The sequence below is a fragment of the Amphiura filiformis genome, chromosome 12 (genome assembly GCF_039555335.1).
Source record: "Amphiura filiformis chromosome 12, Afil_fr2py, whole genome shotgun sequence".
In the NCBI taxonomy this organism is placed as follows: domain Eukaryota; kingdom Metazoa; phylum Echinodermata; class Ophiuroidea; order Amphilepidida; family Amphiuridae; genus Amphiura; species Amphiura filiformis.
This window is the reverse complement of record NC_092639.1, coordinates 52,946,480-53,018,568: the sequence shown is the minus strand read 5'-3', so window position 1 is coordinate 53,018,568 and position 72,089 is coordinate 52,946,480. Positions and strand designations below refer to the sequence as shown.

The following is a 72,089-nucleotide window of genomic DNA, read 5'->3' as shown; positions in this document are numbered from 1 at the left end:
AGTAATATACAAAAGTGGAATGATTTGAAGAGCAAAGCGTTGCCAACCTCTCTCCGACTAAGCTCATTTAATTACCTGTTACTGTTATGGTGAAATTACTGGTTGCTTGATTGCCACTAGGGTCCGTTGCAGTGAACGTCACAGTGCTAGTGCCAATAGAAAAGTTTGAACCACTCGTAGCGTCTGACGTAAGTGTCACAACACCAGAGTTATCCGAAGCCGTTGGATCTGTCCACGATACAGCGGCGGTCGCGGAATTCGAATCCGTGGTAGTGGTTATTGCGGATGGTGTGCTAGTAATAGTAGGTATTTCATGATCTGTAACGAAAGGAAAATTAGCCCTAATTATTTCCCAAAGCATAACCAAAAGCGATTCGCAGGCATTAAGTTACAGCCTTTTAGCCATTAGTGATAATTATGGTCATTCGACCCAAATCCATGATCAGATATAATGATCAACGTTGGTAACATTTTAACAAAGTCATCATTTCTCCAAATGCTTTACAAATTATGGGTTAGTTGCTTCACAGGGGAAATATTACATTTTTATTTTCAGTGGCTTTGATTGTAACATGCATAGTTTACACTTCCTCAACATCTCAAGTTACAAACAAGCAAAATTCTGACACAAATATGAGTGCCAGTCCTTTTACAGCTAGTAGTATATAAAAGTGCAATGATTTGAAGAGCAAAGCGTTGCCAAATCCTCTCCGACCAAGCTCATTTACTTACCTGTTACTGTTATGGTGAAATTACTGGATGCTTGATTGCCACTAGGGTCCGTTGCAGTGAACGTCACAGTGCTAGTGCCAATAGGAAAGTTTGATCCACTCGTAGCGTCTGACGTAAGTGTCACAACACCAGAGTTGTCAGAAGCCGTTGGATCTGTCCAAGATACAGCGGCTGTCGCGGAATTCGAATCCGCGGTAGTGGTTACTGCGGATGGTGTGCCAGTAATAGTAGGTATTTCATGATCTGTAACGAAAGGACAATTAGCCCTAATTTATTTCCCAAAGCATAACCACAAGCGATTCGCAGCCATTAAGTTACAGCATTTTAGCCATTAGTGATAATTATGGTCATGTGACCCAAACCCATGATCAGATATAATGATCAACGTTGGTAACATTTTAACAAAGTCATCATTTCTCCAAATGCTTTACAAATTATGGGTTAGTTGCTTCACAGGGAAATATTACATTTTTATTTTCAGTGGCTTTGATTGTAACATGCATAGTTTATCACTCCCTCAACATCTCAAGTTAGAAACAAGCAAAATTCTGACACACATATGAGTGCCAGTCCTTTTACAGCTAGTAATATACAAAAGTGGAATGATTTGAATGGCAAAGCGTTGCCAACCTCTCTCCGACCAAGCTCATTTAATTACCTGTTACTGTTATGGTGAAATTACTGGTTGCTTGATTGCCACTAGGGTCCGTTGCAGTGAACGTCACAGTGCTAGTGCCAATAGGAAAGTTTGAACCACTCGTAGCGTCTGACGTAAGTGTCACAACACCAGAGTTATCCGAAGCCGTTGGATCTGTCCAAGATACAGCGGCGGTGGCGGAATTCGAATCCGTGGTAGTGGTTACTGCGGATGGTGTGCCAGTAATAGTAGGTATTTCATGATCTGTAACGAAAGGAAAATTAGCCCTAATTTATTTCCCAAAGCATAACCAAAAGCGATTCGCAGCCATTAAGTTACAGCATTTAAGCCATTAGTGATAATTATGGTCATGCGACCCAAACCCATGATCAGATATAATGATCAACGTTGGTAACATTTTAACAAAGTCATCATTTCTACAAATGCTTTACAAATTATGGGTTAGTTGCTTCACTGGAGAAATATTACATTTTTATTTTCAGTGACTTTGATTGTAACATGCATAGTTTACACTCCCTCAACATATCAAGTTAGAAACAAGCAAAATTCTGACACAAATATGAGTGCCAGTCCTTTTACAGCTAATAATATACAAAAGTGGAATGATTTGAAGAGCAAAGCGTTGCCAACCTCTCTCCGACTAAGCTCATTTAATTACCTGTTACTGTTATGGTGAAATTACTGGTTGCTTGATTGCCACTAGGGTCCGTTGCAGTGAACGTCACAGTGCTAGTGCCAATAGAAAAGTTTGAACCACTCGTAGCGTCTGACGTAAGTGTCACAACACCAGAGTTATCCGAAGCCGTTGGATCTGTCCACGATACAGCGGCGGTCGCGGAATTCGAATCCGTGGTAGTGGTTATTGCGGATGGTGTGCTAGTAATAGTAGGTATTTCATGATCTGTAACGAAAGGAAAATTAGCCCTAATTATTTCCCAAAGCATAACCAAAAGCGATTCGCAGGCATTAAGTTACAGCCTTTTAGCCATTAGTGATAATTATGGTCATTCGACCCAAATCCATGATCAGATATAATGATCAACGTTGGTAACATTTTAACAAAGTCATCATTTCTCCAAATGCTTTACAAATTATGGGTTAGTTGCTTCACAGGGGAAATATTACATTTTTATTTTCAGTGGCTTTGATTGTAACATGCATAGTTTACACTCCCTCAACATCTCAAGTTACAAACAAGCAAAATTCTGACACAAATATGAGTGCCAGTCCTTTTACAGCTAGTAATATACAAAAGTGGAATGATTTGAAGAGCAAAGCGTTGCCAACCTCTCTCCGACTAAGCTCATTTAATTACCTGTTACTGTTATGGTGAAATTACTGGTTGCTTGATTGCCACTAGGGTCCGTTGCAGTGAACGTCACAGTGCTAGTGCCAATAGGAAAGTTTGAACCACTCGTAGCGTCTGACGTAAGTGTCACAACACCGGAGTTATCAGAAGCCGTTGGATCTGTCCACGATACAGCGGCGGTGGCGGAATTCGAATCCGTGGTAGTGGTTACTGCGGATGGTGTGCCAGTAATAGTAGGTATTTCATGATCTGTAACGAAAGGAAAATTAGCCCTAATTATTTCCCAAAGCATAACCAAAAGCGATTCGCAGGCATTAAGTTGCAGCCTTTTAGCCATTAGTGATAATTATGGTCATTCGACCCAAATCCATGATCAGATATAATGATCAACGTTGGTAACATTTTAACAAAGTCATCATTTCTCCAAATGCTTTACAAATTATGGGTTAGTTGCTTCACAGGGGAAATATTACATTTTTATTTTCAGTGGCTTTGATTGTAACATGCATAGTTTACACTCCCTCAACATATCAAGTTAGAAAGAAGCAAAATTCTGACACAAATATGAGTGCCAGTCCTTTTACAGCTAGTAATATACAAAAGTGGAATGATTTGAAGAGCAAAGCGTTGCCAACCTCTCTCCGACTAAGCTCATTTAATTACCTGTTACTGTTATGGTGACATTACTGGTTGCTTGATTGCCACTAGGGTCCGTTGCAGTGAACGTCACAGTGCTAGTGCCAATAGAAAAGTTTGAACCACTCGTAGCGTCTGACGTAAGTGTCACAACACCAGAGTTATCCGAAGCCGTTGGATCTGTCCACGATACAGCGGCGGTCGCGGAATTCGAATCCGTGGTAGTGGTTATTGCGGATGGTGTGCTAGTAATAGTAGGTATTTCATGATCTGTAACGAAAGGAAAATTAGCCCTAATTATTTCCCAAAGCATAACCAAAAGCGATTCGCAGGCATTAAGTTACAGCCTTTTAGCCATTAGTGATAATTATGGTCATTCGACCCAAATCCATGATCAGATATAATGATCAACGTTGGTAACATTTTAACAAAGTCATCATTTCTCCAAATGCTTTACAAATTATGGGTTAGTTGCTTCACAGGGGAAATATTACATTTTTATTTTCAGTGGCTTTGATTGTAACATGCATAGTTTACACTCCCTCAACATCTCAAGTTAGAAACAAGCAAAATTCTGACACAAATATGAGTGCCAGTCCTTTTACAGCTAGTAATATACAAAAGTGGAATGATTTGAAGAGCAAAGCGTTGCCAACCTCTCTCCGACTAAGCTCATTTAATTACCTGTTACTGTTATGGTGAAATTACTGGTTGCTTGATTGCCACTAGGGTCCGTTGCAGTGAACGTCACAGTGCTAGTGCCAATAGGAAAGTTTGAACCACTCGTAGCGTCTGACGTAAGTGTCACAACACCGGAGTTATCAGAAGCCGTTGGATCTGTCCACGATACAGCGGCGGTGGCGGAATTCGAATCCGTGGTAGTGGTTACTGCGGATGGTGTGCCAGTAATAGTAGGTATTTCATGATCTGTAACGAAAGGAAAATTAGCCCAAATTATTTCCCAAAGCATAACCAAAAGCGATTCGCAGGCATTAAGTTGCAGCCTTTTAGCCATTAGTGATAATTATGGTCATTCGACCCAAATCCATGATCAGATATAATGATCAACGTTGGTAACATTTTAACAAAGTCATCATTTCTCCAAATGCTTTACAAATTATGGGTTAGTTGCTTCACAGGGGAAATATTACATTTTTATTTTCAGTGGCTTTGATTGTAACATGCATAGTTTACACTCCCTCAACATATCAAGTTAGAAAGAAGCAAAATTCTGACACAAATATGAGTGCCAGTCCTTTTACAGCTAGTAATATACAAAAGTGGAATGATTTGAAGAGCAAAGCGTTGCCAACCTCTCTCCGACTAAGCTCATTTAATTACCTGTTACTGTTATGGTGACATTACTGGTTGCTTGATTGCCACTAGGGTCCGTTGCAGTGAACGTCACAGTGCTAGTGCCAATAGAAAAGTTTGAACCACTCGTAGCGTCTGACGTAAGTGTCACAACACCAGAGTTATCCGAAGCCGTTGGATCTGTCCACGATACAGCGGCGGTCGCGGAATTCGAATCCGTGGTAGTGGTTATTGCGGATGGTGTGCTAGTAATAGTAGGTATTTCATGATCTGTAACGAAAGGAAAATTAGCCCTAATTATTTCCCAAAGCATAACCAAAAGCGATTCGCAGGCATTAAGTTACAGCCTTTTAGCCATTAGTGATAATTATGGTCATTCGACCCAAATCCATGATCAGATATAATGATCAACGTTGGTAACATTTTAACAAAGTCATCATTTCTCCAAATGCTTTACAAATTATGGGTTAGTTGCTTCACAGGGGAAATATTACATTTTTATTTTCAGTGGCTTTGATTGTAACATGCATAGTTTACACTCCCTCAACATCTCAAGTTAGAAACAAGCAAAATTCTGACACAAATATGAGTGCCAGTCCTTTTACAGCTAGTAATATACAAAAGTGGAATGATTTGAAGAGCAAAGCGTTGCCAACCTCTCTCCGACTAAGCTCATTTAATTACCTGTTACTGTTATGGTGAAATTACTGGTTGCTTGATTGCCACTAGGGTCCGTTGCAGTGAACGTCACAGTGCTAGTGCCAATAGGAAAGTTTGAACCACTCGTAGCGTCTGACGTAAGTGTCACAACACCGGAGTTATCAGAAGCCGTTGGATCTGTCCACGATACAGCGGCGGTGGCGGAATTCGAATCCGTGGTAGTGGTTATTGCGGATGGTGTGCTAGTAATAGTAGGTATTTCATGATCTGTAACGAAAGGAAAATTAGCCCTAATTATTTCCCAAAGCATAACCAAAAGCGATTCGCAGGCATTAAGTTACAGCCTTTTAGCCATTAGTGATAATTATGGTCATTCGACCCAAATCCATGATCAGATATAATGATCAACGTTGGTAACATTTTAACAAAGTCATCATTTCTCCAAATGCTTTACAAATTATGGGTTAGTTGCTTCACAGGGGAAATATTACATTTTTATTTTCAGTGGCTTTGATTGTAACATGCATAGTTTACACTTCCTCAACATCTCAAGTTACAAACAAGCAAAATTCTGACACAAATATGAGTGCCAGTCCTTTTACAGCTAGTAGTATATAAAAGTGCAATGATTTGAAGAGCAAAGCGTTGCCAAATCCTCTCCGACCAAGCTCATTTACTTACCTGTTACTGTTATGGTGAAATTACTGGATGCTTGATTGCCACTAGGGTCCGTTGCAGTGAACGTCACAGTGCTAGTGCCAATAGGAAAGTTTGATCCACTCGTAGCGTCTGACGTAAGTGTCACAACACCAGAGTTGTCAGAAGCCGTTGGATCTGTCCAAGATACAGCGGCTGTCGCGGAATTCGAATCCGCGGTAGTGGTTACTGCGGATGGTGTGCCAGTAATAGTAGGTATTTCATGATCTGTAACGAAAGGACAATTAGCCCTAATTTATTTCCCAAAGCATAACCACAAGCGATTCGCAGCCATTAAGTTACAGCATTTTAGCCATTAGTGATAATTATGGTCATGTGACCCAAACCCATGATCAGATATAATGATCAACGTTGGTAACATTTTAACAAAGTCATCATTTCTCCAAATGCTTTACAAATTATGGGTTAGTTGCTTCACAGGGGAAATATTACATTTTTATTTTCAGTGGCTTTGATTGTAACATGCATAGTTTACACTCCCTCAACATCTCAAGTTAGAAACAAGCAAAATTCTGACACACATATGAGTGCCAGTCCTTTTACAGCTAGTAATATACAAAAGTGGAATGATTTGAATGGCAAAGCGTTGCCAACCTCTCTCCGACCAAGCTCATTTAATTACCTGTTACTGTTATGGTGAAATTACTGGTTGCTTGATTGCCACTAGGGTCCGTTGCAGTGAACGTCACAGTGCTAGTGCCAATAGGAAAGTTTGAACCACTCGTAGCGTCTGACGTAAGTGTCACAACACCAGAGTTATCCGAAGCCGTTGGATCTGTCCAAGATACAGCGGCGGTGGCGGAATTCGAATCCGTGGTAGTGGTTACTGCGGATGGTGTGCCAGTAATAGTAGGTATTTCATGATCTGTAACGAAAGGAAAATTAGCCCTAATTTATTTCCCAAAGCATAACCAAAAGCGATTCGCAGCCATTAAGTTACAGCATTTAAGCCATTAGTGATAATTATGGTCATGCGACCCAAACCCATGATCAGATATAATGATCAACGTTGGTAACATTTTAACAAAGTCATCATTTCTACAAATGCTTTACAAATTATGGGTTAGTTGCTTCACAGGAGAAATATTACATTTTATTTTCAGTGACTTTGATTGTAACATGCATAGTTTACACTCCCTCAACATATCAAGTTAGAAACAAGCAAAATTCTGACACAAATATGAGTGCCAGTCCTTTTACAGCTAATAATATACAAAAGTGGAATGATTTGAAGAGCAAAGCGTTGCCAACCTCTCTCCGACTAAGCTCATTTAATTACCTGTTACTGTTATGGTGAAATTACTGGTTGCTTGATTGCCACTAGGGTCCGTTGCAGTGAACGTCACAGTGCTAGTGCCAATAGAAAAGTTTGAACCACTCGTAGCGTCTGACGTAAGTGTCACAACACCAGAGTTATCCGAAGCCGTTGGATCTGTCCACGATACAGCGGCGGTCGCGGAATTCGAATCCGTGGTAGTGGTTATTGCGGATGGTGTGCTAGTAATAGTAGGTATTTCATGATCTGTAACGAAAGGAAAATTAGCCCTAATTATTTCCCAAAGCATAACCAAAAGCGATTCGCAGGCATTAAGTTACAGCCTTTTAGCCATTAGTGATAATTATGGTCATTCGACCCAAATCCATGATCAGATATAATGATCAACGTTGGTAACATTTTAACAAAGTCATCATTTCTCCAAATGCTTTACAAATTATGGGTTAGTTGCTTCACAGGGGAAATATTACATTTTTATTTTCAGTGGCTTTGATTGTAACATGCATAGTTTACACTCCCTCAACATCTCAAGTTAGAAACAAGCAAAATTCTGACACAAATATGAGTGCCAGTCCTTTTACAGCTAGTAATATACAAAAGTGGAATGATTTGAAGAGCAAAGCGTTGCCAACCTCTCTCCGACTAAGCTCATTTAATTACCTGTTACTGTTATGGTGAAATTACTGGTTGCTTGATTGCCACTAGGGTCCGTTGCAGTGAACGTCACAGTGCTAGTGCCAATAGGAAAGTTTGAACCACTCGTAGCGTCTGACGTAAGTGTCACAACACCGGAGTTATCAGAAGCCGTTGGATCTGTCCACGATACAGCGGCGGTGGCGGAATTCGAATCCGTGGTAGTGGTTACTGCGGATGGTGTGCCAGTAATAGTAGGTATTTCATGATCTGTAACGAAAGGAAAATTAGCCCTAATTATTTCCCAAAGCATAACCAAAAGCGATTCGCAGGCATTAAGTTGCAGCCTTTTAGCCATTAGTGATAATTATGGTCATTCGACCCAAATCCATGATCAGATATAATGATCAACGTTGGTAACATTTTAACAAAGTCATCATTTCTCCAAATGCTTTACAAATTATGGGTTAGTTGCTTCACAGGGAAATATTACATTTTTATTTTCAGTGGCTTTGATTGTAACATGCATAGTTTACACTCCTCAACATATCAAGTTAGAAAGAAGCAAAATTCTGACACAAATATGAGTGCCAGTCCTTTTACAGCTAGTAATATACAAAAGTGGAATGATTTGAAGAGCAAAGCGTTGCCAACCTCTCTCCGACTAAGCTCATTTAATTACCTGTTACTGTTATGGTGACATTACTGGTTGCTTGATTGCCACTAGGGTCCGTTGCAGTGAACGTCACAGTGCTAGTGCCAATAGAAAAGTTTGAACCACTCGTAGCGTCTGACGTAAGTGTCACAACACCAGAGTTATCCGAAGCCGTTGGATCTGTCCACGATACAGCGGCGGTCGCGGAATTCGAATCCGTGGTAGTGGTTATTGCGGATGGTGTGCTAGTAATAGTAGGTATTTCATGATCTGTAACGAAAGGAAAATTAGCCCTAATTATTTCCCAAAGCATAACCAAAAGCGATTCGCAGGCATTAAGTTACAGCCTTTTAGCCATTAGTGATAATTATGGTCATTCGACCCAAATCCATGATCAGATATAATGATCAACGTTGGTAACATTTTAACAAAGTCATCATTTCTCCAAATGCTTTACAAATTATGGGTTAGTTTGCTTCACAGGGAAATATTACATTTTTATTTTCAGTGGCTTTGATTGTAACATGCATAGTTTACACTCCCTCAACATCTCAAGTTAGAAACAAGCAAAATTCTGACACAAATATGAGTGCCAGTCCTTTTACAGCTAGTAATATACAAAAGTGGAATGATTTGAAGAGCAAAGCGTTGCCAACCTCTCTCCGACTAAGCTCATTTAATTACCTGTTACTGTTATGGTGAAATTACTGGTTGCTTGATTGCCACTAGGGTCCGTTGCAGTGAACGTCACAGTGCTAGTGCCAATAGGAAAGTTTGAACCACTCGTAGCGTCTGACGTAAGTGTCACAACACCGGAGTTATCAGAAGCCGTTGGATCTGTCCACGATACAGCGGCGGTGGCGGAATTCGAATCCGTGGTAGTGGTTACTGCCGATGGTGTGCCAGTAATAGTAGGTATTTCATGATCTGTAACGAAAGGAAAATTAGCCCTAATTATTTCCCAAAGCATAACCAAAAGCGATTCGCAGGCATTAAGTTGCAGCCTTTTAGCCATTAGTGATAATTATGGTCATTCGAGCCAAATCCATGATCAGATATAATGATCAACGTTGGTAACATTTTAACAAAGTCATCATTTCTCCAAATGCTTTACAAATTATGGGTTAGTTGCTTCACAGGGGAAATATTACATTTTTATTTTCAGTGGCTTTGATTGTAACATGCATAGTTTACACTCCCTCAACATATCAAGTTAGAAAGAAGCAAAATTCTGACACAAATATGAGTGCCAGTCCTTTTACAGCTAGTAATATACAAAAGTGGAATGATTTGAAGAGCAAAGCGTTGCCAACCTCTCTCCGACTAAGCTCATTTAATTACCTGTTACTGTTATGGTGACATTACTGGTTGCTTGATTGCCACTAGGGTCCGTTGCAGTGAACGTCACAGTGCTAGTGCCAATAGAAAAGTTTGAACCACTCGTAGCGTCTGACGTAAGTGTCACAACACCAGAGTTATCCGAAGCCGTTGGATCTGTCCACGATACAGCGGCGGTCGCGGAATTCGAATCCGTGGTAGTGGTTATTGCGGATGGTGTGCTAGTAATAGTAGGTATTTCATGATCTGTAACGAAAGGAAAATTAGCCCTAATTATTTCCCAAAGCATAACCAAAAGCGATTCGCAGGCATTAAGTTACAGCCTTTTAGCCATTAGTGATAATTATGGTCATTCGACCCAAATCCATGATCAGATATAATGATCAACGTTGGTAACATTTTAACAAAGTCATCATTTCTCCAAATGCTTTACAAATTATGGGTTAGTTGCTTCACAGGGGAAATATTACATTTTTATTTTCAGTGGCTTTGATTGTAACATGCATAGTTTACACTCCCTCAACATCTCAAGTTAGAAACAAGCAAAATTCTGACACAAATATGAGTGCCAGTCCTTTTACAGCTAGTAATATACAAAAGTGGAATGATTTGAAGAGCAAAGCGTTGCCAACCTCTCTCCGACTAAGCTCATTTAATTACCTGTTACTGTTATGGTGAAATTACTGGTTGCTTGATTGCCACTAGGGTCCGTTGCAGTGAACGTCACAGTGCTAGTGCCAATAGGAAAGTTTGAACCACTCGTAGCGTCTGACGTAAGTGTCACAACACCGGAGTTATCAGAAGCCGTTGGATCTGTCCACGATACAGCGGCGGTGGCGGAATTCGAATCCGTGGTAGTGGTTACTGCGGATGGTGTGCTAGTAAAAGTAGGTATTTCATGATCTGTAACGAAAGGAAAATTAGCCCTAATTATTTCCCAAAGCATAACCAAAAGCGATTCGCAGGCATTAAGTTGCAGCCTTTTAGCCATTAGTGATAATTATGGTCATTCGACCCAAATCCATGATCAGATATAATGATCAACGTTGGTAACATTTTAACAAAGTCATCATTTCTCCAAATGCTTTACAAATTATGGGTTAGTTGCTTCACAGGGGAAATATTACATTTTTATTTTCAGTGGCTTTGATTGTAACATGCATAGTTTACACTTCCTCAACATCTCAAGTTACAAACAAGCAAAATTCTGACACAAATATGAGTGCCAGTCCTTTTACAGCTAGTAGTATATAAAAGTGCAATGATTTGAAGAGCAAAGCGTTGCCAAATCCTCTCCGACCAAGCTCATTTACTTACCTGTTACTGTTATGGTGAAATTACTGGATGCTTGATTGCCACTAGGGTCCGTTGCAGTGAACGTCACAGTGCTAGTGCCAATAGGAAAGTTTGATCCACTCGTAGCGTCTGACGTAAGTGTCACAACACCAGAGTTGTCAGAAGCCGTTGGATCTGTCCAAGATACAGCGGCGGTCGCGGAATTCGAATCCGCGGTAGTGGTTACTGCGGATGGTGTGCCAGTAATAGTAGGTATTTCATGATCTGTAACGAAAGGACAATTAGCCCTAATTTATTTCCCAAAGCATAACCACAAGCGATTCGCAGGCATTAAGTTGCAGCCTTTTAGCCATTAGTGATAATTATGGTCATTCGAGCCAAATCCATGATCAGATATAATGATCAACGTTGGTAACATTTTAACAAAGTCATCATTTCTCCAAATGCTTTACAAATTATGGGTTAGTTGCTTCACAGGGAAATATTACATTTTATTTTCAGTGGCTTTGATTGTAACATGCATAGTTTACACTCCCTCAACATATCAAGTTAGAAAGAAGCAAAATTCTGACACAAATATGAGTGCCAGTCCTTTTACAGCTAGTAATATACAAAAGTGGAATGATTTGAAGAGCAAAGCGTTGCCAACCTCTCTCCGACTAAGCTCATTTAATTACCTGTTACTGTTATGGTGACATTACTGGTTGCTTGATTGCCACTAGGGTCCGTTGCAGTGAACGTCACAGTGCTAGTGCCAATAGAAAAGTTTGAACCACTCGTAGCGTCTGACGTAAGTGTCACAACACCAGAGTTATCCGAAGCCGTTGGATCTGTCCACGATACAGCGGCGGTCGCGGAATTCGAATCCGTGGTAGTGGTTATTGCGGATGGTGTGCTAGTAATAGTAGGTATTTCATGATCTGTAACGAAAGGAAAATTAGCCCTAATTATTTCCCAAAGCATAACCAAAAGCGATTCGCAGGCATTAAGTTACAGCCTTTTAGCCATTAGTGATAATTATGGTCATTCGACCCAAATCCATGATCAGATATAATGATCAACGTTGGTAACATTTTAACAAAGTCATCATTTCTCCAAATGCTTTACAAATTATGGGTTAGTTGCTTCACAGGGGAAATATTACATTTTTATTTTCAGTGGCTTTGATTGTAACATGCATAGTTTACACTCCCTCAACATCTCAAGTTAGAAACAAGCAAAATTCTGACACAAATATGAGTGCCAGTCCTTTTACAGCTAGTAATATACAAAAGTGGAATGATTTGAAGAGCAAAGCGTTGCCAACCTCTCTCCGACTAAGCTCATTTAATTACCTGTTACTGTTATGGTGAAATTACTGGTTGCTTGATTGCCACTAGGGTCCGTTGCAGTGAACGTCACAGTGCTAGTGCCAATAGGAAAGTTTGAACCACTCGTAGCGTCTGACGTAAGTGTCACAACACCGGAGTTATCAGAAGCCGTTGGATCTGTCCACGATACAGCGGCGGTGGCGGAATTCGAATCCGTGGTAGTGGTTACTGCGGATGGTGTGCTAGTAAAAGTAGGTATTTCATGATCTGTAACGAAAGGAAAATTAGCCCTAATTATTTCCCAAAGCATAACCAAAAGCGATTCGCAGGCATTAAGTTGCAGCCTTTTAGCCATTAGTGATAATTATGGTCATTCGACCCAAATCCATGATCAGATATAATGATCAACGTTGGTAACATTTTAACAAAGTCATCATTTCTCCAAATGCTTTACAAATTATGGGTTAGTTGCTTCACAGGGGAAATATTACATTTTTATTTTCAGTGGCTTTGATTGTAACATGCATAGTTTACACTTCCTCAACATCTCAAGTTACAAACAAGCAAAATTCTGACACAAATATGAGTGCCAGTCCTTTTACAGCTAGTAGTATATAAAAGTGCAATGATTTGAAGAGCAAAGCGTTGCCAAATCCTCTCCGACCAAGCTCATTTACTTACCTGTTACTGTTATGGTGAAATTACTGGATGCTTGATTGCCACTAGGGTCCGTTGCAGTGAACGTCACAGTGCTAGTGCCAATAGGAAAGTTTGATCCACTCGTAGCGTCTGACGTAAGTGTCACAACACCAGAGTTGTCAGAAGCCGTTGGATCTGTCCAAGATACAGCGGCGGTCGCGGAATTCGAATCCGCGGTAGTGGTTACTGCGGATGGTGTGCCAGTAATAGTAGGTATTTCATGATCTGTAACGAAAGGACAATTAGCCCTAATTTATTTCCCAAAGCATAACCACAAGCGATTCGCAGCCATTAAGTTACAGCATTTTAGCCATTAGTGATAATTATGGTCATGTGACCCAAACCCATGATCAGATATAATGATCAACGTTGGTAACATTTTAACAAAGTCATCATTTCTCCAAATGTTTTACAAATTATGGGTTAGTTGCTTCACAGGGGAAATATTACATTTTTATTTTCAGTGGCTTTGATTGTAACATGCATAGTTTACACTCCCTCAACATCTCAAGTTAGAAACAAGCAAAATTCTGACACACATATGAGTGCCAGTCCTTTTACAGCTAGTAATATACAAAAGTGGAATGATTTGAATGGCAAAGCGTTGCCAACCTCTCTCCGACCAAGCTCATTTAATTACCTGTTACTGTTATGGTGAAATTACTGGTTGCTTGATTGCCACTAGGGTCCGTTGCAGTGAACGTCACAGTGCTAGTGCCAATAGGAAAGTTTGAACCACTCGTAGCGTCTGACGTAAGTGTCACAACACCAGAGTTATCCGAAGCCGTTGGATCTGTCCAAGATACAGCGGCGGTGGCAGAATTCGAATCCGTGGTAGTGGTTACTGCGGATGGTGTGCCAGTAATAGTAGGTATTTCATGATCTGTAACGAAAGGAAAATTAGCCCTAATTTATTTCCCAAAGCATAACCAAAAGCGATTCGCAGCCATTAAGTTACAGCATTTAAGCCATTAGTGATAATTATGGTCATGCGACCCAAACCCATGATCAGATATAATGATCAACGTTGGTAACATTTTAACAAAGTCATCATTTCTACAAATGCTTTACAAATTATGGGTTAGTTGCTTCACAGGAGAAATATTACATTTTTATTTTCAGTGGCTTTGATTGTAACATGCATAGTTTACACTCCCTCAACATATCAAGTTAGAAACAAGCAAAATTCTGACACAAATATGAGTGCCAGTCCTTTTACAGCTAGTAATATACAAAAGTGGAATGATTTGAAGAGCAAAGCGTTGCCAACCTCTCTCCGACTAAGCTCATTTAATTACCTGTTACTGTTATGGTGAAATTACTGGTTGCTTGATTGCCACTAGGGTCCGTTGCAGTGAACGTCACAGTGCTAGTGCCAATAGAAAAGTTTGAACCACTCGTAGCGTCTGACGTAAGTGTCACAACACCAGAGTTATCCGAAGCCGTTGGATCTGTCCACGATACAGCGGTGGTCGCGGAATTCGAATCCGTGGTAGTGGTTATTGCGGATGGTGTGCTAGTAATAGTAGGTATTTCATGATCTGTAACGAAAGGAAAATTAGCCCTAATTATTTCCCAAAGCATAACCAAAAGCGATTCGCAGGCATTAAGTTACAGCCTTTTAGCCATTAGTGATAATTATGGTCATTCGACCCAAATCCATGATCAGATATAATGATCAACGTTGGTAACATTTTAACAAAGTCATCATTTCTCCAAATGCTTTACAAATTATGGGTTAGTTGCTCCCCAGGGGAAACCTTACATTTTTATTTTCAGTGGCTTTGATTGTAACATGCATAGTTTACACTCCCTCAACATCTCAAGTTAGAAACAAGCAAAATTCTGACACAAATATGAGTGCCAGTCCTTTTACAGCTAGTAATATACAAAAGTGGAATGATTTGAAGAGCAAAGCGTTGCCAACCTCTCTCCGACTAAGCTCATTTAATTACCTGTTACTGTTATGGTGAAATTACTGGTTGCTTGATTGCCACTAGGGTCCGTTGCAGTGAACGTCACAGTGCTAGTGCCAATAGGAAAGTTTGAACCACTCGTAGCGTCTGACGTAAGTGTCACAACACCGGAGTTATCAGAAGCCGTTGGATCTGTCCACGATACAGCGGCGGTGGCGGAATTCGAATCCGTGGTAGTGGTTACTGCGGATGGTGTGCTAGTAATAGTAGGTATTTCATGATCTGTAACGAAAGGAAAATTAGCCCTAATTATTTCCCAAAGCATAACCAAAAGCGATTCGCAGGCATTAAGTTGCAGCCTTTTAGCCATTAGTGATAATTATGGTCATTCGACCCAAATCCATGATCAGATATAATGATCAACGTTGGTAACATTTTAACAAAGTCATCATTTCTCCAAATGCTTTACAAATTATGGGTTAGTTGCTTCACAGGGGAAATATTACATTTTATTTTCAGTGGCTTTGATTGTAACATGCATAGTTTACACTTCCTCAACATCTCAAGTTACAAACAAGCAAAATTCTGACACAAATATGAGTGCCAGTCCTTTTACAGCTAGTAGTATATAAAAGTGCAATGATTTGAAGAGCAAAGCGTTGCCAAATCCTCTCCGACCAAGCTCATTTACTTACCTGTTACTGTTATGGTGAAATTACTGGATGCTTGATTGCCACTAGGGTCCGTTGCAGTGAACGTCACAGTGCTAGTGCCAATAGGAATGTTTGATCCACTCGTAGCGTCTGACGTAAGTGTCACAACACCAGAGTTGTCAGAAGCCGTTGGATCTGTCCAAGATACAGCGGCGGTCGCGGAATTCGAATCCGCGGTAGTGGTTACTGCGGATGGTGTGCCAGTAATAGTAGGTATTTCATGATCTGTAACGAAAGGACAATTAGCCCTAATTTATTTCCCAAAGCATAACCACAAGCGATTCGCAGCCATTAAGTTACAGCATTTTAGCCATTAGTGATAATTATGGTCATGTGACCCAAACCCATGATCAGATATAATGATCAACGTTGGTAACATTTTAACAAAGTCATCATTTCTCCAAATGCTTTACAAATTATGGGTTAGTTGCTTCACAGGGAAATATTACATTTTTATTTTCAGTGGCTTTGATTGTAACATGCATAGTTTACACTTCCTCAACATCTCAAGTTACAAACAAGCAAAATTCTGACACAAATATGAGTGCCAGTCCTTTTACAGCTAGTAGTATATAAAAGTGCAATGATTTGAAGAACAAAGCGTTGCCAAATCCTCTCCGACCAAGCTCATTTACTTACCTGTTACTGTTATGGTGAAATTACTGGTTGCTTGATTGCCACTAGGGTCCGTTGCAGTGAACGTCACAGTGCTAGTGCCAATAGAAAAGTTTGAACCACTCGTAGCGTCTGACGTAAGTGTCACAACACCAGAGTTATCAGAAGCCGTTGGATCTGTCCACGATACAGCGGCGGTCGCGGAATTCGAATCCGTGGTAGTGGTTACTGCGGATGGTGTGCTAGTAATAGCAGGTATTTCATGATCTGTAACGAAAGGAAAATTAGCCCTAATTATTTCCCAAAGCATAACCAAAAGCGATTCGCAGGCATTAAGTTGCAGCCTTTTAGCAATTAGTGATAATTATGGTCATTCGACCCAAATCCATGATCAGATATAATGATCAACGTTGGTAACATTTTAACAAAGTCATCATTTCTCCAAATGCTTTACAAATTATGGGTTAGTTGCTTCACAGGGGAAATATTACATTTTTATTTTCAGTGGCTTTGATTGTAACATGCATAGTTTACACTCCCTCAACATATCAAGTTAGAAACAAGCAAAATGCTGAAACAAATATGAGTGCCAGTCCTTTTACAGCTAGTAATATACAAAAGTGGAATGATTTGAAGAGCAAAGCGTTGCCAACCTCTCTCCGACTAAGCTCATTTAATTACCTGTTACTGTTATGGTGAAATTACTGGTTGCTTGATTGCCACTAGGGTCCGTTGCCGTGAACGTCACAGTGCTAGTGCCAATAGAAAAGTTTGAACCACTCGTAGCGTCTGACGTAAGTGTCACAACACCAGAGTTATCAGAAGCCGTTGGATCTGTCCACGATACAGCGGCGGTCGCGGAATTCGAATCCGTGGTAGTGGTTACTGCGGATGGTGTGCTAGTAATAGTAGGTATTTCATGATCTGTAACGAAAGGAAAATTAGCCCTAATTATTTCCCAAAGCATAACCAAAAGCGATTCGCAGGCATTAAGTTGCAGCCTTTTAGCCATTAGTGATAATTATGGTCATTCGACCCAAATCCATGATCAGATATAATGATCAACGTTGGTAACATTTTAACAAAGTCATCATTTCTCCAAATGCTTTACAAATTATGGGTTAGTTGCTTCACAGGGGAAATATTACATTTTTATTTTCAGTGGCTTTGATTGTAACATGCATAGTTTACACTTCCTCAACATCTCAAGTTACAAACAAGCAAAATTCTGACACAAATATGAGTGCCAGTCCTTTTACAGCTAGTAATATACAAAAGTGGAATGATTTCAAGAGCAAAGCGTTGCCAACCTCTCTCCGACCAAGCTCATTTAATTACCTGTTACTGTTATGGTGAAATTACTGGTTACTTGATTGCCACTAGGGTCCGTTGCAGTGAACGTCACAGTGCTAGTGCCAATTGGAAAGTTTGAACCACTCGTAGCGTCTGACGTAAGTGTCACAACACCAGAGTTATCAGAAGCCGTTGGATCTGTCCAAGATACAGCGGCGGTCGCGGAATTCGAATCCGTTGTAGTGGTTACTGCGGATGGTGTGCCAGTAATAGTAGGTATTTCATGATCTGTAACGAAAGGAAAATTAGCCCTAATTTATTTCCCAAAGCATAACCAAAAGCGATTCGCAGCCATTAAGTTACAGCATTTTAGCCATTAGTGATAATTATGGTCATGCGACCCAAACCCATGATCAGATATAATGATCAACGTTGGTAACATTTTAACAAAGTCATCATTTCTACAAATGCTTTACAAATTATGGGTTAGTTGCTTCACAGGAGAAATATTAAATTTTTATTTTCAGTGACTTTGATTGTAACATGCATAGTTTACACTCCCTCAACATCTCAAGTTAGAAACAAGCAAAATTCTGACACAAATATGAGTGCCAGTCCTTTTACAGCTAGTAATATACAAAAGTGGAATGATTTGAAGAGCAAAGCGTTGCCAACCTCTCTCCGACTAAGCTCATTTAATTACCTGTTACTGTTATGGTGAAATTACTGGTTGCTTGATTGCCACTAGGGTCCGTTGCAGTGAACGTCACAGTGCTAGTGCCAATAGAAAAGTTTGAACCACTCGTAGCGTCTGACGTAAGTGTCACAACACCAGAGTTATCAGAAGCCGTTGGATCTGTCCACGATACAGCGGCGGTCGCGGAATTCGAATCCGTGGTGGTGGTTACTGCGGATGGTGTGCCAGTAATAGTAGGTATTTCATGATCTGTAACGAAAGGAAAATTAGCCCTAATTATTTCCCAAAGCATAACCAAAAGCGATTCGCAGGCATTAAGTTACAGCCTTTTAGCCATTAGTGATAATTATGGTCATTCGACCCAAATCCATGATCAGATAATTATAATGATCAACGTTGGTAACATTATAACAAAGCCATCATCTCTACAAATGCTTGACAAATTATGGGTTAGTTGCTTCACAGGAGAAATATTACTTTTTTATTTTCAGTGACTTTGATTGTAACATGCATAGTTTACAATCCCTCAACATCTCAAGTTACAAACAAGCAAAATTCTGACACAAATATGAGTACCAGTCCTCATACAGCTAGTAATATACAAAAGTGGAATGATTTGAAGAGCAAAGCGTTGCCAAACCCTCTCCGACCAAGCTCATTTACTTACCTGTTACTGTTATGGTGAAATTACTGCTTGCTTGATTGCCACTAGGGTCCGTTGCAGTGAACGTCACAGTGCTAGTGCCAATAGGAAAGTTTGAACCACTCGTAGCGGCTGACGTAAGTGTCACAACACCAGAGTTATCAGAAGCCGTTGGATCTGTCCAAGATACAGCGGCGGTCGCGGAATTCGAATCCGTGGTAGTGGTTACTGCGGATGGTGTGCCAGTAATAGTAGGTATTTCATGATCTGTAACGAAAGGAAAATTAGCCCTAATTTTTTTCTCAAAGCATAACCAAAAGCGTTTCGCAGCCATTAAGTTACAGCCTTTTAGCCATTAGTGATAATTATGGTCATTCGACCCAAATCCATGATCAGATATAATGATCAACGTTGGTAACATTATAACAAAGTCATCATCTCTACAAATGCTTGACAAATTATCTGTTAGTTGCTTCACAGGAGAAATATAACTTTTTTATTTTCAGTGACTTTGATTGTAACATGCATAGTTTACACTCCCTCAACATCTCAAGTTACAAACAAGCAAAATTCTGACACAAATATGAGTGCCAGTCCTAATACAGCTAGTAATATACAAAAGTGGAATGATTTGAAGAGCAAAGCGTTGCCAAACCCTCTCCGACCAAGCTCATTTACTTACCTGTTACTGTTATGGTGAAATTACTGCTTGCTTGATTGCCACTAGGGTCCGTTGCAGTGAACGTCACAGTGCTAGTGCCAATAGGAAAGTTTGAACCACTCTTAGCTCCTGACGTAAGTGTCACAACACCAGAGTTATCAGAAGCCGTTGGATCTGTCCAAGATACAGCGGCGGTCGCGGAATTCGAATCCGTGGTAGTGGTTACTGCGGATGGTGTACCAGTAATAGTAGGTATTTCATGATCTGTAACGAAAGGAAAATTAGCCCTAATTTATTTCCCAAAGCATAACCAAAAGCGATTCGCAGCCATTAAGTTACAGCCTTTTAGCCATTAGTGATAATTATGGTCATGTGACCCAAATCCATGATCAGATATAATGATCAACGTTGGTAACATTTTAACAAAGTCATCATTTCTACAAATGCTATACAAATTATGGGTTAGTTGCTTCACAGGAGAAATATTACATTTTTATTTTCAGTGACTTTGATTGTAACATGCATAGTTTACACTCCCTCAACATCTCAAGTTACAAACAAGCAAAATTCTGACACAAATATGAGTGCCAGTCCTTTTACAGCTATACAAAAGTGGAATGATTTGAAGAGCAAAGCGTTGCCAAACCCTCTCCGACCAAGCTCATTTACTTACCTGTTACTGTTATGGTGAAATTACTGGTTGCTTGATTGCCACTAGGGTCCGTTGCAGTGAACGTCACAGTGCTAGTGCCAATAGGAAAGTTTGATCCACTCGTAGCATCTGACGTAAGTGTCACAACACCAGAGTTATCAGAAGCCGTTGGATCTGTCCAAGATACAGCGGCGGTCGCGGAATTCGAATCCGTGGTTGTGGTTACTGCGGATGGTGTGCCAGTAATAGTAGGTATTTTATGATCTGTAACGAAAGGAAAATTAGCCCTAATTTATTTCCCAAAGCATAACCAAAAGCGATTCGCAGCCATTAAGTTACAGCCTTTTAGCCATTAGTGATAATTATGGTCATGCGACCCAAACCCATGATCAGATATAATGATCAACGTTGGTAACATTTTAACAAAGTCATCATTTCTACAAATGCTTTACAAATTATGGGTTAGTTGCTACACAGGGGAAATATTACATTTTTATTTTCAGTGACTTTGATTGTAACATGCATAGTTTACACTCCCTCAACATCTCAAGTTACAAACAAGCAAAATGCTGACACAAATATGAGTGCCAGTCCTTTTACAGCTAGTAGTATATAAAAGTGCAATGATTTGAAGAACAAAGCGTTGCCAAACCCTCTCCGACCAAGCTCATTTACTTACCTGTTACTGTTATAGTGAAATTACTGGTTGCTTGATTGCCGCTAGGGTCCCTTGCAGTGAACGTCACAGTGCTAGTGCCAATAGGAAAGTTTGATCCACTCGCAGCGTTTGACGCAAGTGTCACATTACCAGAATTATCAGAAGCCGTTGGATCTGTCCAAGATACAGCGGCGGTCGCGGAATTCGAATCCGTAGTAGTGGTTACTGCGGATGGTGTGCCAGTAATAGTAGGTATTTCATGATCTGTAACGAAAGGAAAATTAGCCCTAATTCATTTCCCAAAGCGATCCGTAACCATTAAGCTATACTGACCTACCACGACAAAGGAACCAAGTGACATTTTGGAGAAATTGAGCTTTTTTACCTCGGAGAGGTTAAGGGTAGTGATATGCATATGTTTGGCATGAAAGCAACCTAATATCAGCTTCAGAAACCTAAAATAAACCATCATCCAAATTGGTCATCATGTGCAAGTCCAGGGAGATTGAGTACAGTTTTTGTCAATTATCTCAAAACGTCAATATGTCACTTGGTTCTTTTTGTCGTGGTGGGGCAGTATAGCTTTTTAGCCATCAGTCATAATTATGCTCATGCGACCCAAGGCCATGATAAGATATAGTAATAAACGTTGGTAACATTTTAACAAAGGCATCATTTCTACAAATGCTTTACAAACCATGTGTCAGTTTTTCCACAAACGGGGAAGATTGCATTTTTATTTTTAGTGACTTTGATTGTAACATGAATATTTTATACTCCTACAACATCAAGCGTTCTTAGCACCGCAAAAAGTTGCCAAACCCTCTCCGACCAGGCTCATATACTTACCTGTTACTGTTATAGTGAAATTACTGGTTGCTTGATTGCCGCTAGGGTCCGTTGCAGTGAACGTAACAGTGCTAGTGCCAATAGGAAAGTTTGATCCACTCGTAGCGTCTGACGCAAGTGTCACATTACCTGAATTATCAGAAGCCGTTGGATCTGTCCAAGAAACAGCGGCGGTCGCGGAATTCGAAACCGTAGTAGTGGTTACTGCGGATGGTGTGCCAGTAATAGTAGGTATTTCATGATCTGTAACGAAAGGAAAATTAGCCCTAATTTATTTCCCAAAGCGATCCGTAACCATTAAGCTATACTGCCTTACCACGACAAAGGACCAAGTGACATTTTGGAGAAATTGAGCTTTTACCTCGGAGAGGTTACGGGTAGTGATATGCATATGTTTGGCACAAAAGCAACCCAATATCAACTTCAGAAACCTAAAATAAACCCTCGTCCAAATTGGACATCATGTACAAGTCCATGGAGATTGAGTACAGTTTTTGTCAATTATCTCAAAACGTGAATATGTCACTTGGTTCTTTTTGTCGTGGTGGGGCAGTATAGCTTTTTAGCCATCAGTCATAATTATGGTCATGCGACCCAAGGCCATGATAAGATATAGTGATCAACGTTGGTAACATTTTAACAAAGGCATCATTTCTACAAATGCTTTACAAAGCATGTGTTAGTTTTACCACAAAGGGGAAAGATTGCATTTTTATTTTTAGTGACTTTGATTGTAACATGCATATTTCATACACCATCAACATCAAGCGTTCTTAGCACCGTAAAAATGTTGCCCAACCCTCTCCGACCAGGTTCATATACTTACCTGTTACTGTTATAGTGAAATTACTGATTGCTTGATTGCCGCTAAACCTAAAATAAACCCTCATTTAAATCGGACATCATGTACAAGTGTATGGAGATTGAGTACAGTTTTGTCAATTATCGCAAAAAGTCAATATGTCACTTGGTTCTTTTTTGTCGTGGTGGGGCAATATAGCCTTTTAGGTTGATATATATACTTACCTGTTACTGTTATAGTGAAATTACTGGTTGCTTGATTGCCACTAGGGTCCGTTGCAGTGCACGTCACAGTGCTAGTGCCAATAGGAAAGTTTGATCCACTCGTAGCGTCTGACGCAAGTGTCACATTACCAGAATTATCAGAAGCCGTTGGATCTGTCCAAGATACAGCGGCGGTCGCGGAATTCGAATCCGTAGTAGTGGTTACTGTGGATGGTGTGCCAGTAATAGTAGGTATTTCATGATCTGTAACGAAAGGAAAATTAGCCCTAATTCATTTCCCAAAGCGATCCGTAACCATTAAGCTATACTGACCTACCACGACAAAGGAAACAAGTGACATTTTGGAGAAATTGAGCTTTTTTACCTCGGAGAGGTTAAGGGTAGTGATATGCATATGTTTGGCATGAAAGCAACCTAATATCAGCTTCAGAAACCTAAAATAAACCATCATCCAAATTGGTCATCATGTACAAGTCCAGGGAGATTGAGTACAGTTTTTGTCAATTATCTCAAAACGTCAATATGTCACTTGGTTCTTTTTGTCGTGGTGGGGCAGTATAGCTTTTTAGCCATCAGTCATAATTATGGTCATGCGACCCAAGGCCATGATAAGATATAGTAATAAACGTTGGTAACATTTTAACAAAGGCATCATTTCTACAAATGCTTTACAAACCATGTGTCAGTTTTTCCACAAACGGGGAAGATTGCATTTTTATTTTTAGTGACTTTGATTGTAACATGAATATTTTATACTCCTACAACATCAAGTAGAACAGAAAAAAGGGTTTTTATCCAAGAAAATGATTTTTTAGTACCAAAATGGGTTAACACTACGTTTTACTTTTCTCAACTTTGTGATGAGTCCCTGAATGAATGAATTAGAATGTCCCCAGGCCTACTTAAATCTTTAAGGTTCTTTATAGAATCTTTTAAGGTTCTTTTTAGAACCTTATTACTGCTTAGGGTTCTACATACAGGACAAACAAAGGTTCTAAGTAGCACCTTTTTTTCTGAGAGTGTATGTTTGGCATAAAAGCAACCAATATCAGTTTCAGAAACCTAAAATAAACCCTCATTTAAATCGGACATCATGTACAAGTGTATGGAGATTGAGTACAGTTTTTGTCAATTATCGCAAAACGTCAATATGTCACTTGGTTCTTTTTGTCGTGATGGGGCAGTATAGCTTTTTAGCCATCAGTCATAATTATGGTCATGCGACCCAAGGCCATGATAAGATATAGTGATCAACGTTGGTAACATTTTAACAAAGGCATCATTTCTACAAATGCTTTACAAAGCATGTGTTAGTTTTTCCAAAAAGGGAGAAGATTGCATTTTTATTTTTAGTGACTTTGATTGTAACATGCATATTTTATACTCCATCAACATCACGCGTTCTTAGCACCGCAAAAAGTTGCCGAACCCTCTCCGACCAGGCTCATATACTTACCTGTTACTGTTATAGTGAAATTACTGGTTGCTTGATTGCCACTAGGGTCCGTTGCAGTGAACGTAACAGTGCTAGTGCCAATAGGAAAGTTAGATCCACTCGTAGCGTCTGGCGCAAGTGTCACATTACCAGAATTATCAGAAGCCGTTGGATCTGTCCAAGATACAGTGGCGGTCGCGGAATTCGAATCCGTGGTAGTGGTTACTGCGGATGGTGTGCCAGTAATAGTAGGTATTTCATGATCTGTAACGAGAGGGAAATTAGCCCCAAATTATTTTTCAAAGCGATTCGTATTCATTTAGCTATACTACCCTACCACGACAAAGGAACCAAGTAACATTTTGGAGCAATTGAGTTTTTACTTTGTATAGGTTACGGGTAGCGATATGCATATGCTTGGCATAAAAGCAACCCAATATCAGCTTCAGAAACCTAAAATAAACCCTCATTTAAATCGGACATCATGTACAAGTCTATGGAGATTGAGTACAGTTTTTGTCAATTATCTCAAAACGTCAATATGTCACTTGGTTCTTTTTGTCGTGGTGGGGCAGTATAGAGTTTTAGCCATTAGTCATAATTATGGTCATGCGACCCAAGGCCATGATCAGATATAGTGATCAACGTTGGTAACATTTTAACAAAGGCATCATTTCTACAAATGCTTTACAAAGCATGTGTTAGTTTTTCCAAAAAGGGGGAAGATTGCATTTTTATTTTTAGTGACTTTGATTGTAACATGCATATTTTATACTCCATCAACATCAAGCGTTGTTAGCACCACAAAAAAGTTGCCCAACCCTCTCCGACCAGGCTCATATACTTACCTGTTACTGTTATAGTGAAATTACTGGTTGCTTGATTGCCGCTAGGGTCCCTTGCAGTGAACGTCACAGTGCTAGTGCCAATAGGAAAGTTTGATCCACTCGTAGCGTCTGACGTAAGTGTCACAACACCAGAATTATCAGAAGCCGTTGCATCTGTCCAAGATACAGCGGCGGTCGCGGAATTCGAATCCGTAGTAGTGGTTACTGCGGATGGTGTGCCAGTAATAGTAGGTATTTCATGATCTGTAACGAAAGGAAAATTAGCCCTAATTTATTTCCCAAAGCGATCCGTAACCATTAAGCTATACTGCCTTACCACGACAAAGGACCAAGTGACATTTTGGAGAAATTGAGCTTTTTTACCTCGGAGAGGTAAAGGGTAGTGATATGCATATGTTTGGCATGAAAACAACCTAATATCAGCTTCAGAAACCTAAAATAAACCCTCATCCAAATTGGTCATCATGTACAAGTCCATGGAGATTGAGTACAGTTTTTGTCAATTATCTCAAAACGTGAATATGTCACTTGGTTCTTTTTGTCGTGGTGGGGCAGTATAGCTTTTTAGCCATCAGTCATAATTATGGTCATGCGACCCAAGGCCATGATAAGATATAGTGATCAACGTTGGTAACATTTTAACAAAGGCATCATTTCTACAAATGCTTTACAAAGCATGTGTTAGTTTTACCACAAAGGGGAAAGATTGCATTTTTATTTTTAGTGACTTTGATTGTAACATGCATATTTCATACACCATCAACATCAAGCGTTCTTAGCACCGTAAAAATGTTGCCCAACCCTCTCCGACCAGGTTCATATACTTACCTGTTACTGTTATAGTGAAATTACTGATTGCTTGATTGCCGCTAAACCTAAAATAAACCCTCATTTAAATCGGACATCATGTACAAGTGTATGGAGATTGAGTACAGTTTTTGTCAATTATCGCAAAACGTCAATATGTCACTTGGTTCTTTTTGTCGTGGTGGGGCAATATAGCCTTTTAGGTTGATATATATACTTACCTGTTACTGTTATAGTGAAATTACTGGTTGCTTGATTGCCACTAGGGTCCGTTGCAGTGCACGTCACAGTGCTAGTGCCAATAGGAAAGTTTGATCCACTCGTAGCGTCTGACGCAAGTGTCACATTACCAGAATTATCAGAAGCCGTTGGATCTGTCCAAGATACAGCGGCGGTCGCGGAATTCGAATCCGTAGTAGTGGTTACTGTGGATGGTGTGCCAGTAATAGTAGGTATTTCATGATCTGTAACGAAAGGAAAATTAGCCCTAATTCATTTCCCAAAGCGATCCGTAACCATTAAGCTATACTGCCCTACCACGACAAAGGAACCAAGTGACATTTTTGAGAAATTGAACTTTTACCTCGGAAAGGTTAAGGGCAGTGATATGCATATGTTTGGCACAAAAGCAACCCAATATCAGCTTCAGAAACCTAAAATAAACCCTCGTCCAAATTGGACATCATGTACAAGTCTATGGAGATTGAGTACAGTTTTTGTCAATTATCTTAAAACGTGAATATGTCACTTGGTTCTTTTTATCGTGGTGGGGTAGTATAGCTTTTTAGCCATTAGTCATAATTATGGTCATGCGACCCAAGGCCATGATAAGATATAGTGATCAACGTTGGTAACATTTTAACAAAGGCATCATTTCTACAAATGCTTTACAAAGCATGTGTTAATTTTACCACAAAGGGGAAAGATTGCATTTTTATTTTTAGTGACTTTGATTGTAACATGCATATTTCATACTCCATCAACATCAAGCGTTCTTAGCACCGTAAAAAGTTGCCCAACCCTCTCCGACCAGGCTCATATACTTACCTGTTACTGTTATAGTGAAATTACTGGTTGCTTGATTGCCGCTAGGGTCCGTTGCAGTGAACGTAACAGTGCTAGTGCCAATAGGAAAGTTTGATCCACTCGTAGCGTCTGACGCAAGTGTCACATTACCAGAATTATCAGAAGCCGTTGGATCTGTCCAAGATACAGTGGCGGTCGCGGAATTCGAATCCGTGGTAGTGGTTACTGTGGATGGTGTGCTAGTAATAGTAGGTATTTCATGATCTGTAACGAGAGGGAAATTAGCCCCAAAATATTTTTCAAAGCGATTCGTATCCATTTAGCTATACTGCCCTACCACGACAAAGGAACCAAGTAAGATTTTGGAGCAATTGAGTTTTTACCTCGGAGAGGTTACGGGTAGTGATATGCATATGTTTGGCTTAAAGGCAACCCAATATCAGCTTCAGAAACCTAAAATAAACCCTCATTTAAATCGGACATCATGTACAAGTCCATGGAGATTGAGTACAGTTTTTGCCAATTATCTCAAAACGTCAATATGTCACTTGGTTCTTTTTGTCGTGGTGGGGTAGTATAGCTTTTTAGCCATCAGTCATTATTATGGTCATGCGACCCAAGGCCATGATCAGATATAGTGATCAACGTTGGTAACATTTTAACAAAGGCATCATTTCTACAAATGCTTTACAAAGCATGTGTTAGTTTTTCCACAAAGGGGGAAGATTGCATTTTTATTTTTAGTGACTTTGATTGTAACATGCATATTTTATACTCCATCAACATCAAGCGTTCTTAGCACCGCAAAAAAGTTGCCCAACCCTCTCCGACCAGGCTCATATACTTACCTGTTACTGTTATGGTGAAATTACTGGTTGCTTGATTGCCGCTAGGGTCCGTTGCAGTGAACGTTACAGTGCTAGTGCCAATAGGAAAGTTAGATCCACTCGTAGCGTCTGACGTAAGTGTCACAACACCAGAATTATCAGAAGCCGTTGGATCTGTCCAAGATACAGCGGCGGTCGCGGAATTCGAATCCGTAGTAGTGGTGGTTACTGCGGATGGTGTGCCAGTAATAGTAGGTATTTCATGATCTGTAACGAAAGGAAAATTAGCCCTAATTTATTTCCCAAAGCGATTCGTAACCATTAAGTTACGAATCCGTGGTAGTGGTTACTGCGGATGGTGTGCCAGTAATAGTAGGTATTTCATGATCTGTAACGAGAGGGAAATTAGGCCCAAAATATTTTTCAAAGCGATTCGTATCCATTTAGCTATACTGCCCTACCACGACAAAGGAACCAAGTGACATTTTGGAGAAATTGAGCTTTTACCTCGGAGCAGAATCTGACACAAATATGAGTGACAGTCCTTTCAAAGCTGGTCGTATGCAAAAGTGCAATGATTTGAAGAGCAAAGCGTTCTTAGCGGCGCAAAAAGTTGCCCAACCCTCTCCGACCAGGCTCATATACTTGCCTGTTACTGTTATGGTGAAATTACTGGTTGCTTGATTGCCACTAGGGTCCGTTGCAGCGAACGTCACAGTTCTAGTGCCAATAGGAAAGTTTGATCCACTCGCAGCGTTTGACGTAAGTGTCACAACACCAGAATTATCAGAAGCCGTTGGATCTGTCCAAGATACAGCGGTGGTCGCGGAATTCGAATCCGTGGTAGTGGCTACTGCGGATGGTGTGCCAGTAATAGTAGGTACTTCATGATCTGTAACGAAAGGAAAATTAGCCCTAATTTATTTCCCAGAGAATAACCAATAGCGATTCGTAACCATTAAGTTATAGCCTCTTTGCTATTAGTCGTAATTATGGTCATGCGAACAAATGCTTTACAAATTATGGGTTAGTTGCTTCACAGGGGGATATTACATTTTATTTTATTTGACTTTGATTGTAACATGCATATTTTATACTTCATCAATACCAAGCTACAAATAAGCAAAATGCTGACACAAATATGAGTGACAGTCCTTTCACAGCTAATAGTATGCACACGTGCACCAGATTTGAAGAGCAAAGCGTTCTTAGTAGCGCAAAGAGTTGCCAAACTCTCTCCGACCAAGCTCATATACTTACCTGTTACTGTTATGGTGAAATTACTGGTTGCTTGATTACCGCTAGGGTCCGTTGCAGTGAACGTCACAGTGCTAGTGCCAATAGGAAAGTTTGATCCACTTGAAACGTCTGACGTGAGTATCACAATACCAGAATTATCAGAAGCCGTTGGATCTGTCCAAGATACAGCGGAGGTCATGAAATTCGAATCCGTGGTAGTGGTTACTGCGGATGGTGTACCAGTAATAGTAGGTATTTCATGATCTGTAACGAAAGAAAAATTGGCCCTAATTTATTTCCCAAAACATAAACAAAAACGATTCGTAGCCATTAAGCTATAGGCTTTTAGCCATTAGTCATAATTATGGCCATGTGACCCAAGCCCATGATATAATGATCAACTTTGGTAACATTTAACGAAGGCATTATTACTACCGATGATTTACAAAGTATGGATTCGTTGCTTCACAGGGGAAATATTACATTTTTATCCCAAGCCCATGACCAGATCAACGTTGGTAACATTTAACAAAGGCATCATTTCTACAAATGCTTTACAAAGCATGGGTTAGTTGCTTCACAAAAAGGGAAGATTACATTTTTATTTTTAGTCACTCTGATTGTAACATGCATATTTTATACTCCATCAACATCTCAAGCTACAAACAAGCAAAATGCTGACACAAATGTGACAGTCCTTTCACAGCTAATAGCATGCAAAAGTGCAACTCTCTCCGACCAAGCTCATTTACTTACCTGTTACTGTTATGTTGAAGGAATCGGTTGCTTGATTACCGCTAGGGTCCGTTGCAGTGAACGTCACAGTGCTAGTGCCAATAGGAAAGTTTGAACCACTCGTAGCGTCTGACGTAAGTGTCACAACACCAGAGTTATCAGAAGCTGTTGGATCTGTCCAAGACACAGTGGCGGTCGCGGAATTCGAATCCGTGTTAGTGGTTACTGCGGATGGTGTGCCAGTAATAGTAGGTATTTCAACATCTGTAACAAAAGGAAAATTAGCCCTAATTTATTTCCCAAAGCATAAACAAAAACGATTCGTAGGCATTAAGCTATACCCTTTTAGGCATTAATCATAAATATGGTCATGTGACCCAAGCCCATGATATAATGATCAACGTTGGTAACATTTAACGAAGGCATTATTACTACCGATGATTTACAAAGTATGGATTAGTTGTTTCACAGGGGAAATATTACATTTTTATTTTCAGTGACTTTGATTGTAACATACATATTTCTTTACTCCATCAACATCTCAAGCTACAAACAAGCAAAATGCTTACACAAATATGAGTGACAGTCCTTTGACCATGTTCACAGCTAGTAGTATGCACACATATGCAATAATTTGAAAAGCGACACGTTGTTAGCGGCTCAAAAAGTTGCCAAACCCTCTCCGACCAAGCTCATATACTTACCTGTTACTGTTATGGTAAAGGAAGCGGTTGCTTGATTCATTATAAGTAAACACAGCCAAAATAAAAAGTCTCCACTAGTTCCATCCCCATTAAATCAGAGTCTGATGAGTTTATGGCAAAATAATTCCTACAATATTTTTCTATACACTTTCCTTCGAAGGTTGATACCAAATTTGATATCAAAAGTTTAATCATCGTGAGCATAGGAACCGTTGTTTAGAAATTCGTGCAATTTTAAAAATGACATAGGGAATTGTATCACGTAGCGGAGCTAGCGTCAGTGCCAAGAATTACGTCGCCTGAATAGGCCGGCAGGTTAAAGGTTTACCAAGGGGGTGACACTAAATTCACGGTTGTTCTATTAGCAACGCAAAATCTATGAAAAATTTAGCTGGTTTACTAGTTAGAAAGTGAGGCCAGTTATCGATCCGTTATAGCTCGTTATGAATAATTCATGTTCGACCCCTTGGATCATGTTAATTGAGTTTGGCAAATAACAACGTTGTTAGTTTTGCGAACTTTGCCTGTTCAATGAGAGTATAGCACGCCCCAATACATCTGGGCGCAAACCAGGCGAAAACGATCCAGTTTAATGAAATGGCGGACGGGTATTCCCATCAGGCACCAGTGATATGTTTTTTCAAAGAAAGTCTACTAATTTGATATGAAATGACATTTTGCAGTAGCAAAGTCAAAATTAGGACTTGCTGTCAATAATATGAAGGAAATATGTGACAGAGGCAAGGTGGGAAATACAAGTAGTATTTAAGTTATAATAACCTTTGATACCCGACCTGACCTTCCATCATGGCGCCATGATTCGTTTTATGTATTTCTATTATGCTCTCAAGTAAAATAAAATACCAATCTGCGCTGAGCAGACAATGTTACTTGGCTCCCAGCATGAATTATTGATTTTATACGCAGGTAAAGAAATGCACAGTGTATGTGCATGATGTGCAAGCATACTCCAAATATTTACGGTAAATCTGAATAGTGGTCACATGGTGACATATCATGTGTTCGGGAAAACACGTGGCAACATTTTAAGATTTCAGGCTTGTTTACTAGTTAATTGCCATTTGTACTCTTTATTATTTATCTTTGTTAATTAACATATATTTTAAATGCTGATAAATCGTGGTTGGCTGCCCATGATATCTGTTAAATTCAATGTTTTATGAATATAATTCTACCACGCAGAGGGGGTCACGCAGCAGAATTCCACATCACCTGACTTAGCTAGATTTCGAAGCTCTGCTCTTCAAATTCATGTAACTTTCAAAGTTTATACATTTAATATATTTAATAAGATACTAATTTTTTGTTATAACCAACTGGTACACGAAATATACTAGCTTATCACCTATACAGAAAGGTGATTATCAGCCTTCACTCAGCAAATTCACAGGCCCGGCATATATGCAGCCATTCTCCGTCTGGATAACATGACTGTCGCCCTCAATACGTCTGGGCGCAAATTTAAATAACAATACGCTATTTACATATCAATGTGGCCTCATGCTAATTTCTAGCGCCGCTTCCAGGCCTATTCCGTGGGTTTACCCATGCATGTCAAAATGCAAATCAAATACCCCGCTCTCTCAATTGTGCGCAGGCAAGTGTACAATGATTCCTGTACGGGTTGCTTCAGGCCACATAATATGCCGATACCATGCATTGGCTTTTGCGTGGTCAATTCGTAATTTGTCATTTTTTACAACTGCACGAATTTCCAAACAACGGCTCCTATGCTCACGATGATTAAACTTTTGATATCAAACTTGGTATCAACCTCAGAAGGAAAGTGTATAGAAAGTGTATTATTATATAAATTATTTTACCATAAACTCATCAGACACTGATTAAATGGGGATGGAACTAGTGGAGACTTTTTAATTTGGCTGTGTTTATATGGTATATCAGTATAATCGGTTGAGAAAAAACAAACCGTTATTGGAAACAGTTAATGAAGTTTTCAATATAATGTTGGTAAAAAGTATGCACCAAATCGCGCGAATTGCCTTCAGAAAAGCAAAATTTTCCTAGCCAAGATGGCGCTGCCCCTGGGGGCCAGCCCCTGTACCCTGTCTTGGTCTATAACTTTACAGCACCCTGGGGGAAACAGTTCCGAATCCGCCGGTGACCTAATCTGCAAAATATTTAACGTATGCCCTATGAACTCTAACCCTTCTGCAATATGGTGCCTATTGTCTAGAGACCTAGGGTACATTTTCTTGATCGTTACGTCATTTCCGTTTCCTTTATTCAAGTTTCCTGACCGAACTACATACATACCTGGACACTCTCCGCCAATGCAGACTAACGCACTGAAACTGTCACATGTGCAACAGTTGCCATCTGCTTCCCATACAGCGCCTACCGGATGAAAATTACCCCAATTATCCCAACATCCGTCTATAAAAATAAACAGATAACACAAAGGTATATAGGTATGTGTATAAAATAAATTGGCTCGCTGTTCAATACGTTATTCAATTAGTGAAATTTTCGAGGGCTTAGAGCCAAAACTAGACTATGTCCATTTGTTTTCTCAATTACATGTTACATTTCGGTAACAAATGGACAGTTAATTCTGCCCCCCATAAGAAAATGTGAGTGACTTTGGGCTTTGGGGTATATGCATGGTCACTTGCGTCTAACTGTTCAAGTGACCATGCATATACATGTAGAGTGTATGCAATAAACAAACCGAAACGGTATAACAATATTGAAATAGCAGTCATGATGGAGGACAGCTCTAAGATAGCATAAGATGACAGAGTGGCAGGTCTCTAGATCGATTCCACAACCATTCATACCTATCACCTGTTTTCTTGCCATGATGCAGTCATGGTCCATGGCAAAGGCGATTCGACCTTTGTGGCATTAAACCCAGTTAACAGGAAATTAATCCAGTAAATCGATTCAGTAAAGCAAATAAGCTCATGCATTCGATCACTAACGGCAACCAACTTCGGTCGATTACCCCAGCTGCAGCGTGTGTAAACTCTAATTTGCATAGAGGCTGTACGTGAAATTATTGATTGGCTCCAAACAAAGGATTTGAACCGGTGCACGTAATCATGGCGCAGTGCAGTCCATTCAATCAAATGTTGTCATCAACCTATTTGATCGCAGTGCATTGTTATGTGTGTGAGACGAACTGTCGCGGTTGATTGCAATCAAACAAACGATGTCTTACGTATTACTTTGTTCCGTGATGAAAATCGTGATGTTTTATTTAATCACTCTCGAAAAATGTATTTCTTTTGTAGGTCTATTACTTTGTTTTGTGATGAAAATCGTGATGTTTTATTTCATCACGCTTTAAAACAAACGATTTCTCATGTATTACTTTGTTTCGTGATGACAATTTTGATGTTTTATTTCATCACTCACGAAAAATTGATTTCTTATGTATTACTTTGTTTCGGGATGAAAATCGTGATGTTTTATTTCATCATCACGCTCTAAAACAAACGATTTCTTATGCATTATATTTGTTTTGTGATGAAAATCGTGATGTTTTATTTCATCACGCTCTAAACAATAATTATAGTTACATGCATTTCAAGAAAAAAATCTTATTAAAACGGTAGGCCCTATGTTGTTTAGAAAAAATGTAGAAAGTGATGATGATGATGATGTCGATGATGATGATGATGATGATGATGATGATGATGATGATGATGATGTCTCCAAAAGTGTCCCGGTTTGTTTTTCTTGCCCTAAATCGTGCGTATCTATTAATAAGGCACTTCAATAATCAATAATCAGTCCCGTGACGGCCTCCACTAACTAGCTACTAACTTGGGTTTATGGGCGCTGATATTTCATGTTCACTGTCACTTATTTATCAGAAAAGTGCGACCCTTTGTCAATCACCTACAGTACCCAATTTCGGCATACTATATAAGACACTCATCATGATGATTGCCAGAGAATAGTTAAGATGTAGCTTGTACCGTTTTTTTGTGGCATCCTTCAGAAGTGAGCAGTCCGATACCAATATTTTCGGTCAAATCTCCATTCAATTAACACGGGGAGTTGGCTAGCTATGCCTTGCCCTCACTCATATTTTACAAAAGTGCGACTATTTCTGAACATCTAACCTAGCTGTAATTTTAGGTCATGTTAGAGAAATATATTTGCTAGAAGTTTGGAGAATACCTAACATATTGGCTGGTTATTTTTCACACAGTGATGTTAACTAGGCAAGTGCCCATTCTTGCAACGTACATCATTTGTAGGGGTCACGCGTCAATGGTGAGAGCACTGTGTATTGTGTATAGGAAAACGGACAGTAACTGCAGTATGCATTATCATGCGAATTGCCCCGTCTAAATGAGGATGACTCTGTCACGAGTGACGTAGTATTGAATACCCTCTATACCCCAAAGTCACTTGCATTTATTATGGAGGGCATAATTAACCGTACATTTGTTGCCGAAATGAGTAACATGTAATTGAGAAAACGAATGGACATAGCTAGTCCTGGCTCTAAGCCCTCGAATTCATATACGTGATTGTACATGGTGCCTCAATAAAACATAGGCCCTGTGGATTGGGGTTTTAACTTAAAATATCGGCAGTAATATTAAAACATGATGCAGTCATGTCTACAGTAGAATTCACCTCGACCTTTGCAGGACTTAAACCCCATTAAAAGCTATTAAACCAAGATAACACTCATTGAAACAGCTCAACTGATTAAATCGGATCTTCTCTGGTTGTGCACATGTGTCTGTTTTATATGTGCGGTATCGCAATGAGCTGGTATAAATCAGCTTCAGTTGGGTAACCGATTATAAAGGAAACGCAAGGAAACAATGGTATGTGGACCTTTGTTCACGAAATGAGACAATGGTCTGCTTTTTGTTAACCAGCATTCTTGAAAATGAGCAACATAATGATTGTTGACTTAACACGGTTTGGAAATAATTTCTTCATATTTTTGGTGTTATCTGTCGTTTACATATCCTTCCTAAAACACAAAAGTGCGACTATTTCCAAACACCTAAATTAGCTAAAAATTTAGGACATGTTACAAAACTATATTTTCTAGAATTTCATAGAATACTTTAAATGTAGCTTGTACCGGTTTTTTTTTGTGGCATCCTTCAGAACTGAGCGGTCCGTTACCAATATAGCTCAATATTTTCGGTCAAATCTCCATTCAATTAACACGGGGAGTTGGCTAGCTATGAGCTAGCTATGCCTTGCCCTCACTCATATTTTACGAAAGTGCGACTATTTCTGAACATCTAACCTAGCTGTAATTTTAGGTCATGTTTAGAGAAATATATTTGCTAGAAGTTTGGAGAATACTTTAAATATTGGCCGGTTATTTTTCACACAGTGATGTTAACTAGGCAAATGCAATATACTTCTAACATACACTATTTGTAGAGGTCACGCGTCAATGGTGAGAGCACTGTGTATTGTGTATAGGAAAACGGACAGTAACTGCAGTATGACTTTCTTAAAGATTCAAAAACCACGAAGTGTCGTCTTTAAAATGGGTTAAAATCATCAGAATCCATTCACCTTCACTAAGATAAGTGGAATTATCTAAATACACATTAACATTGTAGTTCAGAATGGAAGAAATAAATATAGAATTAGGCGTTCCAAATCGGTATGACATCAGAAATCATTAAAAAAATACTGTCGAATTAGTCTCAATTGTGGTATACCAATTCCGCAGTTTTTTGATGAGATCGTTGGAAATACACCGATTTGGAACTCCTAATTTCAATATGTTAATCAGAAAAATAGGATCGTTCATTTAATATCAGTTTAGTACATGATCATGATGATTATAATTAATAAAAACACTGCAGCGTACTGGTATAGCTGTACAATATTAGTTGGACAATTTAGGAAATCGAAGGCCCAATTCAAGCAATTTGGATTGAAATAATATTTCACGGGAATGAAATGATATTTTGTTTACTCGAAGTCTCATTTCAAAGGAACGGAATATTATATATTTCGAGGAATGAAATACTATTTCATGGGAATGAAATACTATTTCAGAGGAATGAAATACTATTTCGGGGAATGAAATACTATTTCGGGGAATGAAATACTATTTCGGGGAATGAAATACTATTTCGGGGAATGAAATACTATTTCAGGGGAATGAAATACTATTTCAGGGGAATGAAATACTATTTCAGGGGAATGAAATACTATTTCAGGGGAATAAAATACTATTTCATGGGAATGAAACGAGCAAAATAATATTTTGAGGAACAAAATGATACCATCGGATATTTCGATTTTTAGAGGGAATGAAATGAAATTTTAGGGCAACAAACAATCTGTTTCTGGGAATGAAAATTACAAAATTACATTTCCAGCGAGCAAAGAAATAATACCATCGGATATTTCGAGGGAACGAAATGGTTTGCGGGAATGAGTTAAATTTCAGAGGAACAAAACAATTGATCGAGGGAACAAAATAATATTTCATGGGAACGAAATACTTTGGAGGAAAGAAATATTATCTTCATACCATGCATTTAGAAGTACTCCTCATTTAGTATCAAGCCCGAAAGTCAGTTTTATAATACTTACCACCGTTAGCGCTGTTCAAGAAACTGCAAAGAATTAACACAATCAAAGAAGATACAATTTTTGACATAATTTCCTTCAAGATTGTTGTGTTGTAAATTGTGAATATTTCGAGATGCTAACATCATCCAGCATTACATATTATTATGATCTTGAGTAGATTTCGTCCAGATCGACGTGCCAGACTGACCTACATCGTACCATGGTCGCATTAATTGCAGTACACCTTAGTTTTACAGGTATGTCGAGCTTTGTAAATAGATTGTTTGTATTATGCATCTACTTCAAAAATTAAAATTCATAAAATACGTTATGGTATAAGAAGCTGCCGTATGCTGTCGTTTGTATTAAATAAGAAACTCCAAATAAGGAGCTGTTCCATAACCACACTCACACTGTTGCTTTCAGAGAAAGAGAGAGGGGGGAAGGCTAATTTCAAGGGGGAAAATTTGACGAAAATGGTCCATAGTGCAGTTATGTCCACGACCAGCCATAAACCCGCTTAGTGAAGATTAACCGAGATATGGAGGACTATAAAACCATTATAGTAATCGATCGTCCAATGCAAATTTATTACCACGTGATAATATTAATCCAATGAGCGATCGAATTGTCCGCTACGGCTAAGTAACTGTTTTTACATGTTTTTTTTTTCAATATTTAAAAAACGAGGCCAATTTCAAAACACATTTCTACTTATACATGTACAAAGCTAACTAAATAAATCATACTCTGAACTGATTTGTTTTGTATGTTGTCACCAAATATTTATTGTAAAAAGTGTACTTTTTGTGATATTGAACATTTATTTTTATCCGTACGTTACCAGAGGATTCCTCAACTCGTTTCCTTTCCAAAATGTATAATTTATACTTTGGACTTAAACTAATTACTGAAGTCAAAAAGGTCCATGTTCATTACACTCCCCTTAAACATTTAAAGGAAAATGATAGTCATAGCCAACTAAATTTACCAGTCTTAGGGCGATATTTTGGTGTTATAGTATGAACCTAATGGGCGCTATTAAAAGATGCGATGGATTTTTGCAGTTTACACAAAAAAACCTTATCGACCCCAGAGTTTATTGCAGAAATGTTAGATCGGATGACCATAAAAACGAAACAGTAATTTTTAGCGGGAGCAATGGAAATTTTATAGAGATATTTTACGGTCTTTTTCGTCTTCATTTTCACAGCAAAAATATATCAAATTAAAATACTCTACGTTGCAAACCAGATTATTTGTGGCGCGATTAGGTATCATCATGAATCGTTAAAACGAATCACAAATAAATTATCCCTTTTACGAGTCAATGATTCAAATACCTGTGATTCAAACTTTAAAATTGAAATAGCAAAAAGAAACACATTTTAGTTCTGCACATTTTGAAACCTCACTTGTCTGGATAACTCCACGGTGTATTTATATGATGTACAGTTATAAAATTCTTAATATTCCTTTATGCATTATAAGATGCTACACTTTTACTACAGTCAGTGCATTAAATTAATTGTTTTATTTTATTCTAGCAATAGTTTTAGCAGGGATATGAGACATTAGAAACTCGTCAGCATGGCGTATTGCGTAGCGGACACTAAATGACCTGAAGTCGGAATAATCAGGGAAGTGCATGGGGGAGAAGTGGCACTTATGCATTACTGTGCAACGAATTTATAATCATTCAATATTTTTACAATAGTTCAGGGCAGCAATTAAATGAACCAATTCATCAATAATGCCGGTAATATTACTGATCCCGTATATAGGTAAATATTATAGTTGCGAACAATCAAGTCATGATCTCGAAAATCAACTAATCAAGTGAGCTTCTGTTTTAGTCAGCAAATATAGGGCCTACTTGAATAAATCCTTATAGTAAATAGGGATAATAATTTCTGAGTAGGCCTACTTTGTGATAGGTGAAGGTAGTGGCAATGGACAACCCGGGTGGACAACAATAATGTCCATGGCATATTATACCACCCGTGACGTCATACAATCACGGAATTGGAAGAGGAATTTCAAGGGGGAAACTTTGACGAAAATGGTCCATAGTGCAGTTATGTCCACGGCAAATTCACCGTGACCTTTCTAGCCATAAACTCGTTTAGTTAAGATTAAACCGAGATATGCAGTACTAAACCATTATACATTAGGGCCTACTATAGTAATCGATTGTCCAATGCAAATTTATTACCACGTGATAATATTAATCCAATGAGCGATCGAATTGTCCGCTACGGTCGACTAATCCAATTGATAGTGACGCTATTGACATGTACGGGCGGAGCTCCACTGACCGAGTTTTGGGGTATTTTTCAATGTTTTACTGTCATTACTCGTCAAGGCGGTCCCCCGTTATTATAGGGACTATGCTAATGATTTAAAAGATTAACATGTAGAGAATAAACCATACTTGATTGACAGAAAGTACTAAATACCTATTACGGTTTCGTGACACCCCTCCTCCAAATGCGACCAAACCAGGGCAGCCCGGTGAAGCAAAATGTGCATTGGAATAACACGGGAGTTTGGATATAGATGATAGATTTCTTTCTCATACAAATGTATGGTCCCCCATTATTAAAGCTTGTACCGGGTTGAAAATTTAGATATTTTGAAAAGAATAAGTAATTGAAACATAGAGCAAGTACTAAAATCATAGCTTCTATACTTTTTGATATATGACGCTAACAAGTTCATCTCCTATATCTACAACACAGCGCTACCAGTAGGGGTCGATTGCCTATTGTGAGTGCCCCTGTGTTGTGTGCATACATGTAGGCAACAATAACTGCATGATGCAAAATGGAATGAAAAGTACAAAAGAAATACCTCAAAATCTTACAAATATCAGAGCGGTCAGCATTCCACGGAGGAGGGAGGCGGGCTTTTCATTGGGGTCAACTGCGCCCTGGTGTACTGTCATAATATAACAGTTCAGTTGTGTGTATTCCGTAAGCTTACCTGCCTCGTGTGCATACGAGATTAGCCAAACCATGTAGTTTATTGTCAATGTGATCCCTTCTACTACAAAACCATGAGCCAAGTCATGGTCAGGATTTGGTCGGCCATTACTGGGTCCCCGCAGTGGGGATTTGCCATTTGGTTTAATACCATTTGGTCTAATATCCATTTCGTCTACATCCATTTAGTCTAAACCCATTAGGTCTATATCCACTACGTCCAATAATCATTTGGTCCTTTAACCATTTGGTCATTCAACCATTTGGTTCGATAACCATTTAGTCTAATAACCAATAAGTCTAAAACCATTTAGTCTAACAACCATTTGGTCTAATACTCATTTGGTCTATAACCAATAGGTCTAATAGCCATTTGGTCTAATACCCATTTGGTCTACACACCATTTAGTCTTACAAGCATTTAGTTTATTAATAAATAGACGAAATGGTAGTAGACTAACTGGTTATTAGACCATACGAATATTAGACCTAACGGTTATTAGACCAATTGGTTATTAGACCAAATGGTTATTAAAGATATATTAGACCAAATGGTTATTAGACTATATGGTTAGTAGACATACTGGTTATTAGACCAAACAATATTAGACTAAATGGACATTAGACTATATGATTATTAGACTAAGTGGCAATTAGCCTTTCTGGTAATGGACCAATTATTGAATATAGACTAAACGGGAATTAGACGAAATGGTATTAGACCAAATGGCAATAGACCCCCGCAGCACCAAACTGCTGTTGTGACTGCCCAATTGGGTGGATTAAAGCCGCTTAAAATTCGATGTTAGATTCTTTTGTGTTGTAAACTGTCATCATTCTTTTGTCTACGTGTAACACGGGTGATAGAATACAGTTTAAAATACCCTGTAAGGCTGCATCATTTCACATTTTAGGTGAGATGGAGCCGTCGGGGACCCAGCTATGGCTGCCATGCGTGAAATTGGATTCGTCTATACCGTAAACTGTATCATTCCATTATCCATATTCGCTTGTAGAAGTAGTGATGTACTTGGATTAATATCTATTTCTCTTTCGTTCCGAAACCAAAAATCAGGGCGGGATTTAAAAAAAAAAAAAAGGGGGGAGAACTTGTATGAAATCATAACATCTAAAGCTGAATTTATTTTGCATCGCTGAACGACAGCAATTGGTTTTTACCCGGGGTTTTTACCCAATGAGGTAGAGCGCTTTTTGTTGCGTTGGGGAAAGCGCCACTACCTCATTGGTCAAATACCAACCGCTTTTCGCTCAGTAATAAATTCAAATTTAGTGTCGAAAGGACACAGCTTATTGTCATATCAGGATTTCGCTAAGCTTATTATCGGATACGTACCTATGTGTTTAAATTGAATGTAGACAATAATTATAAGCATCATAAAATTTTGATTTGTTTGTTTGTTTGTTTGAATGAGACAAGCGATGCATGAAGATGATTTTATTATGGATTAGTTTTTTGTCCCCGGAAAGTACAACCCGTACCGATTACCTAGGCTCCCTTCTCCACTCACCTACACCTCATCTTACTTATTCTCCTCCCCTCCCCATTGTCTCCTTCTCCCCTCGCTTCTCCCCTAAACTCGAGATCTCCTCTCCCCTACACACTATTCCACTCCACTCTCGATCTCTACTCCTCCTTCCTTCCCTTCCCTCTTCCAATCGTCTCTCACCTTTGTTTATCTTTCTCTCTCCCCCTCTCCCACCCCTCCCCCACACACACCCTCCCCTCTCTCTCTTCTCATTTCTTTTAATCAATAAATAACTTGAATAAAAGTCGACTAGCCTATATTGGGAGTATACTTCAATCGATCCTCGTGTGTGCGATATGCATATGAATAGACACTGATGAGTGTCTATTCTTTTGTAATTTCGGTTGAAATAGTTCGATGGTCTATATTTTTTCACAGGGAAATAAGCGAAGGATTTTTTGAAATCGTAACCACGCTTTCAAATGTAGATTGACTTGTTCGACATCTCTGGTCACGAATATTGTACTGCGAAATTTAAAAGGTGTGGAACGGGGCTGCTTTTTATGCACTTTCTTCAAGAAACAAGTCTTGTTCCACACTATTCCACTTACTCAGAGATTTCTTGTGCTGGGCGCCGTTTATTAGGCTGTGAATGTGGTCCAGGAAGCTGTTGCATATAATTATGATGTGCAATATTTCGTTGAAATGATTTTAATTTTACAACAGAGTGTGCAATATTTGTCTGTCTTTTAGCATGTCTTGAGTGACAAAGAGAACAGTATTTACCATGCTAAAATCATTGACATAGTACATGTTTTACAGCAGAATGTGAAATATGTATTTATCTTTTAAGCTGTTTTAAGTGGAAAAAGAATCATTATACCTGTATCACGATAAAACAGTAAAAACAATTTTGTATTGTTGTGTAATCGATGCATTCTTTTGATTTCACGAAGGAACTCTTGATAAACTTGATGCTATCATTGATCTACATGCACAACCCTCTTCCTAGTAAAAGTGGCACAAATTGTGACTTGACCAGAACAAACGGCATTCGAGAGCTAAGACTGCGCCTTTGACGTTGATGTAAGCATCAAGTCACAACAGTATTTTCTAATTACCAAAGAGGGCGCTTTTTAATTGCACTTTTTTTCAGACAGGCTGTAGTTTTAATGTTCTAATCAATGGAAAGTACGGCGCTAGTTTTAATGTGCTAATCAATGGAAAGCACGGCGCTTCGAGAACGCTTCGTGTAAAAATCAAATCAATGGAACAAAACATCATCAAAACAAAAGCAAAAATAAAAACCAAAAACCAAAAAAAAAACACACAAAAAAAACCCTAACACGATATAAAAGAAAGCTATACTTACTTGTAGAAGCTTGTCCACTTGATGAAGGAATTTGATGAATTATACAGAATGAAATGAGAAGCGAGGATAAAAAGCGCTTTGCATGCATCTTGATTCGGCTACATCAAACTGCTAATTAAACAGTTCTTCTTAAATAAAAGTAACACATCTTGATCTAGCTCAGTTCGCGGAAACCCCTTGGTCGCTCTATCTCAAAGGGTCTAGGGCACTGAGGCCATGGAAGTAGGAGACCTTAAAAAACTTTCACAATCTGACATTGATCAATTCCGGTATTTAATTTATATACAACATAACACTATCAAACCCAGAAGCTTTCTGATAAAAAAATAATAATTGAGTTTCAATTATTAGAGAAAAGTAAAATTAAATATTATACTGTTCGTCTGGACTTACTGTGTAGAGTTGGCTACAGTATCACGTCTCATCCGAGACGCATCTTCCGGCCAAATGGGCTGGCGCTGAAATGAAACGTCACTCCAACCAAGTCACGAGTCAACAATTCAGCGCCAGCCCATTAGGCCTGAAGATGCGTCTCGGATGAGACGTGATACTGTAGCCAGCTCTAAACAGTAAGTCCAGATGAACAGTTTAATAATTAATTTTACTTTATCTATCTACCTGGATGATTCAGCATATTCAAAAATAAATTATTAGAGTGTAATGTTGTAACACAATTGAAACCTTCAATGTCAATTAATATAATATTTGAAAGTGAGTGCTCTCTAAATCAATTTTGTAAATACATACTTTCATTATTGTAAGTAATGGTATTTGTAAAGTTTGCTGGTGTGGTATAAAAAAAATAATCGCCCTTGTGCCAAATCAAGTTTGTTACAAGGATACATGCCATTGTTTTTTTTACACTGTAGATCAAAACTATCAATGATATTTGATAAATGTTGTGTTCGTCGTCATCACTTTTTTTTTTTAAAGGTCAATGGTCATGAGGTATAGGTCAAAATAGGTCAAAGGTTAAAATCAAAACTGTACAGGGTAACATATTTTAAGATTCTTCTATTGCAATTACAATATAGTCTCATACAGGGTGTCCCAAAAAAAAAGGCAACCCTCATTGCGTCATCTTTTTATTATCCTATTTTAGAAAAGTTGATCAAATATATTTTTTCAATCGGCTCACAACTTTTGAAGATATGCTCTTTTAAAGAAATGTAACCGTTTTTCACTCTGTCCACGGAGGAGGTTTGGCTATTTCAAGACTGAAAAGGAGTACACGCGCCATGCATGAATATCAAACATTCCTCAACGATAACATTATAAAATATCTTTTTATACAGAATGGGCTTTACCGGTGGGCTTATGAGCTATGGATTTTGTTAAGTGCCATTAATTTGTGGATAAAATGGATGTGGGATGGTACTTCTTTTGCTATACTTGCAATTACTTATTTTTTCTTGGTTATTTAGGCCTTTTTGTTTTATTATGTTTCTTACTTTCTTACTTTGTTGTTTCTTTCTTTCTTTTTATTTACAACATAAGTCATTTCTCTTCTTGGGATAGAAGGTAGCCCTGAAAAGGGCGGTTTGGTTTGTCTTTGGTTCTTCTGAGGTAAATTTACTGTGCTGCTCTGCATTCTACCTGGCGAACACAGATTTCAGCATCAATTGCGTTGTGTACCATCCTTGTGTGACGGATACTTGCGAATGCAGCAGTAATACATTTGCGAAGATCTTGGAGGTTAGCTGGTATTCCTCACTCATAGACATCGCTTTGGATTTTGCCTCAAATGAAGAAGTCAAGTGGTGTGAGGTCTGGTGATCTTGCAGGCCACTCCACAGTATGACCCATCCCAACCACTCTGTTTGCTATCCGTGGACAGAGTGAAAAACAGATACTTTTCTTTAAAAGGGCATATCTTCAAAAGTTGTGAGCCGATTGATATAATTGTTTTGGTTTATTAAAGCTAACGATATAAGGTTTTTTTAAATACCAAAATATATTGGATGAACTGTTTAAAAATAGGAGAGAAAGAGGGCGCAATAAGTGTTCTCTTTTTGGGGGACACCCTGTATTATTCGTCTTGACAAAAGAAAACAAAAAATGTATAGATGCGTTGACCTCAATGTTTATCATCAAAGGACAGGGACTGGTATATCGATATGCTTGAGCGACTGTATACAACCACTACACTGTTCAATAGCCTTATTGTGATTTGGCGGATTTTTTGAAAATATGATGCTCGCGCATACTGCGAATGAAAACCAAACATCTTTCTTTGATACAAAATAACATCACAATTCGCTGTAGAAGTAGTGATGTAAGAGGATTAATTACCAGAGCGATGTGCTTACACTATGTATTTTCTGGCTTCCCTGCAATACTCATAAAGGCGCAGGATTGGTCATTGCACAAATAGCCTACAATTGCAAGAAAGTGTGCAATTTGTACAAATAGCACAATTAGCCAGTTGCGTAAGCAAGTTTTACAAATTGCATAAAAAGCCACATTATAGTTGCAATTGATGCCATTTATGTCAGACAATTGCACGAATAGCCATGCCTCTAGCGAGTGGATGAATAGAATTTCCGTCGGCTAGTTTGATTGCGCCCTCTATATACCACTTTCACCCAAATGTGGTGTTCACCATTCCCCACCGTTCGTCACTCCCCAACTTTCCTCTGTACAACAAACTTCACTCCATATGTTTTGTTATTGTACTATTTTTATTGTTATTTGAACATTAGCTTTACTCTATAACATAAAAGCTTGTTCTTGCTTTTTCTTTAGACTCTTTTTTTTAGCAGCATGTAGACTGATATTGGACCGGTCACCGGAGGAGTGTAATCACTACGCTGAATGAAGACGCCGTGATGGCGTCGCAAGCTACGTCTTTGCTCAACTCAGACTCTGAAAAGGTAACTTTTTAAGCTTATGTCTTTTTTTTTTTATTTACTTTTCTAACAAGCCGCATAAAGTCGGATGTATTAAATAATCCTATCCCATCTAACACACAACATGTTTACAACATTTCTTAATCTTAATCTACTTTTTTTCCTTATTAACAAAGTTTCATTCAATAAACCCCCTAAATGGGAGTTGGTTAAGACATGGCTTAGAGTAGCGGATTGCCAGTGGACCAAACACACTACACAACCCCTACTAAGACTAATCCGTCTTGAGCAGGAAAGGCCAGTCGGGATCTGGTCGAGACAGTGCTTAGGGTGAGGATTGCCAGCGGACCAAAATCCCCTACACAACTTCCTCCCAAGGCTAAGCCGTCCGAAACAGGGAAGGTCAGTCGGGATGTAGTCGAGAGAGGGCTTAGGGTGGGGATTGGCAGCGGACCAAAATCCCCCTACAAATCTATTTTGGTTTAGTTTAATGTATCTTTTTGATGTAGAGTCTGCATATACAATGTTTTGTTAGATATGTTATGTAATAGTTTGAACATTATTCCTGAATCAAATCAATTCCTTTCAAATCAAATCTACGTTGCCTTTTCCTTTTGCTGTTGTTGATTCTGATCATCTTCAACCCATGACTCCCGCGATGTTGATCGTGGACTGATCATGCTGATAGGCTTCTCTTTGGCGTCTGAAGTGGTGTCTGGCTCTACTCGATTTGACCTTTTTGCCAGTAAAACTCCTTGGACCTAGTATATGAAGATATATCATAGGAGGGATTAACAGGTGAACAATAACGGCACAGAAAAGGCATTCGATGGGTCAGCGGCACAAAGGCGTATCTCCATTGACTCCATGACCATAGATATTATTACATGTGAGGGGTTAACGTCTAAACTTAGTCTATGTATTCACTATTGATTGAACTCGTACACACACACAGCAGATCTTGGAGATACGTCCTTCTGTCGCTAAATTTCAGTAGGGCGTGTTTTGGCACAGAACACTAATAAGATAATTAATGCACGACATGAATGAACAAAGAGATACGACACTCTGTCAAACTCATAATATGAAGCTAGACCTTGCACCAGAGAATTTTAATCTTAAAAGATGTGTTTGTCTATACTAAAGTAGTTTGGGTAATATTCTTATTATGACCGGGTACCAAGCTATTATAGTACCTAAAACAAGAAATGGCTATGATAATATACTAATTTCAGATAACTTACTTCTTTGTCAAGTAGACACAAATCCAGCAGGATATATACACCCTACAATGAGAAAATGAATCAGGAATAAACATGGTTTGAGATTATTATAAAATTATTATTCACGATTTCCTAGATTCCAAAAGTTATACACAGGCTACAATCTTCGAAAAAAAAGTACTTGGAACGCTTGGCACACTCTGTCGAAATTCCGTGCAGAATTTCATATGATCATGGAAATGACGTATATTATGTTTGGGAACAAACATGACATCTACAACAATGATTTACCCTTCCCCTCTCCCCATCAATCAATGTTAGAACACATTGGGAAGCCGCTGAAGACATTGGCATTTCTCAACATTGCACGGAGGAGAGGGGTGACAGTTTTCCGTTATTTTAACAGGCAAGCGTTCCAAGACTTATTTCGATGAGTGTAGTTATTCGACAATGGTCATTTGGTGCATATGATTTGCGTGAATCATTTCTCTTTCAGTACCAATAACGGACTAGACGTCTCCGTGCTATATTATCGCCAAGTGAGTGCGATTATAATATAAATGATCGATAGAGAGGGGTAAATCAAGGTTAAGTGATAATTATGCTCAGCAATGATACAATACGAACGACCAGTGGCGTACGTTGCCAATGGGGCAATGATGCAGCTTACCCCTGTAAGGTACCAGAGCCAAATTGGTCCCGGGGGGGCACTCAACTGAAATTTTGGTAGGGGTGTGCGGCGCGGAGCGCCGAACTTTGGGAACTAAGAACTGATTTTGGGAAAAATAGGGGCTTGATGAACTGAAATTTCAACATTTTTGGTGGGTCTTGTGAACTAAAATTGGGCCAAATTATAGGCTTTGGAACTAAAAAATTTCCAAAATTTTCCAAATTTTGGCTAAAGAGCTACAATTGCCAGACTTTGAGGCTCAAAGAACTGGAGCATGATCCAAATGTGGGTCTTAAAGAACTGCCGGGGAGCCTGAAAAAGGGACCCTTGACCGCCGCACATACCCATAACCCATTTACATGTGAGTACTCTTTGTATCGACCGTCGATGCTACTTCGATGCTTGTAATTATGGACTATCAACTAATTAATCAGAATTACTAGTTTATTTGTATTGGTCAATATCATTACATGCACAGATTCATAGCAATTAACAATCGTCAATTAATTGATTGATCAAAAGATAAGGCTAATTTGGTTATATTGCCTAAAGCATTTCCCCTTGCCCCTTGTGGAAGGCTGGCCGCAATGGCAGTTACGATTGGCTTAACTATTTGATGTATCAGATATACTTACTTGAATGGTATTGGCCAAAACAAACAAATAGTTGACACCAACAGTGTATTCGTTTAAATTCAGTAAACCAATTATCCATGGTAGGCCAAGAATCAATCCCAAAACGAACACCACACGGATACCAGATCTATGTATAATAAAGTCAGTAACAATTCGATAAGTAGCACCGTTATCTAACCCTGTATGCCGGCCTCTTTTGCTAAATTATCATGCTGATCACCGTTAAAAATTGATATGATCCCTTGTTCGCTAATTCAAAAATAATTCACGGGTTACATAAATTTAACAAGACGAGTCTGGATTCGGCTATCCGTCCACGATCAAGATCATTATTAAACATAATATACAGTTTTACTCTTTTGCATTTAGATTATAAGTTACATTAAAACTTACTTTATTTGTTCAACCTGCTTTTCATCCTCTTTCGGCTTTAGAGTGCAGTAAGTTCTCAATACTACCATAAGTATGCACACATTCACCTAGTAGTTCAAATAAAAGTACAGGTTGTAACCAAAAAAAATAATGCAATATAGAAAATAGTATTAGGCAAATATGACACTTATTGATTGTATTGAATTTATTTAGTCGTCAAGGTAATTTCTTAAGCTACTGCATAAGTTTTGTTTAAATAAAATCGGTGAAGATATGACCAATTGTGTAAGTAGTCCTAAAACAACTTGAGCCACTTTCGAGTCTTTGTGTAGCAAAAGTGACTGGATTGAGTTGAACCATCTGATCGGTGCTCTTAATTTGGGTAATTTTATGGGGCATGTGAAGTGGTATTTTAAGTTATGATTTTCAAATAAATATCATATTATTTATGTACTATGTCAATTCACTGAAAGAAAAACATTCGCCTATGTTCTGAGGTCTTTCACGATAACCATGAGAGCTCATTTTACGCGGTACATGCACACTTGATGTGCGAACTTGGCAAAAAGTGGCCCAACTCAGGCGATTAAGTAAAACCGGGCATAGTGTTTGAACCTGAACTAGGACTATATAGGAAAGACACCAAGTAAAGTTTTTCTGTCAGCGAAGATATTACCGAATCTACTGTATATCACATTTACGCCATTACCACTTCTATATTTTTTTTCTGAAAAGCAACAATGCAATTGCTAATCATAAAAGTCGATTTTACTCAATGCAAGCTTGATATATGCGCGAAAATGTCAAAAGTGGCCCAACTCGTTTTCTGGACGATTTAGTTTATTGAGCATAGCGAACTACTACTAATAAATACACCAAGCACAGTATTTTGTGGGACATGAGAGCACAGCTGTAACGGGTTACTGTAATTAAACTTTCAACATTAGTCAAACCACATAGTCTAAATAATAGAGAAGTATGCTGTATACCACACTACCTACCCAAAACCGCGGAATGTTATTTTCAAGTTCGTTGCTCTATTAAGGAATCCTTAATAAGGATATTTGTTAACTTATAATATGTTGCCAATGAGGATTATTGCAAACTTATCTATAACATCTCCAGCACAATATTATAAGAAGTATTTCATTCAGACTAGGTTGAGGCTTTTTGTTTTTCGCTTTGAAAGAGGTGATTAAATGCTGCCTTCTTGCAAATTGACTACCGATGGCTCTAAAAAGAGCCGTACAGTAGTTTGGACCAGGATTATGTCGGTTTTCTGAATAGAGTATCCGTTTGGTTCTGGTTTCAAATTGCTGTCAACCAAAAGTATCTTTCACAAACTATCACTGTGTTTTGATATAAATAATGGTTATTATAATTTTATGATACCAAAGAAAGTGTTTCACTTACCGCAAGTATGACGCACGCTGGACCGATAAAAGCCCAATGCAAACCAATGCTAGGGTCCAACCAGCACCTACAAAGATATTTATTATACGTGAATTTAGACTTAAAAGTTACTGTAGAATGCAATGCAGTACATATTGTTCAAATAATAGCAATGCGCGATGATTATAAGGATAGCGATTGATTTGCCATAGGAAAATAATTTAATCGCATTATTTATATATTGCCATTGATTAACAAATATTATCAGTCATATTTAATGAGACAAAGTATATTATGATCTCGAAAATTTAAAATTTTCAACAGAAACTGAAGGCAGATAAATAAACATCTACCTTCTAATTTTTGGTAACTAACTGTTACCATCCTCAGACAGTAATGATTGACTGACTGTCTTTAAATCACTTGGATGAGTATATTAAAGTATATAACAAGTATTATTTTTCAGGTGACTAACTTAGGAATTAAAAGTGCTCAAACCCATTACAGGTGAGCGTAGAAACAAATTATACAAACCAACTACAAAAAAAAGGTTACGATAAAACAAAGACTTGAACATCTTTTCTATCTGTCACCCTACTTCGATAATTGCAGATAATTGCCTAAGTCGTTTCTTTTTAATTTTGAGAACAAAGTTCAAAATATGGTCCAAGCATGCATCAGTTACGTAATTTTTTGTACTTGTTCTCAAAATTATACACACAAAAAAGACTTAGGCAATTATCGGAGCAGGGTGACGATTAGGAGACGATATTGAATACGTAAATTGTCCGAGAACAAAATTATAATTATATATATATAATTATTCTTGAATAGATTCAAATCAAAAATCAATTTTTGCTTAACAAAATAAAAACCCAGCAAGTTCTTTCTTACTTAATTTATACAATTGTGATTTGAATGTGTTGGCTTACCGATATCTCTTCGTCAGAACATCTCCTACAAACTCATAAATAGGATATCCATACCCGTCGATTCTCGAGGCTGCAGCGATTGTTACTATAAGCAAGGGAGGCCCTATTTCAATGACAATAATAAAAGCATTGTATTATGACGTCCTTTATAATCTGTTCATTTAAACTTAATATGGTAATTTGAATATAATCGGAAAACAAGTTAGTTATTTCACTAACAAACTGTTTGTGAAACACATTCCCGTTTGAATACTAATGGTACTATAAATCAGGTTACTTTTTTTCTTTTTATTTTATATGTTCGGGTTTGAAAACCCTGCATAATACAAAAACACATATTGAAGCTTATTTCCGTTGGCGTCCGTTTACCGGGACGGGATATGCAAAAAACTGTTGCTATGGTAGTTAAGCATGTTACATCATCACTTCTACGGCGATTTGCTGTTCCTCTGTACCCCGTAATTTCATTATGGTTTACGTTATCATGAAATCTCACCCCAGCCAAACGATGCCCAAACTGGAAATGGAATTTTCCATCGATTCAATGCAGGACTTGTTTTTACAACAAGATACAATCCTTCCACTAACATCCAAAAGAAAGTCGCATTGAAGCGGAAGTGCAGTAAAAAGGTAATTGCCGTGCATGTTGTCTCTTGCTGTAATACACAAAAAAGTTAGGTTTGTTAAATTTTTGTTTTATTAAAAGTTATGTATTTTGTCATTAGACATTGATTTTCACATGTTCTGATATTTATCTCTATTTGAGACATTCTAGAAATTCAATGAAAATACATAATGTAAACGGCTAGAATACTCATGATTGCCACAACAGTAAGTGGTGGCGCTATTACAGTAACCATCTATACACACTAATGATTCTGATTGGCTTGTGGTGATGTAATGAGCGATATTTAGAAAGTATGTAATGTACTATAATTGGTGGGGAATTGTTCTGGAATGGTGACAGATTAGATATCAAGCCTGGATAATAAATTATTTTGGCATCAGATTAGAGATACAACAGGGAACTCTGTGAAATTTATATTAAAACTCATTTGGATGAAAGTGCTAGTAAAATTAAAACTTTACATGAGGCAGTAAATGATGGCAGATGACTATGGTTTAACCCAAAAGTCGTTACATCATGACATCAATGAATAGTTAAAATCAATCGGAGTAGGAACATGAGGAAAGCTATAGGAAAATTACCAAATGAAGAAGGAAACGAACAGACTACAATTATGAAAAACAGCAAACATGTTAAGAGGAACTATCTGTTATTTTCGAGAATAGTGTTGCCACGGTCAAAAAATTAATTTTCTTTATACTCTCATATTTGATGGACCTTGACCTCAAACTTACAAACATGGGATAAATTTCGGAAAAATATCCCCGTTGCCATGGTAACAGCCACATTTCCATTTTTGGCCTATTTTCACAAATTTTGCATTTTTCAGCAGTCAAATTGTCAAGTTTTGAAGCCAGTGTTACTAATATACACAATATATATACAATGTTTTCTTTATAAGGTATGAATAGGTCAAACCTTAGATGCTGCATTGAAGGTATAAAAATAATCACCAGATGTCAGGTTGGGTTATACCATTTATTTGAAATAGGGGTGTTTTTCAACTTTTTCAAATTATGAAAATATACCAACTTTGTATAGCTCATAAACCATATGGAAGTGCTCCGATTTCAACATCGACCACAGCATGTTGAGATGATACATTGGTCTTATGAAAAAGTTACATTTGAGCTTGGGGAAAACACATCTGTATATACAGTGTTGCCAGACAATTTCCTATTTTTTCGAAATTCAGCACAAGTCTCACCTTAAGTTAAATGATGTGAAATTGAAACTTCACCCTTTCAAGGAACATTTATTAGAAAGAGAATTTTTTTCATATCAAATTTGATCAGTTATAATGGTCAGTGTTGTTCTAAACTACATGGGTGTTGCCATAATTGGGGTTTATTGTGGACATGTGGATATTTTCAACTTTTTACAAAAAGTACCAACATACCATGACATGCATTCCTATAATAAAGATGTAAAATGAAACACCGACCTCGTCATGTTGAGATGATGCATTGGCCTTATAAAAAAGTTATTTTGATTTGGGGGTGGGTAGTAAAACATCAGTTTATACAGTGTTGCCAGATATTTTCCTATTTTTTTGAAATTCAACACAAGTCTCACCCTAAGTTAAATGATATGAAAATGAAACTTCACCTTCATACGGAACATATCTTATTAGAAAGAAAGTTAATTTCATATTCAATTTGATCATCTGGGATGGTCGGTGTTATTCTAAGTCATATGGGTGTTGCCATAGCTGGCGTTTAATGTGACAATTTAGATATTGCCAGCTTTTTACACGTCTTAAAAATAGTACACATCTCTAAAATTGTTGTGAAATGAACAAATATTAAAGTTAAAAATTAGTATGTGAATTTAAATTCTAAATTTGAGTTAGGAAAATATTTCCTTCTATGCAGTATTGCCAGATATTATCACATATCAATTCAACGCATATCTCACTTTAGGTTTTATATTGTTGATATCGCTGCTATGAATAAACCACATGGATGATGCCACTATAAATGGAGTTAATAGTGAAATGTGGATACATTCTCAATTTAAAAATGACACCTTATTATAGTTATAGCTATAGTATTCCAATTTTTCACAAAACACACCCAAAAAGCACCCAAATTTGTCCTAATTGTGTGCTTTTTGGGGCACTTTTGCCCAAATACGCCCAATTTGGCGTATTGTATCCACTGAAAACCCACCAACCGATATACCAAAATTGCTAAGGTACCCCAAAACCTTGGTACACCCCGATACCTTTAACTAGGGAGAACCCCCTCCGGGGTCATGTCAGAGGTATACCGTGCCCAGTAGTCCTGTTTTTCTACTTGAAACGGATATTTCGTCAGACAACTTTTAGCAACATTTGGTGATTTTTTATTTTGCTTTAAGTATCTGCAAAAGTGTTCATATAAATCTCCTTTAGTCTTGAAAGCTTAATTTTAGTTAGTTGCTTCCTTTTCACAAGCTCACACAAATTTATGTCATCAATGAGCAGGGGATGCTTGAATGACAGAGAATTAGCAACAATATCATGCAACATTTCAATGGTCATTTCTTCTTCAGCATGACTTGAAATTCCATACTTTTGACTCTCCTGCGAGCTCCTCTCGGGAAAAGTAACTGGTCATTAATTTGTCTGGCCGTGAAAAGGTTCTGTGCATTATTGTGTTCGACCATTCTCATATCTTTTGAGACATTTGCTGGATCTAGTTTGTTCCCCATATCTTTTTTGCAAGTATAGTTGGTTTGTGTGCTTTAATCATATGGGGTAGGCCTAAATTAAACATTATCTTACTCTTGTATGCATCTTTTTGTAATATATAATGTAATAATCCTATGTTATCTTATTTATTTTAGCCTAGCTAGTATGTGTATATTGGTAAACATTTTATGCCTTTTATGTATATTTTAAAGTATACATGTTTGTTGTTTTCTGTGTTATATTTTAAGGGTTGGTCACCCACCTTTGCACAGTATTTTTGTCGTACCTAAGAGCACATCAGACATATCGAATTGCATTTTGAATACCAGGAATGTCCTTTTGATATAAAATATTTAGATTTTTTTTAAAATTCCCAATACAACAAAAATGTTAGGGTAAATTAAATATATTGATTAAAAAAATTTTGTTTGACATATTACAGTCCTCAAAGTAAACTTCATAAATCTAATGATATGTACTTAAAGTGTATGTAGCTGGGATGAAAAGCTGACCATTAATCAATTAATTAATGTTAATTGAAAATTGTGACCTTTCATAGTGAAGATATAGATTTTTTCCCCAAAAGACCTACATTTTTAGGTGTTTTGGTGAAACAATACGAAAGGTCAAATTTTCATATGATGGACGGCTTTTCATTTCAGCTACATACACTTTAACTACAGCCTGTGTAAAAAAAATTGTGCAAGTAAAAAGCGCCCTCTGTGGCAAATAGAAAATACCGTTGTGACATGATGCTTACATCAACCTCAAGGGCGGAGTGTAATTAGCTCTCAAATGCCATTTGTTCTGTTCAATTTGCTTGTTTTAATCTCGAGATATGAAAAGGGTATGAAAGGGTAAAATCACAATTGTGCCACTTTTACAGCCCCCCCCCCTTCGGGGCTCGTGCATAAGACGCATAAACATCAGAGCGCATGCATTATTTTGTCTCATTTCTCTCCCAACAAGTAATACGCGTTCATTAACCTATAAGTTTGTAATATTTGGTTGTCTTTTAACATGTCTTGAGTGACAAAGAAAATAGTATTTACCATGATAAAATCATTGACATGCACATGTATTTAATTTTACAGTATAAGGTGAAATATCTATTTCTCTTTTAATCTGTTTTAAGTGGAAAAGAGAATCATATTATGCCAGTATCATCATAAAATAGTAAAAACAGTAAAACAATTTTTATTGTTGTATAATTGATGCATTCTTTTGATTTCACGAAGGAACTCTTTAGAAAACTTGATGCTATCATTGATTTACATGTACAGTCTTCTTTATCTTCCCTAGTAAAAGTGGTACAATTGTGATTTTACCCTTTCGTTGTTAACTAAACAGATAAAAATTAGCAAATTAAACAGACTAAACGGCATTTGAGAGCTAAGACTATGCCCTTGACGTTGATGTAATCATTATGTCACAACGATATTTTCTAATTGCCATAGAGGGCGCTTTTTACTTGCACAATTTTTTGAGACACCGGCTGTACATATCACTAGATTTATACAATTTACTTTTGAGATCTGTTACATTTCAAAAATATCAATTTTTAATCATTTGAAATAAAATTTGTATTACATCGCAAATTTCAAAATATGTCTGATGTGCTCTCAGGTCCACAAAAATATGAGAAAAGGTAGCTATTTGAGCCCTTAACACTGGAAAAAATTTGAAAATATCCACATCTCACTATTAAACCCTAATTATGGTAGCACCCAGGGGGTTTGGAACAACACTGACCATTTATACAACTGATCAAATTTAATATGAAAGTAAATTTCATTGTAATAAACTTCCCTTGTGAAGGTGAAGTTTCATTTTCGCATCATTTAACTTAAGGTGAGACTTGTGTTAAATTTCGAAAAAAAATTGTAAAATACCTGGCAACACTGTGTAAACATATGTTTTCCCCAAGCTTAAGAGTAAATTTTTCATAAGACCAGATATGTATATTTCAACATGGTGAAGTTGATGTTTCATTTTCACATATTTTTTTAAGGAATGCATACCATTGTATTTTGGTATTTTTAAAACTTGTAAAAAGTTGAAAATATCCACATCTCGCTGTTTAACCCTAATTATGGCAACACCGATGTGGTTTGGAACAATACTGACCATTTATACAACTGATCAAATTTAATATGAAAGTAAATTTCTTTCTAATAAACTTTCATTTTCAACTTAAGGTGAGACTAGTGCTGAATTTCGAAAAAATAGGAAAATATCTGGCAACACTGTATAAACAGATGTTTTTCCTCAAACTCAAATGTAAATTTTTCATAAGACCGATGTATCATCTCAAAATAATGAGGTCGATGTTTCATTTTTACATCTTTATTTTAGGAATGCATGCCATTGTATTTAGGTATTTTTAAGACTTGTAATAAGCTGAAAAATATTCACATCTTACAATTAAACCCCAATTTTGGCAACACCCATGTGGTTTAGAACAACACTGACCATAATAACTTATCAAATTTGATATGAAATTAACTTTCTTTCTAATAAATGTTCCTTGAAAGGGTGAAGTTTCAATTTCACATCATTTAACTTAAGGTGAGTCTTGTGCTGAATTTCGAAAAAATAGGAAACTGTCTGGCAACACTGTATAAACAGATGTTTTTTCCCCAAGCTCAAATGTAAATTTTTCATAAGACCAATGTATCATCTCAACATGCTGTGGTCGATATTGAAATCGGAGCACTACCATATGGTTTATGAGCTATACAAAGTTGGTATATTTTCATACTTTGAAAAAGTTGAAAAACACCCCTATTTCAAATAAATGGTATAACCCAACCTGACATCTGGTGATTATTTTTATACTTTCAATGCATCATCTAAGGTTTGACCTATTCATACCTTATAAAGAAAACATTGTATATATACTGTGTATATTAGTAACACTGACTTCAAAACTTGACATTTTGACTGCTGAAAAATGCAAAAATTGTGAAAATAGGCCTAAAATGGAAATTGGGCTGTTACCATGGCAACGGGGATATTTTTCCGAAATTTATCCCATGTGTGTTTGTTTCAGGTCAAGGTGCATCAAATATGAAAGTTTAAAGGAAATCCATTTTTTGACCGTGGCAAACATTTAACAAAAATTCTCCAAAATAACAGATAATGCCTCTTAAAGGCTCCTTAGATTTATCTAGCATAGGCTAAATGCTAATCTAATCTAGCATAGGCTATATGCCAAGGAAACCTACATTTCCGTTCAGTTCAATTCCTGTCACAAATATAAGGTGGGAAATCAACAAAGCCAGCGACTGGTTCATGTGTATAAGGATACGGTGAGACTTGTATAACCTGAAATTCAACACATTAATTCAACACATCAACACAATAGTAATAATGATAATAAAAAGTGTGACGAAGAGGTCTTGGGTAGAGTAGTTCTAAAATTTTGACCTAAACTGGCTGTGGTTGCACAAATTGCAACACCTATTTATACAATTTGTAAAAATTGTTTACGTACATGGCTATTTGTACAAAGTGCATACTATCTGAAGTTGCAACTGTAGGCTATTCGTGCAATTGTCCGACATAAATTGCATCAATTGCAACTATCTGTGCCTATTTATGTAATTTGTAAAAATTAGTTACGCAACTGGATATTTGTGCTATTTGTACAAATTGCACACTTTCTTGCAATTATTGTAGGCTATTTGTGCAATGACCAATCCTGTGCCTTCATGAAATGGTGTGGGTATAACAATGGTAAATTTAGGATTCGGGATATAGTTAGGGTAGTATAATGATTTGTGCTAAGCAGAGCTCGATTAAGATTAAATTTTGAGTTCATTGATTGGCAGCATTTAAATTGAAGACCAAAACCAAAATAAGATAATTTTTAAGTTCACTTTCAGATCAACTTTAAATTATACTTACTTGCAGTAAATGTAGATTGCCAGAGTGACCGCTAAAGAAACAATAGAAAGCGATGACCCCAAATAAGTTAGCATATCCAGTGCTCGGACATCCACTGACGTCAAAGGATACTGTGTGTAAGAAAATGGAAATGATAAGGTAAGGGACACGACGGTGGTGATGTTGGTGGTGTGTGGATGATGCCTGAGTATTTCTAAGATAAAAATCCCTTTAATTTCTTTGATAAAATGGTCAAATGGTTTCAAATGGTTTCCGGGGTTTTTTTTTCATATATTACTACTAGAAACAACAGAAAACTGATATCAACTAATACTTTGCTGGGTTGCCGTGGCAACCCAACACAAAAAGGACGAGATGACAGGGGATAAGAACGTTGAAAAAAACACACAAATTCTGTAAACCCATTAAGCGCTGATCAGATTAGCTATCATTAAGGTTATCAACTATTTTAAACTGTTGCGATTTAGTAGTTCACAGCATCTTGCGAATGGTAGCGAGCTTTGGCAAAAACTGCATTACTCATTTTAGCGTGTAGAAGAATTCAAATATCACAGATATACTTTTATAGGTCCTGTGGTTCTTGAATTATGTTGTAAAGAGGGCTGAAACAACAACCTTTTTGTAAAACGTACATAACTCATTAACAACAATAAATTGTTCTAGATAATGAAAAATCTATTATTTGGTTTTTCGACCAACAATACCTCGTCTACCCTTAAGTTCATGGTCAGACCATGCCTATATAATGGAAATGTGCATCCCATTTGACCATTTCTGACAACTAACAGCCTTTGCCTTCACGCCCTTACCGCTCGTTTTCTCAACTTAGTAACATTTACCTCTGTAAACTGTATAAGCACTGCAAATATAGTAAGATGGTTGCATTCACACTCTAAATGAGTACCATTAAGACTCATAAGCGCACAGCCTTCATCCGTCCAATATCTGGAACAAACATAAAAGTATCGTGCAAAAAGTTAAACACAGTAATAATCTTTTATCGGCTGCCTTTTGTCTTTTTATACAATTGAAATTTCACATAAAGAAGATGTTGAATATATTACAATAATTGAGATTTAAGGAAAGCGATATGCGTATGGATCGAGTACAAGTCACCAGGCGCCCGTAAATGAGCTAATGTCGCAAGTTGGTAGATTTGAAACGCCCTGGCTATTGCATTGGTGGTCCTTGGTGAATGGTCCATTGTTTCCCCATCCACAAAGGACACACAGACATACTTCTGGCATGAACAGGTGCGCGGCAAACAAAGCCATCGACTCAGTCAGCCTGGATGTACGCTACCAACTTGCGACTTCATAGTCTTTTTTTGTGGCAGGCCATAATTTTCTCGGACCATCATCAATGGAGCCGTTTTAACATGTATTTATTAGGCGAAAAAGTAGGTTCTCAATTTAATTGATAACATCTACATAGAGTTCACAAGATGCCCCCAAGACCTTCTAGTGTAATCCAAAAGTTTGATCAAAGTTTGAAACACATAGGCCTATACATAATTATTTATCAAACTTTAAAACCAGAGAATATTATAGCTTTTACATCATATCAAAGCTATATATTATATACCTATTACGTCTTCCCTGCAAATTCAGACCTCCTCTGTCCAATGACCATAGTGTATTTGGAGTTAGGTAAATGAGACATGAAACCATTCGTTCCTTCGGAGGAGACAAATAGGCGTCGATCCCGTGTATGGAGAATCACACCTATTTAATTTTTGACAGGTATTCTTCCCAACCCTTCGGCAAAGATTATCATACTGCAGTTACTGTTCATTTTCCTATACACAATACACAGTGCTCTCACCATTGAGGTGTGACCTCTACAAATGTATGTTAGAGGTATAGGGCATTTCCTAGTTAACGTCACTGTGTGAAAAATAACCGGCCAATATCTATTGTACTCTCTGAAATTCTAGGAAATATAGTTTTGTAACATGTCCTAAATTTTTAGCTAATTTAGATATTTTGAAATATTCGCACTTTGGTGTTTTAGCAAGTAGGGCACGGCATGGCCTGCAAAATTCCCTGTGTAAATCAAATGCAACTTTGAGTGACTATCACTCACTTGTAGACCGCTCTCTTCCGAAGGGCATTAAAGCTAAACCACTTGACGGATATTTTGTACTTGATGTCAATCAAGAATATTGTATACATTACATGTAGGCTAAAAACTGAGTATGTGGGGAATCTGCAAATGTTCGTATCTCCCTGATATGTAAATGGCAGATAACAGCAAAAACAGCTCCCATATCTGTCCATAACTTTGGTCAGTGCAGCGAGCCAGGGGATTTCAAGTGGGTGATTAATGATTGGCAAGTGCCATATTTGGGCATAAGTGCAGTGCACCATTTAATGTGGAGGATGGGCTAGACTTTATCAATTGATTTTGCTGGAATAGTTTCCTGTTAACCAGGTTTAAGTACTGCAAAGGTCGAATCATGTTTGCTATGCAGTATGCAGTATAACTGCACTATGTTACAATGAGATGTTAATGTACTACTTACCTATTCTGTGTGTCCCATGATGAGCATCGTGGTTGAACATACCAGGTCAAATCAGTTGGAATCTCCGGCTAGAGGACAACCAAAATCAACAAAATCAAAAAGCAGGCCGCCTAACGTGTGTTACGATATTTAAGGCGGTTTTTATTGGAAGGAGATCACTGGCTTGCGCGACGCTATGTTGCGTGATTTGCATTGGCAGGAGATGGGTGGTTTAGGTGATTATCTTGGGGAATGGAAGTTATTATATTTAAGTATTATTTTGGGAACCCGTATTGGCCATTGCTCATTCTAGTGACGCTAGTATATGAACAATATAAGTGTGCTTTTTCATTTATTGACATAAAATTTGAAAAATAGTGTAAGGAACACTTGAGGTTTTGACTTTTAAAACTTACATTTTGGTCAAAAATGTGCTTGGATAGGTAGTCTTCAACAGATTGTCCACATTCGCCTTGCTATAACATTGAAGTGCGCATGATGGTTTTTGTATAGAAACCTTTCCATATGCATAATGTATATTATTAGGGCACCACTACCTCATCTCAATCCTACTGCAATTTTTCCTCACTCAAGTTTGCAAGATGCAACCTAACGGTCTGTATCCTTTTCTTATTCCTAAGTTATACCCTTGTACTCTAAGCTGTAAAATTCTTATTAATTATTGTATAGACGAATCCATCGAGCCAAATGATGGTCAGAATTCAGTCGGTCATTACTGGGTCCCGTCTGCACAAAACTGGTGTTGTTACTGCAGTTAAATATCACCGCCAAGGCCACGTCATTTCACATTTTGGGTGGAATAGACCTAAGGGGGACCCAGCCATGGCTACCATTGAGGTGTAGGAATGCGTGAAATTGGATTCGTCTATAGCTTATTTTGAAGAGTAGGACATCTCCCATTCACGTGTGTCTCTATGCACACAGGCTGCTCAACCAAGTGTACAGAGCACATGGCACGAGACATTCAGCATTAAGATTCGTGTTTTCTCACCTCCCGATTTTCTCATGATCATGATATCCTTATTAACCAGGCCTGATTGTTGGTTAACTTCATAAACTGAATTCCGGTTTCATTTTTATTTCGCTTACAACAAGCGGAAAGGGGTATTTTATACCTTTTAAAAAACTCAATTTTGTCACATGTTAGATAAGACCGTAGGTTATAATCATGGAAAATATGAATGGGCTGCTACTTGCAGACGATGGGATATGAGGGTTAAAGCAGAACTTTTTGAATGACCCTCGTACATCGGACAACTAGTGAGAAGTAAAAAGAAGAATCCAAGCTGGATGCTGTGTTTGGCAAATACCGGCAATGATCAATGAAGCAGCGACATGGGCCATGACAAGAATGATAATAATAATAATAATATTAATAATAATAAGGCCAATTAAAAAAAATAACATGTATATCGTCCGGACTTTTTCAAAAATCGGTGAGGGAGGTCCTTATTATTTGTTATTGTGTTATTTTTTTTTACCATTCATTTCTGTGTAAAATTGCAATTGCAAAGTGTTTGTCAACCCATCATCAAATCGGGGAGGCCCCCAGATATTTTTGTTATTTCCCCAAAGCCCTACCCTTAGCTTGAAGAAAGTGTTTGCAATGTGTTTATAAATGATAACCAAGAACTTCTGAACATGTCTTTTCATCACAACAATTTTAGAAATAAAGTAAGGGAGCAAATAGGAAAAATAACACAAATATTTGAAAATCTCCAAAAATCGGTGAGGGCGGGGACGATACATGTTATTTTTGTTACTTGGCCTAATAATTAAAAAATATAATAATAATAATAATAATAATAATAATAATAATAATAATAATAATAATAATAATAATAATAAAAACAACAACACTATTTAATAAAATCTTATAATAATAAATTATAATAATCGATAATAAAATCGATTAAGTACTATTATTATTAGTCCCACACATCAACTCTTTCCCAGCAAACACGCAACATTTTATAGAATAGGTTTAATGTCGAGTTATATAAAGGATATAAAAACGTTTTAATAAACATTCATAAAACATGATGCAAAACATGATGCAAAACATCCTAACAAAATGGTTTTTACATATTGACCAAATATTTTGCAAAAATGTTTGTCCAAAATATTTTTTACAATAACCCGACATTTAAATGTTACTTTAATATTTTAAAAAACGTATTGATTAAACGTTTTAAGAAATTTTTGTTTGCATACCTTTATTATTGAGTTCACAATGGTAATTGGCTCATCTAATGTCGTGATTTCTTCCGATCGATTCGCTGTGAACATATCAATGCTGATGATCTTCGATACCATCCTGGTTTCTGACGCAGGAGTATTCTCATACTGTATATCAGTCAGGGCGTCAACGGCTTCGGTAAAATGTGCAACAACGACTTCAACTGTAACAGAGGAAAAATTGAATTCGCGAGGTTAATGCTCTGCGTGCTAGCCATGCGCTTCAACGGAAAAAAGTTCAAGTGTTGAAATATTTTCTCAAAATATCAAGAGCTATCTTTAGAACTACTGAACCAATACTAGGCTTGTTTGTACTCATTTTATTGCATTTTTCATGTTGATTCCAAATATGGTCATGAAAATTTACATTTCGGAAATTTTTGAATTAAAAACAATTGAAACTTGTCGTCTGCAGTCGGCACCTGCGTCAAGAGAGTTTAATATTGCTATGAACCAAAATACTCTCATATCTAGTGGTATAATGGGCTATTCCAGAAAATAGGTGCACACCCCCTATAGAGGAGTACATTTTCAATCAAAGAAAAGTCTGGATTTCCAAGTCTGCTATCTGAAAACGACTGGAATTCCAGTTGCCAATGTTACTGGAAAAAGCTTGGAAATTCAATCAAATGAAGGAAAAATCACGGAAATGTTGAAAATGAGCTCTCAAATTGAGGATTTCTGATTTTAAACTATTTTTCTGCCGGATTTTTTTGCCTTTGGGCACTTTAAAAGTCTGGATTTCCAACAGTCACGACTGGACAAAAAGTCCGGACATCCGAACTCCTCTATAGGGGGTGTGCATCTATTTTCTGGAATAGCCCAATTCAATTTCAAACGGTTTCCCTTGCTCATCAAAAGGGCTAGTTGATCAAATTTAGGACTTATTCAAAGATACACATTGGAACCATGAATGGTCATCCCGCCCACTTATTTCTTAAAAATGCGAATTCTGCATGCAAGTGGAAAAACATTGTGCCTCACCTTCAGAACTTGTCCTGAGTATCACCGCGTTTTCTTCTAATGTAATTGTTTTTTCACCATTAACAATAACTTCTGCAACTAAATAAATTGAAAAATATTAGTCACCTTGGTTTTCAACTAATGTAGAAAACTATTATTATTATTATTATCCATTGCTCAAGTTTGCAAGCAGCCACAAGTAAACTTATATCCAACTCTACTAGTACTACACTAGTGAAAATTTAAAATGAGAATTCTTTCAAGCCAATGAGAATTGGACAAAACTATGAGAATTGAGAATTTTCTCATTTCATTGAAACTTTCTCATCCGAATGAATGAGAATTACTAATTAACATGTCACAATGTACAATGTTACGTGACCGGTTACTGAACAGATTCATCAGGGTTGTTACCATGGTTACAGGTTGTTGACACGTTAATTAGTATTTCTCATTCATTTAGATGAGAAAGTTTCATAGAAATGAGAAAATTGTCAATTCTCATAGTTTTGTCCAATTCTCATCGCTTTGAAAGAATTCTCATTATATTTTCACTAGTGTACCGAGACTAGATGTTTATTTTATACCATTGTTTCAGTATAGATTCACAGTTTGGAAATTTGGATTAAGGCTACTGTAGGAAATTATTCTCCAGCTTCCTCCATAATGAAAGATTTATTTCAACGTTTCTGAAGATCAGTTATGTATGAGTAGATCTTTACAAAAAAGAAGAAGATAATATTATTTGTAATTCAGCATCGAAGTGGTTACGTAATTCTCTTGGTTACCGGATCACGCTACTTTGGTATGCCTTCGAGTGCCATATACTTTATGTGGTGATCATTTCGATCGTGGTTCATTACTCTAGCGCGTGATCCCGTTGACATAGTAACATTACGTAACTTCGATACTGAATTAGGAATGCAGATAGTATTTTACCCAACACGTTAGATGCATCCGAGTTACTGCCATTTGCAATAATATCCTCAATGGTGCTCTCAAGATTGTCTTCAAATTGCCCTGCATCATTTGGAGGATTTGTTGTGGTCGTCAAGGTAGCTGAAAAACAATTGCGAGTAATTCGACACAATATGTAATGTAGGCTTTATTAAGGGCTGGGGTATGAGCGTTTGGACAGTATTTATTTTGGGACATTAGAGCACATCAGACATATCGAATTGCATTCTGAATACGAAGAATGTCATTCTGATATCAAATAATTTTGATTTTTGAAATTCGCAATTTAATACACATTTTATGGCAAATCATTAAAAATTGATATTTTTGATATTTAACAGTAATTGAAGTAAAATTTATAAATCTGATGATTTATACTTAAAGTGTATGTAGGTGGGATGAAAAGCCGACGATCAATTGAAAATTTTGACCTTTCGTATTGAGATATGGATTTTTTTCCCCAAAACACCAAAGAAAAATTAGGTCTTTTTGGGAAAAAATCCATATCTTTAATATGAAAGGTCAAAATTTTCAATTGACCGTCGGCTTTTCCTCCCTGTTACATACACTTTAAGAATATGTCATTAGATTTATATAATTTACTTCGAGGACTGTTTTATATATCAAAATTTGAAAAATATCAAATTTTTATAATTTGTCATAAAATTTGTATTATATTGTGATTTTCAAAAATGAAAATTATTTGATATCAGAAAGACATGCTTCGTATTCAGAATGCAATTCGATACGTCTGAGGTGCTCTCATGTCCCACAAAAAATACTGTCGAAACGCAATAAACGCTCATTTTAGATCCCTTAATGGATGGGTTTTAAGATTACGTCTCAAACTTTTATTTTAGGTTTATGGTTATGAAGTTATGACCATATGACAATGCGAACATTGTAACATCGGCATTCAATGGTATTCTGAAACAATTACGAGTGTAAAAAGAATGGCATTTCATTGTACCGATTGTACCGTCTCATTCATCATTCTAATGTTCTGGCGCCTCGATGCAGTGGCGGCACCAGTAATTTTTCCGGGGCCATGGAAGGGGGGGGCAAAGTGAATTTTAGGGGACATAATAGAGGTTATCCACTTCACTCATGTGTGACTTCTAACAAAAGGCACTGGTTCCCGTAGTATTCCTCATTCAAACCAATTCAATGCACGACCTCGGAGTTACCTGCATGACTTTGGCGGGTTATCTTGAAACAGTCATGGTTGCACATGTAGGTACTTGTTTTGAAAGTCCTAAACAAGGTATAGCAGTCGTTGATAGGATATGCAACGTATAGAACACGGATAACCTCTATCAACAAATTTTGCACAAAATTGCCGCAAAAAGTGGAAATTTGTGTGATTTTGGGTTTTTTGCCTCAAAAGTGTGTGGGTGAAACTGAGGAAGGGGCTGAATATTTCGAGCGAATAAATATTTTGAAGGGAACCAAATAATATTTCGAGCGAATCAAGTAATATTGCGAAATAAACTAAATTATTCGAGGAAACGAAATATTTCAAGGGAACGAAATAACATGTTTTATTTGGAAGTGAGACCTATTTTCCATTTACCTTGAAACCCGAAAGTCAGTTTTATAATATTTTACTTACTGCAGTTAGCGCTCTTCAGGAAGATGCTAAGAAGAATCGACACTATCAGTGATGACACCATTTTTGACATAACTTCCTTCACGTTTGTTGTACTTTAATTTATACATTTTCCGAGACCGTCTTTAAATTTCCAGATTCCAGTATCCTGCATGTATTACATATTCGATCTTGTGCAGTTTTCGTCCAGTTATTAATCATTTAGGCCTTCTGACCCACTGGCATCATGCCATTGTCGCATTTATAATTTCAGTTAACCTTAATTTTCCAAGCCCGGTTTCCAGGTAGCCAAGGGTGTACGCCGAGATGTATACATGATTATTTGTTTTATAAAAAATAATGCATACACGTCATGCAAATTCAAATTCATAATGCGTTATATGAATTCATAAGAAGCTGCCGTGTGTTGCCTTTCATGTTACACAGGCTTACCAAATTCATAATAGCGTTATACGAATTCATAAGAAGCTGCCGTATTTGTCTTTCGTATTAGGGCCTACCATGATTACATACAATTCATGCGTTATACGAATTCATAAGAAGCTGCCGTGTGCTGTCTTTCGTATCATTATTATTATTATTATTAGTGTTGTTATTATTATTATTATTATTATTATTATTATTATTATTATTATTATTATTATTATTATTAAAACCTCTGTATTTTTTGTTTGATTTTAATTGTTGCTGCTTCTTATGTGATAGCTATAATGGATATCAGAGCGTTTTATAAAGAAGTTATTAAATGAGTTTGGTTATTGATTAAGACAATACTTGTACATGATACACCCAATTCCAATATGTAGGTATCAAATACGTTTAGAACATATTTTAGGAAATAGTAGTCCAGAATGACTCCGATAGTCGCAATATTGTATGGTTCTCACAGCCCCCGCTCACAGCCCACTTTTGAAGCTTGTGTAATTTTTTTTTCAAGATAATAAAAAAACCAAAATTTTTACCCATATTTGGACAAAATTATTTGCCAATTTCTCCGCGATGCTGTGCGCACCGCAAAACGAACGCGCGGGGTCACTGCTCTGAGCCATGCTGTTTTTTTGAAAAAATGTAGCCTTTATAATCATTTAATTCAGGGCAGCCATTAATCCACGAAGACCTACTTGAAAATGGACCAATTATTGATCAATTTATTCAGCCGACTCTGCAAATTAAAACTTCACAATGGTAACTATAGTGGCATTACAATATTATTGACTTCAAATAGCCTAGTCATGGTGCATGTGTCATGTAAATAATCAAATGTGCTTCTGTTTTAAGGGGTCGTTCACCCACCATCAGACCCACCAAATTGCATTCTGTGTTCCTTCTGACATCAAATTTTTTTTAATTCGTGATATAATACAAATTTTATGGCAAATTAGGTCTTTTGGTAAACTATACGTGTATCTTCAATACGAAAGGTTAAAATGTTCATGATGGACGTCTTTTCCTTCCACCTACCAGGCCCACATACACTTTAATTACATACCATTAGATTTATAGAGTTTACTACGGAAGCATATTAGTGCCAAAAAAAAAAAAAAAAAAAAAAATTAGAAATATTATTGCGAATATTCGCAATAATTATTGCGAATATTCGCAATGTTATTGCGAATATTCGCAATGTTATTGCGAATATTCGCAATATTATTGCGAATATTCGCAATAATTATTGCGAATATTCGCAATGTTATTGCGAATATTCGCAATGTTATTGCGAATATTCGCAATGTTATTGCGAATATTCGCAATAATTATTGCGAATATTCGCAATAATTATTGCGAATATTCGCAATAATTATTGAGTATAAAACTATCGACAGTAGATAGCTGGTGCAAAGTGTGAACATAAGACTATCTAGAGTAGATAGTGTGTGAGTAAAAACCTTTCTAAAGTAGATAGCAAAGTGTGAATAAAACTATCAACAGTAGATATCAGGTTATGAGTATGACAGTAGGCCTATATATAGCAGATATCAGTGTGTGGGAATAAAAGTATCTTCAGTAGATAGTAGGTGTGATTATAAAACTATCTAGAGTAGATAGCAAAGTATGAGTATAAAAGTATATTCAGAAGATAGCAGGGTATGAGTGTAAAACGAGCTAAAGTAGATGGCAGGGTGTGCGTATAAAAAGAATCTTAAGTAGATGACAAGGTGTCCGTGTAAATATATCTACAGTAGACAGCAAAGCATGAGTATAAAAAATATGTAGCGTAGATAGCAGGGTGTGAGTACAAAACGTTCTAAAGTAGATTTCAAAGGGTGAATAAAACTCCAAACAAGTAAAAATCGGGGTGTGAGTATTTATAGTAGATATTAGAGTTTGAGAATAAAAGTATCTTCAGTAGTAGGCTGTGAGTATAAAAGTATCTTCAGTAGATTAGAGGACGTAATTATAAAACTATCTAGAGTAGATAGCAAAGTTTGAGTATTAATGTATCTTCAGTAGATAGCAGGGTATGAGTGTAAAACGAGCTAAAGTAGATGACAGGGTATGCGTATTAAAGAATCTGATGTAGATGACATATCTAGAGTAGATATCAGGGTTTGAGAATAAAAGTATCTTCAGTAGATTGCAACATGCAAGTATAAAACTATCTTCAGATATCAGGTTATGAGTATGACAGTAGGCCTATATATAGCAGATATCAGTGTGTGGGAATAAAAGTATCTTCAGTAGATAGTAGGTGTGATTATTAAACTATCTAGAGTAGATAGCAAAGTGTGAGTATAAAAGTATATTCAGAAGATAGCAGGGTATGAGTGTAAAACGAGCTAAAGTAGATGGCAGGGTGTGCGAATAAAAAGAATCTTAAGTAGATGACAAGGTGTCCGTGTAAATATATCTACAGTAGACAGCAAAGCATGAGTATAAAAATATGTAGAGTAGATAGCAGGGTGTGAGTACAAAACGTTCTAAAGTAGATTTCAAAGGGTGAATAAAACTCCCAACAAGTAAAAATCGGGGTGTGAGTATTTATAGTAGATATTAGAGTTTGAGAATAAAAGTATCTTCAGTAGTAGGCTGTGAGTATAAAAGTATCTTCAGTAGATTAGAGGACGTAATTATAAAACTATCTAGAGTAGATAGCAAAGTTTGAGTATTAATGTATCTTCAGTAGATAGCAGGGTATGAGTGTAAAACGAGCTAAAGTAGATGACAGGTATGCGTATTAAAGAATCTGATGTAGATGACATATCTAGAGTAGATATCAGGGTTTGAGAATAAAAGTATCTTCAGTAGATTGCAACATGCAAGTATAAAACTATCTTCAGTAGGTAATAAAGTGTGAGTATCAAACTATCTATAAAGTTATAGAACCGTGACGCCGAAGCATGAAACACCGATTGCATTAATAAGTAGGCCTACATAATCAAACTGGTGGTGTGATTATTGCGAATATTCGCAATAATTATTGCGAATATTCGCAATATTATTGCGAATATTCGCAATAATTATTGCGAATATTCGCAATGTTATTGCGAATATTCGCAATGTTATTGCGAATATTCGCAATGTTATTGCGAATATTCGCAATAATTATTGCGAATATTCGCAATGTTATTGCGAATATTCGCAATATTATTGCGAATATTCGCAATAATTATTGCGAATATTCGCAATGTTATTGCGAATATTCGCAATGTTATTGCGAATATTCGCAATAATTATTGCGAATATTCGCAATAATTATTGCGAATATTCGCAATGTTATTGCGAATATTCGCAATGTTATTGCGAATATTCGCAATAATTATTGCGAATATTCGCAACAATTATTGAGTATAAAACTATCGACAGTAGATAGATGGTGCAAAGTGTGAACATAAAACTATCTAGAGAAGATGATGAGTGAGTATAACCCTTTCTAAAGTAGATAGCAAAGTGTGAATAAAACTATCAACAGTAGATATCAGGTTATGAGTATGACAGTAGGCCTATATATAGCAGATATCAGTGTGTGGGAATAAAAGTATCTTCAGTAGATAGTAGGTGTGATTATTAAACTATCTAGAGTAGATAGCAAAGTGTGAGTATAAAAGTATATTCAGAAGATAGCAGGGTATGAGTGTAAAACGAGCTAAAGTAGATGGCAGGGTGTGCGTATAAAAGAATCTTAAGTAGATGACAAGGTGTCCGTGTAAATATATCTACAGTAGACAGCAAAGCATGAGTATAAAAATATGTAGAGTAGATAGCAGGGTGTGAGTACAAAACGTTCTAAAGTAGATTTCAAAGGGTGAATAAAACTCCCAACAAGTAAAAAAAGAGGTGTGAGTATTTATAGTAGATATTAGAGTTTGAGAATAAAAGTATCTTCAGTAGTAGGCTGTGAGTATAAAAGTATCTTCAGTAGATTAGAGGACGTAATTATAAAACTATCTAGAGTAGATAGCAAAGTTTGAGTATAAATGTATCTTCAGTAGATAGCAGGGTATGAGTGTAAAACGAGCTAAAGTAGATGACAGGGTATGCGTATTAAAGAATCTGATGTAGATGACATATCTAGAGTAGATATCAGGGTTTGAGAATAAAAGTATCTTCAGTAGATTGCAACATGCAAGTATAAAACTATCTTCAGTAGGTAATAAAGTGTGAGTATCAAACTATCTATAAAGTTATAGAACCGTGACGCCGAAGCATGAAACACCGATTGCATTAATAAGTAGGCCTACATAATCAAACTGGTGGTGTGATTATTGCGAATATTCGCAATAATTATTGCGAATATTCGCAATGTTATTGCGAATATTCGCAATGTTATTGCGAATATTCGCAATGTTATTGCGAATATTCGCAATAATTATTGCAAATATTCGCAATGTTATTGCGAATATTCGCAATGTTATTGCGAATATTCGCAATGTTATTGCGAATATTCGCAATAATTATTGCGAATATTCGCAATGTTATTGCGAATATTCGCAATGTTATATGCGAATATTCGCAATAATTATTGCGAATATTCGCAATAATTATTGCGAATATTCGCAATAATTATTGAGTATAAAACTATCGACAGTAGATAGCTGGTGCAAAGTGTGAACATAAAACTATCTAGAGTAGATAATGTGTGAGTAAAAACCTTTCTAAAGTAGATAGCAAAGTGTGAATAAAACTATCAACAGTAGATATCAGGTTATGAGTATGACAGTAGGCCTATATATAGCAGATATCAGTGTGTGGGAATAAAAGTATCTTCAGTAGATAGTAGGTGTGATTATTAAACTATCTAGAGTAGATAGCAAAGTGTGAGTATAAAAGTATATTCAGAAGATAGCAGGGTATGAGTGTAAAACGAGCTAAAGTAGATGGCAGGGTGTGCGAATAAAAGAATCTTAAGTAGATGACAAGGTGTCCGTGTAAATATATCTACAGTAGACAGCAAAGCATGAGTATAAAAATATGTAGAGTAGATAGCAGGGTGTGAGTACAAAACGTTCTAAAGTAGATTTCAAAGGGTGAATAAAACTAAAAAAAAAAAAAAATCGGGGTGTGAGTATTTATAGTAGATATTAGAGTTTGA

At 37.3% G+C, this 72,089-nt stretch overlaps 2 protein-coding genes across 2 annotated transcripts; both read right to left on the bottom strand.

The window, feature by feature from the left end:
- Positions 1-45,916: 45,916 nt before the first annotated feature.
- Positions 45,917-48,835, bottom strand: LOC140165415 (adhesion G protein-coupled receptor L4-like). Its single transcript, XM_072188719.1, has 4 exons — positions 48,755-48,835; positions 48,362-48,488; positions 47,078-47,119; positions 45,917-46,594 (listed from the first exon to the last, which is right to left on the bottom strand). Exons 1-4 carry the CDS (start codon positions 48,820-48,822, stop codon positions 46,430-46,432), a joined length of 402 nt encoding a protein of 133 aa, XP_072044820.1. The 5' UTR covers positions 48,823-48,835; the 3' UTR covers positions 45,917-46,429.
- Positions 48,836-57,565: 8,730 nt separating this feature from the next.
- Positions 57,566-66,623, bottom strand: LOC140166903 (adhesion G protein-coupled receptor L4-like). Its single transcript, XM_072190389.1, has 8 exons — positions 66,563-66,623; positions 64,933-65,052; positions 64,015-64,092; positions 63,007-63,194; positions 60,793-60,860; positions 59,108-59,213; positions 58,269-58,378; positions 57,566-57,686 (listed from the first exon to the last, which is right to left on the bottom strand). The coding sequence occupies exons 1-8, from the start codon at positions 66,621-66,623 to the stop codon at positions 57,566-57,568; spliced, it is 852 nt and encodes a 283-aa protein (XP_072046490.1).
- Between the last annotated feature and the right edge of the window lie 5,466 nt (positions 66,624-72,089).

Coding starts and splice junctions, on each gene's coding strand:
- LOC140165415 (XM_072188719.1), bottom strand. CDS start 48,822: ATGGTAGTATTGAGAACTTACTGCACTCTAAAGCCGAAAGAGGATGAA. Junction 48,489..48,754: donor AAGCAGGTTGAACAAATAAA/GTAAGTTTTAAT, acceptor TATTATACATAG/ATCTGGTATCCGTGTGGTGT. Junction 47,120..48,361: donor TTTTGGCCAATACCATTCAA/GTAAGTATATCT, acceptor TTCTCATTGTAG/GGTGTATATATCCTGCTGGA.
- LOC140166903 (XM_072190389.1), bottom strand. CDS start 66,623: ATGGTGTCATCACTGATAGTGTCGATTCTTCTTAGCATCTTCCTGAAG. Junction 64,093..64,932: donor GGATGCATCTAACGTGTTGG/GTAAAATACTAT, acceptor CAATTTATTTAG/TTGCAGAAGTTATTGTTAAT. Junction 57,687..58,268: donor GCAATCTACATTTACTGCAA/GTAAGTATAATT, acceptor GTTGAATTTCAG/GTTATACAAGTCTCACCGTA.